Source organism: Hypanus sabinus, unplaced genomic scaffold (genome assembly GCF_030144855.1).
Source record: "Hypanus sabinus isolate sHypSab1 unplaced genomic scaffold, sHypSab1.hap1 scaffold_2015, whole genome shotgun sequence".
In the NCBI taxonomy this organism is placed as follows: Eukaryota; Metazoa; Chordata; class Chondrichthyes; order Myliobatiformes; family Dasyatidae; genus Hypanus; species Hypanus sabinus.
In genome coordinates, this window is record NW_026780115.1 from 1 (window position 1) to 54,000 (window position 54,000).

Sequence of the window (54,000 nt, forward strand, 5' to 3'; positions counted from 1 at the left end):
GATTTGACCAGGTAAATGTTCCACCGTGACACAGCGCACAGTGAGACACAGGGAAAAATATTTGCTGGAGGGAGAGTTTTCACAGGACAGCATGAGGAACAACGCAGAGAGTTGGTGAGTTTGCTGAAAGGGATCACTGCTCTCTGGGTCCTGCAACTACAGATCCCTCCACCGGGGTTAGACTGGAGAAGAGGGTCATTTGAGGAGTCTTACTCCGAAAGGTGAAATCATTTCCCTACATACACCCAACCCCCGGTACATCCTAAATTTCTTTTCTAAACTCCCTCAGATCCTACAGGTCATCATTTTTAGAATTATGAGTCCATTGAAGTTCTCATCACAGAATAAAAAGGATAATTTAATAAGAAAATCAGGTAACACCCAACTGCTCTGTTCAACCCCAAAGCAGCATATGAATTCAGCTGAGTCCACAGAAGCTGAAATTCATGTGTGCCGCTTTGTGTGATGGACACTGTGGAAGGGTGAGAGATGGGAATTCTGACAGGGAAACCGAGGGTTGAGGGATTGCGGCAATTAGCCTGCAAACTTGTTCTTCACTGCTCTTCATGCTGTTTGCCGAGGAAACAGACACGGCAGTGACATTCCCACACCCAGTTCTGTAAACGAAAGATTCTCTTCCTGATTCAATGTTTTCCTATCTCACTCAAATTATATTGAGTAGTTTGCCCACACTCTCGCAGCAGGGTCCTGACACCTTGTGAGGGCCTAAACATACCTAACGGGGTCCTGACACACTGTGAGACCCCACACATCCCTAGCAGCGTCATGACACGCCATGAGACCCCACACAACGTGACAGGGTCCTGACACACTGTGAGACCCCACACACCCACTGACAGGGTCCTGACACACTGTGAGACCCCACACATCCTTGGAAGAGTCCTGACATGTTGAGATCCTGCACACTCCTGACAGGTCTTTCAAACTCTGTGTAATCCTTCACACACTTGGCAGAGTCCTAACATACTTTTACACATCCTTTCAAAAGTTTGTGTTCAGTTGTAGTGTAACTGCAATTAACTGTTTCCACAACTCATCCAGACCCTGTCGTGCATTGACATCTGTCCTCCACTAATTCAGGACCTCAATACTCGGGACATCGCCATCCCTCTCCATAACTGAGATCCACAGTCTTTATGTCCAGAATATTCTCCCACTGACAATCCAAACTCTTGCCCAGCTACATTTTCTCCTGCATAGCCGGGTTGACGGAAGATACAGATTAAGCTAATAAACCTCGTTGTAAGGCCGGCTGGGTCATGCAAATGAATATGATGGGATGGTTGGTTCTGAAGATGTTAGTTCAGTGGAGAGTGTATTGTGTATCAAGTAGTTGGTCCTCGAGAGAGGATCAGCACATGGAAGTGTGAGGTTGCGGCCTATATGAAGACTTGATCGAGAGAGACAGAATTGGCAGTTCGATATTCCAGAATTCCGATATTTCAGTTTTAAGGGTGAAGTAAACTGGTTGGGGTGGTTTAATAACTGATCTGGGGAATTTCATAGCTGCACTCAGAAAGGGCATACTGGGGATTTCAAGCCTGGGGCAACATGGTGAGAGCACAACAATAGGACAGATACAATCACTGATGGGTTATTTACTAAGCATCTCCCAGTAGTCATCATGAGATAGAGGAACTAATATATCGGCAAATTCTGGAAAGAAGCAAAAGAAGCAAGTTTGTTGTGGTAAGTAATTTTAACTTTCCCAGTGTTGATGATGGCATTACATTTTCTGCCTTGTGTTCCTTACGGCAAGAATATTTTAGGAATCTCTGGTGGTGGGATGTGGTCAGAGAATAATGTGTGTAACGTGTGAACTAGAGGAGAGGACATACTGCAGCTGCTATTTGGATGAAAGCCTACAAGTTGCTCAGGTTCCAGTGGTGGCACCTTTGGTAACAGTGAACACAACTCCTGTTCACAAATTTATGAATAAGGAGAGGTCTGCAGCTTTTAGAAACGTAGAAGACATACAGGTCAGTACAGGCTCTTCGGCCCACAATTCTGTGCCGTACATGTAATTATTTTAGAAATTACCTAGTGTTACCCATAGCCCTCTATTTTTCTGAGCTCCATGTATCTATCCAGGAGTTTCTTAAAAGACCCTGTTATATCCACCTCCACCACCGTCACCGGCAGCCCATTCCACACAGTGACCACTCTCTGCGTAAAAAACCTACCCCTGACATCACCTCTGTACATACTTCCAAGCACCTTGTTACGTACCCTTTAACTGGGTTTACAGACCAGCAGAAATAGAAGAATCCCTTGGTGTCTGGTGTTACCGAAAACTAAAGGTTTTCGTAAAAAAAAGCAATACAATATCAAAAATACAAATATATATATATAAAACAGGTTAGCAATAATAAACATAGGAGTGTAGGAATAATAATCAATAATAGTAAACAAGCTCAATGTCTAGGGGTAAATGAATTGTCATTGAAGAATATAAAGTTCAGTTCAGTTCATGTGTGCTGAGGTAGTTGCGGTTGTTGTGTTGTAATTGTTGGAGAGAGAGAAAGAGCAAGCAAGAGATTGAGCAGCTGCAGCCAGCAAACCTTCTGTTGTATTCTGATACCATTGCACCATTGTGGTCATTCGGTTATGAACCTCCGTTCTCGGTCAGACCGTTCTTCTGTGGTGGACTCGTCACTCTGGCATGAGTGGACACACACACAAGTCCCCACCGGCCCTGCCGTCACTCTGTGAGCTTTGTTGACTGATGTCCTGATTCGGTCCTCGAAGCCTTCACCTTCCTGTAGGTGCACAACACTCGGTCAGTGTCCACTGGTCTGTCTGAGGGGTGTCTCCCCACACCTGTCTTTTATCCCCACTGACGGGGTATCAGCCATTCATCAGCTCAAAATGACAATGTCCATCAAATCAGGCCACTCCTGCTGTCTCCTTAGGAACGTTAACGAGCAAAGTAACTTCCTTGTAGCGAAAGGTAAATAATCCTGGAAGAAGCCATAATACATAAATCAATTATGTCTCTCTCTCCCTCTCTCTTATCTGTAGCAGATGTCTCTGCCTCTGTGCTTCATCTCTCTCTCATTAGCAGCATATCAATAGTAATGGTCCATAGCTCTCAAAGGGGGGCGGGGATGGTTAACTCTGCACCCCATTTCCATCAGGTCTGTTCAGCACTCCTAACAACCTTAAAATGTATCCTCTTGTGCTAGCCATTTTTCAGCCCTGGAAACAAAAATCTTCTGACTATCCACACGACCAATACCTCGCATCATTTTATACACCTCTATAAGTTCACCTCTCTTACTCCGTCGCTCCAAGGAAAAAAAGTCCAAGTTCATTCAACCCATTCTCATAAGGCATGCTCCACAATCCAGGCAACATCCTTGTAAATCTCCCCTGCGCTCTTTCTATGGTTTCCACATTCTACCTGTAGTGAGGCGACCAGAACTAAGAACAGTACTCCAAGTGGGGTCTGACCACGGTCCTATATAGCTGCAACATTACCTCTCAGCTGCTAAACTCAATCCCAGGTTGATGAAGGCCAATACACTGTATGCCTTCTTACCCAGAGTCAACTTGTGTAGCAGCTTTGAGAGTCCTCTGGACTCGGACCACAAATTCCCTCTGATCCTCCAGACTGCCAAGAGTGGGGTGTGCAGTATTCGGTGTGGGAAAAGTAACTTGGGGGAAAGCAGATATAATGGCAAAGGGTTAGATTGGGAGAAACTCTTGTTGGACAAATCTCCAACTGGCATGATTAAATGTTAGCTGAGAAGAATTTGTCCGGCATGTTCCAAAGGGGATTAAAGTCAGTGACGGCAGCATCTGTGGATTTTGATGGGAGATGTCATAGTGGTAGATGGAGTTCAACTCGGAGAAGTATGAGGAGGTACAGTTTGGAAGGACAAACTCCAAGGCAGAGAACAAAGTAAATGGCAGGATACATGGTAGGGTGGAGGAGCAGAGGGATCTGGGGGTACATGTCCACAGATCCGTGAAAGTTGTCTCACAGGTAGATAGGGTAGTTAAGAAAGCTTATTGTGTGTTAGCTTTCATAAGTTGAGGGATAGAGTTTAAGAGTCGCTATGTAATGATGCAGCTCTATAAAACTCTAGTTAGACCACTCTTGGAGTACTGTGTCCAGTTCTACTCGCCTCACTATAGGAAAGATGTGGTAGCATTGGAAAGGGTACAGAGGATATTTACCAGGATACTGCCTGGTATAGAGAGTATGGATTATGATCAGAGATTAAGAGAGCTAGGGCTTTACTGATTGGAGAGAAGGAGGATGAGAGGAGACATGATAGAGGTATACAAGAGGAATAGATAGAGTGGAGAGCCAGCGCCTCTTCCTCAGGGCACCACTGCTCAGTACAGGAGGACATGGCTTTAAGGTAAGGGGAGAGAAGTTCAAGGGGGATATTACAGGAAGGAGTTTTTACTCAGAAAGTGGCTGGTGTGTGGAATGCACCGCTTGAGTCAGTAGTGGAGGCAGATATACTAGTGAAATTTAAGAGACTACTAAACAAGTATATAGAGGAAATTAACGTGTGAGGATTATATGGGAGGCAGGGTTTAAGGGTCGGCACAACATTGTGGGCCGAAGGGCCTGTACTGTTCTATATTCTATGTCTGGAGGGATCTTGATGTCCATGTCCATAGCTCCGGAGATAGGTGGGATGAGTTTATGGGGACATCAGGCTGGCACCAGTGTTATGAGCTGGAGGTCCTATTTCTGTGCTGTTCCATGCAGAACCTGCGACAGCTGAAATCCTGGACCATCAAAATTCCTCCATCTCTGCTCTCTTCTTCACCAACCAACCTGTTACAGACCAGTAGCATCTCCCATTTCTCCGCTTTCCACAGACGTTGTCTGACCTGTACTCACATCTACACTCCCGTCCTTGTTCAGCTGTGCTGCAGAGGGCAGGCCAACACGCTGCATAACAGCGGCGGACTGGAGGCCTCTGCAACGGGCAGTCAAAACTGCCCAACGCATCACCGGCACCCATAGCCTACCTTTCGTCAGGGTCGTATATACAGAAAGGTTCCAGAAAAGGGACAGGAGCCTCAAGAAGAATCCCTCCTTTCCTGCCTATGGGCTGTTTGCCGCTCTCCCATGAGGGAGGAAGCTACGTTCCATCCACAGCAGGACCACCAGACTCAAAATGGCATTGTCCTGTCTGGCAATTTCCCATCTTGCTATTACCTCTTTAATTGTGCCTTAATCCCCTCGTCTGATTTCCAATCATTCCCAGTTCTGCTAATTACAGCACACCTGGTTCCCATTAAAGAACATGGGATAAAACTCCTGCGTCACAACCATGCTTTTCCAGTTCGTTGGTCGGCTCTAGTGTGAGTAAACCTCGTTTCTTGATTCCTTAGGGCTGTCAGTAGCAAGCTCCGCACCATTTCCTGGATAGTCTATGTAAACCTTGTCTCCGTGTAAAGACTCTCCTGGATACCGGTTCCCTGTTCGCGATGGTGATAACGCCTCATGACTCTGCCTCCGTGCACTGGGGTTCGTCCCCAGCCTCGTCCTTGCTACACAAAATCAGTTACTTTCCCCAAGCAGTAAGACTGATCAACACTTCTAATGACTAAGCCACCCCTCCACAACAAAAAAAAACCCACCCGACCACCAGCACGGTTTGAAAATTTTCTGTCAGAACCACCGGACGTCAGAGTGACTCCTTTACCGTATATATTTATGTTTATTGTGTTTTTCTTCGCGTTTTTTTGTGCTACATCAGATCTGGAATAACAATTATTTCCTTCTCTTTTATGCTTATTTATTTTGAATCTGTTGAGTATTTTAACACATACTCTTTCAGAGACACGTGACTGCAGATCTGCCGTCTCAAGCCATTTTCTGGAGGAAAGTGAGCTGAGCAGCGTCTGTGATGATGGATTGGGGGGGGGGATTGTCTGTGTTCTGTGTCAAAATGCTGACTTTCTCAATCTCCTGAACAACACACTGACATTTTCTCCCCCAGCATCCCCCACACACAGTGCACGTGCCAGTGAAAAAATATACTTTGTATTTTGAATCAGTCACGGTGGGACTCTTCTCTATCCCCATATGCCACATCCACATTGGGCTTTCAACGTTATTCCTCAGGAACAATGACAGCTGTGACAGAAGTGGGAGTTTGTCCAGCACGGGACAGTCGGGGGTCAGTAAACTACCAGGGTAATACACACCTTCAAAGCACAGTTAATGTGGAAATGTGATGATCTGGTGTTTATCTGGACCAGGCGCCTCTGTCCAGATTGGGGTCTGTTAATTGACTTTACAAACATCAATTAGTACAATACCTTTGAGCTAACTCTTGTGTACTTAAATACTGAGTTCTGAGCTGAGGCATCTAACCGTTTGTCCACTGTCTGTTTCCATGGAAGAACTTCAGCAGAAACACAAGGAGAGTCTGCGGGAACAACCTGAAACACTGAGAGTGAACACGATCCTGATGAGGGAGAAGGTGAAGGTTTTCCAGCTGGTTGATCGATACGCTGAGCTCACGGTGATTACTACTGTTCGAGACCGGAGACTGGTGGAACATGAGCTGCTGGCAAGAGGCAGAGACCACGAGGAGTGGAGACACAAACATCTGTGTGACCAGCTGGAAATACTCCGGAGTGATCAGTTGTTCCTGAGAAGATTTTCACGGAATAAATCCACATCTGCGATTTTGGCAGCAGTAGCCGGAGTCGCGGGGATCGGGAAAACAACAATGGTACAAAAGATTGTACATGACTGGGCCACGGGGAAAATATACCAACAGTTCCAGTTTGTCTTCAGTTTCAAATTCCGAGATTTAAACTCCATTAACTGCAGAATAAACCTGAGGGAACTGATCCTGGATCAGTATCCTTACTTTGGGAATTTCCTGAGAGAGATCTGGAAGAACCCAGAGGGATTGCTCTTGATATTCGATGGTTTGGATGAATTCAAAGACAAAATTGATTTTGCTGACAGTCAGAGAGACACAGAACCTCAGCCCACAGGCACAGATCCTGAATTCAAGTGCAAGGTGTCTGACATTGTGTACAGTTTAATCCAGGGCAAGCTGCTCCCAGGGTGTTCAGTGCTGGTGACCACCCGTCCGACTGCGTTACATTTATTGGAAAAGGCAGAGATCAGTATCTGGGCTGAAATCCTGGGATTTACTGATGAGGAACGGAAGGAATATTTCATCAGACATTTTAAAGATCAGACTGTGGCGGAAGCTGTTTTCAAACACGTGAAGGAGAACGAGATCCTGTACACCATGAGCTACAACCCCTCCTACTGCTGGATCCTCGCTCTGGCACTGGGCCCCTTCTTCACACAAAGAGTCAGGGACCCGCAGCGAGTTCCCAAGACCATCACCCAACTGTACTCCTACTATATTTACAACATCCTGAAAAACCACGGCCGTGAGATTGAGAACCCCCGTGATGTGTTACTCAGAGTTGGTCAGTTGGCCTTCAGAGGAGTGTCCGAGAAGAAGATTGTGTTCACAGATCGAGATTTGATCAAGTACAATCTGCAGCCTTCCCAGTTCCTATCCGGGTTCCTGATGGAGCTTTTGGAGAGAGAGGATTCTGCCCGGAGCGTGGTGTACACATTCCCGCACCTCACCATCCAAGAGTTTGTAGCTGCAGTCGCACAATTCCTGAATCCCCATCCCGGGGATATCCTGATATTACTCACTGAAGCCCAGAACATGACAGATGGGCGATTTGAGGTATTTCTCCGTTTTGTTGCTGGTCTCTCCTCCCCAATGACAGCTTGGGGCCTAGAGGAGTTTCTGTGTCCACCTCTACATCAAACAACCTACCGAGTGATTGACTGGATGAGGGAGGAGGTTAAACGTCAGAGTGGAAACACATGTAGTGAAGCTGGTAAAAGGAGCCTCCTGAACACATTGCACTACCTGTTTGAGTCTCAGAATCGTGGACTGGCTCAGGCCGCACTGGGATCTGTGGAAACACTTTCATTCAGTGGAATGCCACTGACCCCGATTGACTGCGCGGTCCTGTCTCATGTCATCGGACACTGTGATACAATAAAACACCTCGACCTGGAGAACTGCCACATTCAGTGTGAAGGAATCCAGCGGCTGGTACCCGGGCTGCACAAGTGCCTGGAGTTGCGGTAGTGTTATTTATCTCTCACTCTGAACTGTGAAACTGTTCCATTCTGTTATTTCAATGTGAAGGGGATTGGGTAAATCTGGTAAATCAGACAGTGAGCAATTGTGACAAATGCCCAGGGGATCGGTCAGTAATTCCCCAAGAACGGGAGTGTTCTGTAGTTCCTTGTGAACAGATTCTGGAGAGTTCATCAGATCAGTGAACAACGACCATTGGTTTAATGGTAGTAAATAACAGGAATGGCCGTGTTTATCACTGCCTGTGACACGTCCATTGACAATGTTCTTTCTCACTGTTACTGACACCCAGACCGACACTGACTGCAGCAGGTGGGTCAGAGATTCACACCCCCTTCCCAGTGAGGGACAAGAGACCGTCAGCAGACTGTCCCAGTGAGGGAAAGAAATAAAATTGTGAGATTGTCCTCCCCTGCCCTTCCCCGTGTGCGACTATCACGATCAGTCCACCTGTGTGACTGTGCTCATTACTAGATACCCAGACCCCATGGGCGGATCTCCTCTCCCGATTGTGGGCAATCTATTTCTGCATCCTCTTGTCTTGTGGGATTATCTTTTCCCTGCTGTGGGACCTCTCATCCCCGTCCTCCCTCTATTGAGACCCCTCCTCCGTCCTTCTGTGGGATAATTCTTCCTCAATCACCTTCCTCCTGCAAGATTTTCCTATCCCTTTGTGGGATAGGTGGGTTCACTTCCAATATATCCCATTGACACTTTCCCACTTACAAATTTTCCTCACTATGGGACTAAATTCTGACATTCGGTAAATACACTGGAGCTGGGCAGTGATGGACATTGGCAGTGATGGGAACTCCAATCAGTGATTTACTGAAGTGTTTAATGTTTCCTGAAATATCCGAGTGAGAGAAATCCCCTCAGACCCACGGTTTGAATCACTTTGTTCATCAATCTGTCATTTTGTGTTTAGACTTGGGCTTAATGACCTGGGAGATTTAGGAGTGAATCTGGTGTCTGCGGCTCTGATGAACCCGGAGTGTAAAATACAGAAAATGTGGTAAGTACCAGACAGTGGGAGATTGTGTTTACACTCACTGGATGTCTGGCACTGAACATTAATGTGATCAGTAATTGTGTTACTGATGAACACTGGGGATTTGTATCATCTCTTGTCTCTCTGTGTCCTTCACCCTCACTCTCTCTCATCTCCAGGCTGGACAATGTCAAGCTCACAGATTCTGGTGCCAAGGATCTCGCCTCCGCTCTCAGTACAAACCCATCACTGACGGAGCTGAACCTGACTGACAATGAACTGAGAGATTCAGGAGTTAAACTGGTGTCTGCGGCTCTGAGGAACCAGGAGTGTAAAATACAGAAACTGTGGTAAGTACCAGACTGTGGGAGATTGTGTTTACAGTCACTGGGTGTCTGACACAGAACATTAATGTGCTCAGTAATTGTGTTACTGATAAACATTGGGGATTTGTACCGTCTCCTGTCTCTCTGTGTACTTCACCCTCACTCTCTCTCATCTCCAGGCTGAGGAATGTCGGTCTCACAGATTCTGGTGCCGAGGATCTCGCCTCTGCTCTCAGTACAAAACCATCACTGACGGAGCTGGACCTGAGTGAGAATGAACTGGGAGATTCAGGAGTTAAACTGGTGTCTGCAGCTCTGAGGAACCAGGAGTGTAAAATACAGAAACTGTGGTAAGTACCAGACTGTGGGAAAAATGTGTTTACAGTCACTGGGTGTCCGACAGTGAACATTAATGTGATCAGTAGAAACAAAAAAAAATCGAAAACCTGCAGCACAATACAGGCCCTTTGGCCCACAAAACTGTGCCGAACATGTCCCTACCTAGGCTATTTCCTTAGCCCTCTATTTTTCTGAGCTGCATGTAGCCATCTAGGAGTCTCTTAAAAACCCTGTTGTTTCCACCTCCACCACCGCTGCACTAAGTACGCTCTGCGTAAAAAACTTACTCAGACATCTCCACTGCACCTAATTCCAAGCACCTTAAAAATATGCCCTCTCGTGCTAGCCATTTCAGTCCTGGGGAAAAGCATCTGACTAACCACATGATCAATGCCTCTCATTATCTTGTACACCTCTATCAGGTCACCTCTCATCCTCTACCACTCCAAGAGAAAAGGCCGAGTCCACTCAACCTATTTTCATCAGGCATGCTCCCCGATCCAGGCAACATCCTTGTAAATCTCCTCTGCACACTTTCTATGATTTCCACATCCTTCCTACAGTGAGGCAACCAGAACTGAGCACAGTATTCCAAGTGGGGTCAGACCAGGGTCCTATATAGCTGCAGCATTACATCTCAGCTCTTAAACTCAATCCCACGGTTGATGAAGACCAATACACCATTTGCCTTCTTAACTATAGGGTCAACCTGCGTTGCAGCTTTGGGTGACCTATGGACTCAGGCCCCAAGTTCCTCTGATCCTCCACTCTGTCAAGAGTCTTACCATTAATATTATATTCTGCCATCATATTTGACCTACCAAAATGAACCACTTCACACTTACCTGGGTTGAACTTCATCTGCCACTTCTCAGCACAGTTTGGCATTCTATCAATGTCCCGTTGTAACCTCTGACAGACCTCCACACTATCCACAACACCCCCATCCTTTGTGTCATCAGCAAGCATACCAACCCATCCCTCCACTTCATTATCCAGGTCATTTATAAAAATCACAAAGAATGGGTGTCCCAGAACAGATCACTGAGGCACTCCACTGGTCACTGGCCTCAATGAAGAATATGACCCATCTAAAACTACACTTTGCCTTCCGTGGGCAAGCCGGTTCTGGATCCACAAAGCAATGTCCCCTTGGATCACATGCCTCCTTACTTCTCAATAAGCCTTGCATAGGGCACCTTATCAAATGCCTTACTGAAATCCATATTCAGCACCTCTACTGCTCTACCTTCTTCAATGTGTTTAGTCACATCCTCAAAAAATTCAATCAGGCTCGTAAGGCACGACCTGTCTGTGACAAAGTCATGCTGTCTATTCCTAATCATATTTTGCCTTTCCAGATATTCATAAATCCTACCTCTCAGGATCTTCTCCATCAACTTACCAACCACTGAAGTAAGACTCACTGGCCTATAATTTCCAGGGCTATCCCGACTCCTTTCTTGAACAAGGGAACAACATTCACTGCCCTACAATTCTCCATAGACTCTCCTGTCCTCATTGATGATGCAAAGATCTTTGCCAGAGGCTCAGCAATCTCCTCCCTCGTTTCACGCAGTAGTCTGGGGTACATCCCGTCATTTCCCGGTGACTTATCCAACTTGATGCTTTCCAAAAGTTCCTAAATATCTACATTCTCAAACTTTTCAGTCTGCTGCAAGTCAACCCTACAATCGGCAAGATCCTTTTCCGTCATGAAGACTGAAGCAAATGCTTCATTAAGTACCTCCGCTATATCTTCCTGTTCCATACGCACTTTTCCATTGTCACACTTGATTGGTCCTATTCTCTCTCGTCTTATCCTCTTGCTCTTCACATACTTGCAGAATGCCTTGGGGTTTTCCTTAATCCTATCCGCCAAGGCCTTCTCATGGCCCCTTCTAGCTCTCCTGATTTCATTCTTAAGCTCCTTCCTGCCAGTCTTATAATCTTCCAGATTTAAATCATTACCTAGTTTTTTGAACCTTTACTTCTTGACTAGATTTACAACAGCCTTTGTGCACCACGGATCTTGTACCCTACCATCCTTTCCATGTCTCATTGCAACGTACCTACTCAGATCTCCACACAAATATCCCCTGAACATTTTCTACATTTCTTCGGTACATTTCCCTGAGAACATCTGTTTCCAATTTATGCTTACAAGTTCCAACCTGACAGCTTCATAGTTCCCCTTACTCCAATTAAAGGCTTCCCTAACTTGACTGCTCCTACCTCTGTCTAATGCTATGGTAAATGAGGTAGAATTGTGATCACTATCTCCAAAATGCTGTTCCACTGACAGACCTGACACCTGACCAGGCTAATTTCCCAATACCAGATCAAGTACAACCTCTCCTCCTGTAGGCTTATCTACATTGAGTCAAGAAACCTTCCTGAACAGAGCTAACATACTCTACCACATCTAAACCCCTCACTCTAGTGAAATGCCAATCAATAGTTGGGAAATTAAAATCTCACACTTCAACAACCCTGCTATTATTACTCCTTTCCAGAATCTGCCTCTGTATCTGCTCCTCAATGCCCCTTTTACTGTTGGGTGGTCTGTACAAAATACCCAGTGGAGTTATTGACCCCTTCCTGTTCCAAACTTCCACCCACAGAGACTCTGTAGACAATCCCTCCATGTCTACCTCTTTTTCTGCAGCCGTGACGCTATCTCTGATCAACAGTGCCACGCCCCCACCTCTTTTGCCTCCCTCCCTGTCCTTTCTGAAACATCTAAAGTCTGGCACTCAAAATAGACATTCCTACCCCTGAGCCATCCTAGTCTCTGTATGGCCACCACATCCTATCTCCAAGTGCTGATCCATTCTCTCTCATCCGTTTTATTCATCATACTCCTTGCATTAAAATAGACACATCTCAAACCATCGAACTGAGCACCTCCCTTCTCTATCACCTGCGTATCCTCATTTTCACACTGTCTCCAAATTTTCTCTATTTGTGAGCCAACCTACCTTTCCTCCATCATTTCATTTTGGTTCCCACCCCACAGCAATTCTAGTTTATACTCTCCCCAATAGCTTTAGCAAACCTCCCCGCCAGGATATTGGTCGCCCTGGGATTCAAGTGCAACCCGTCCTTTTTGTACAGGTCACACCCGCCACAAAAGCAGTCCCAGTGATCCAGAAATCTGAATCCCTGCCTCTTGCTCCAATCCCTCAGCCATGCATTTATCCTCCACCTCATCCTATTCCTATTCTCACTGTTTTGTGGCACATGCAGTAATTCCGAGATTACTACCTTTGAGGTCCTGCTTCTCAACTTCCTTCCGAACTCCCTGCAGTCTTTTTTCAGGACCTCTTCCCTTTTCCTACCTATGTCATTGGTACAAATATGTACCACAAACTCTGGCTGTTCTCCCTTCCACTGCAGGATATTTTGGACGCGATCTGAAATATCCCAGACCCTGGCACCTGGGAGGCAAACAACGATCTGCGCTTCTTTGCTGCGTCCACAGAATGGCCTATCTGACCCCCTAATCTAGGGTCCCCTATCACTACTGCCTTGCTGTTGCTTTCCCTGCCCTTCTGAGCCACAGGTCTGGACATTGTGCCAAAGGTGTAGCCATTGTTGCTCCCCCATCCCCACATAGACTGCACCCCCCCAGCAGTACTCGATCAGGAGTACTGATTGTCAAGGGGTACAGACACAGGAGTACTCCCTAGTACCTGCTTCTTGCCCTCCGCTTTTTTCATAATACTCCTTGCATTAAAATAGACACATCTCAAACCATCAGACTGAGTGTCTCCCTTCTCTATCACCTGCCTATCCTCCCTCTCGCACTGTCTCCATGTTTTCTCTATTTGTGAGTCAAGTTCCCTTTCCTCCATCACTTCATTTTGGCTTCCACCCCCTAACAATTCTAGTTTAAACTCTCCCCAATAGCTTTAGCAAATCTTCCCACCAGGATATTGTCCCCTGGGATTCAAGTGCAACCTGTCCTTTTTGAGCAGGTCACACCTGCTCCAAAATTACCTCACACAGAGGGTGGTGAAACTGTGGAATTCTCTGCCACAGGAAACAGTTGAGGCCGGTTCATTATGAGGAAGTTAGATATGACCCTTGTGGCTAAAGGGATCAAGGGCTATGGAGAGAAAGCAGGTTCAGGGTTCTGAGTTGGATGATCAGCCATGATCGTACTGAATGGTGCTGCAGGCTCCAAGTGCCGAATGCCCTACTCCGGCACCTATTTTCTATGTTCCTAAAAATCTGAATCCCTGCCTCCTGCTCCAATCCCTCAGCCATACATTTATCCTCCATCTCATTCTATTCCTATTCTCACTGTTGTGTGGCACAGGCAGTAGTCCTGAGATTCCTACCTTTGAGGTCCTGCTTCTCAACTTCCTTCCTAACTCTCTGTTGTCTTTTTTCAGGAACTCTTCCTTTTCCTACCAATGTCACTGGTACCAATATGTACCACGACTTCTGTCTGTTCTCCCTCCCACTGCAGGTTATCATGGACGTGATTAGAAACATCCCGGACCCTGGGAGGCAAACTACCATCCGAGTTTCTTTCCTGTGTCCAAAGAATCGCCTGTTTGACCCCCTAACTGTCGAGTCACCAATGACTACTGCCATTCTCATCATTTCCCCACCCTCTTGAGCCACAGGGGCAGGCTCTGTGCCAGAGGCACTGTTGCTTCCCCCCCCCCCCCCACCGTGGGCCATCACCCCCTCCACCGTGAGCCGTCACCCCCTCCAGCAGTGCTCTCTGGTATCTGCTTCTTGTCCTTCCCTCTCCTGACTGTGACCAACTTCGTCAGTCTCCCGTGGCCCCAGTGTGACCACCTGCCTGTAACTCCTCTCTATCACCTCCTCACTCTCCCTGACCAGAAAAAGGTCATCGAGCTGCATCTCCAGTTCCCTAACTCGGTCCCTAAGGAGCTGCAGCTCGACACACCGGGTGCAGATGTTGCCTTCCGGGAGGCTGGGAGTATCCAGGATCTCCCACACCTGACACCGAGCACAGAAAACCAGCCTCACACACATGCTCTCTGTTCGTATTGTAAACAGATAACCTACCTCGCCTCGACCCTTTATCACCGAAGCCCCGTTGAGCCAAAGCCTTCCTACTCTGTCTCCCGCTCCTCTGACGCTCGCTCTGTGAATCTGTCTTCCTTTTAAACTCTTCTCGCTGTTCTCACTGGCCGACTTGCACAGTCGTGCTGAAGAAAAAAATCAGTAATTGTGTTACTGATAAACACTGGGGATTTGTACCGTCTCCTGTCTCTCTGTGTCCTTCACCCTCACTCTCTCTCATCTCCAGGCTGAGGAATGTCGGTCTCACAGATTCTGGTGCAGGCGACCTCGCCTCTGCTCTCAGTATAAACCCATCAATGACGGAGCTGGGCCTCGGCTGTAATAAACTGGGAGATTCAGGAGTGAAACTGGTGTCTGCGGCTTTGAGGAGCCTGGAGTGTAAAATACAGAAACTGTGGTGAGTACCAGACTGTGGGAAAATGTGTTTGCAGTTAGTGAATGTCTGACAGTGAACATTAATGTGATCAGTAGAAACAAAAAAAACATCGAAAACCTGCAGCACAATACAGGCCCTTCGGCCCACAAAACTGTGCCGAACATGTCCCTACCTAGGCTATTCCCTTAGCCCTCTATTTTTCTGAGCTCCATGTAGCCATCCAGGAGTCTATTAAAGCCTGTTGTTTCCGCCTCTACCACCGCTGCTGCCAGCAGACCATTCCACGCACTCTCTGTGTTCAAAAACCTTACTCCTGCCAACTCCTCTGTACCAACTTCCAAGCACATTAAAATATGTCCTCTCATGCTAACCATTTCAGTCCTGGGAAAAGCCTCTGACTAACCACATGATTAATGCCTCTCATTATCTTGTACACCTCTATCAGGTCACTTCTCATCCTCTGCCACTTCAAGAGAAAAGTTGAGTTCACTCAACCTATTCTCATAAGGCAAGCTCCCCGATCCAGGCAACATCCTTGTAAATCTCCTCTGCATCCTTTCTATGGTTTCCATGTGAGGTGACCAGAATTGAGCACAGTTCTTGAATTGGGGTCTGACCAGGGTCCTATATAGCTGCAACATTACCTCTTGGCTCTTAAACTCAATCCCACGATCGATGAAGCCCAATGCACTGTTATGTCTTCTTAAACACAGAGTCAACGTGTGTAGCAGCTTTGAGTGTCCTATGGACTCTGACCCCAAGATCCGTCTGATCATCCACATTGCCAAGAGTCTTACCATTAATACTAATTTCTGCTATCATATTTGACCAACCAAAATTAACCACCTCACAGTTATCTGGGTTGAACTCCATCTGCCACTTCTCAGACCAGTTTTGCATTCTATGCATGTCCCGTTGTAACCTCTGACAGCCCTCCACACTATCCACAACAGCCCCATCCTGTGTGTCATCAGCAAACTTAATAACCCATCGCTCCACTTTCAACAGGTCATTTATTAAAATCACAAAGACTGCAGGTCCCAGGACAGATCCTTGGGGTACAGCACTGGTTACCGACCTCCATGCAGAATATGGCCCGTTTACAGCCACTCTATGCCTTCTGTGGGCAAGCCAGTTCTGTATTCACAAAGCAATGTCCCCTTGGATCCCATGCCTCCTTACTTTCTCAATAAGCCTTGTATGGGGTACCTTATCAAATGCCTTGCTGAAATCCATATACACTACATCTACTGCTCTACCTTCATCAAAGTGTTTAGTCGCATCCTCAAAAAATTCAGTCAGGCTGCTAAGGCACGACTTGCCTTTGACAAAGCCATGCTGACTATTCCTATTTTGCCTCTCCGGATGTTCATAAATCCTACCTCTAAGGATCTTCTCCATCAATTTACCAACCACTGAAGAGAGACTCACTGGTCTATAGTTTCCAGGGCTATCTCTACTACCTTTCTTGAATAAGGGAACAACATCTGCAAACATCCAATCCTCCACATCCTCTCCTGTCCTCATTGATGATGCAAAGATCATTGCCAGAGTCTCAGCAATCTCCTCCCTCACTTCCCACAGTAGCCTGGGGTACATCCCGTCATGTCCCGGTGACTTATCCGAATAGATACTTCCCAAAAGCACCAGCACATCCTCTTTCTTAATATCTACATTCTCAAGCTTTTCAGTCTGCTGCAAGTCATCCCACCGATCGCCTTTTCCGTCATGAGTTCTGAAGCAAATGATTCATTAAATACCTCCGCTATATCCTCTGTCCCATACGCAGTTTTGCATTGTCACACTTGATTGGTCCTATTCTCTCTCATCTTATCCTCTTGCTCTTCACATACTTGCAGAATGCCTTGGGGTTTTCCTTAATCCTGTCCGCCAAGGCCTTCTCATGGCCCCTTCCAGCTCTCCTGATTTCATTCTTAAGCTCCTTCCTGCTAGCCTTATAATCTTCCAGATTCATATCATTACCTCGTTTTTTGAACCTTTCGTAAGCTGTACTTTTTTGCTTGACCAAATTTACAACAGCCTTTGTGCACCACAGATCTTGTACCCTACCATCCTTTCCATGTCTCATTGCTACGTACCTACTCAGAAATCCCACGCAAATATCCCCTGAACATTTTCTACATTTCTTTGGTACGTTTCCTTGAGGACATACGTTTCCAATTTATGCTTTCATTTCCCAGCCTGATAAACTGATAGTTCCCCTTACACTAAGTAAAGGTTTCCCTAACTTCTGTGTTCCTATCCCTCTCCAATGCCATGGTAAAAGAGATAGAGTTGTGATCATTTATCTCCAAAATGCTCCCTCACTGAGAGACCTGACACCAGGCCAGGTTCATTCCCAATACCAGATCAAGTACAGTCTCTCCTCTTGTAGGCTTATCTACATATTGCGTCAAGAAACCTTCCTTAAAACACCTAACAAACTCCACCTCAACTGGACCACTCACTCTAGGGAGATGCTAATCATTAGTTGCAAAATTAAAATCTCCCACTTCAACAACCCTGTTATTGTTACTCCTTTCCAGAATCGGTCTCCCTATCTGCTCCTCGATGTCCCTGTTACTGTTGGGTGGTCTATACAATACACCCAGTAGAGTTATTGACCCCCTTCCTGTACCTAACTTTCACCCACAGACACTCCATAGACAAACCCTCCATGACTTTCTCCTTTTCTGCAGACATGACACTATATCTGATCAACAGTGCCAGGTCCCAACCTCTTTTGCCTCCCTCCCTGTCTTTTCTGAAACATCTAAAGCCTGTCACTCAAAATAGACATTCCTGCGCCTGCACAATCTAAGTCTCTGTAATGGGCTCCACGTCATATATCCAAGTGCTGATCCATGCTCTAAGGTCATCCGCTTTTTTCATAATACTCCTTGCATTAAAATAGACACATCTCAAACCATCAGACTGAGTGTCTCCCTTCTCTATCACCTGCCTATCCTCCCTCTCGCACTGTCTCCATGTTTTCTCTATTTGTGAGTCAAGTTCCCTTTCCTCCATCACTTCATTTTGGCTTCCACCCCCTAACAATTCTAGTTTAAACTCTCCCCAATAGCTTTAGCAAATCTTCCCACCAGGATATTGTCCCCTGGGATTCAAGTGCAACCTGTCCTTTTTGAGCAGGTCACACCTGCTCCAAAATTACCTCACACAGAGGGTGGTGAAACTGTGGAATTCTCTGCCACAGGAAACAGTTGAGGCCGGTTCATTATGAGGAAGTTAGATATGACCCTTGTGGCTAAAGGGATCAAGGGCTATGGAGAGAAAGCAGGTTCAGGGTTCTGAGTTGGATGATCAGCCATGATCGTACTGAATGGTGCTGCAGGCTCCAAGTGCCGAATGCCCTACTCCGGCACCTATTTTCTATGTTCCTAAAAATCTGAATCCCTGCCTCCTGCTCCAATCCCTCAGCCATACATTTATCCTCCATCTCATTCTATTCCTATTCTCACTGTTGTGTGGCACAGGCAGTAGTCCTGAGATTCCTACCTTTGAGGTCCTGCTTCTCAACTTCCTTCCTAACTCTCTGTTGTCTTTTTTCAGGAACTCTTCCTTTTCCTACCAACGTCACTGGTACCAATATGTACCACGACTTCTGTCTGTTCTCCCTCCCACTGCAGGTTATCATGGACGTGATTAGAAACATCCCGGACCCTGGGAGGCAAACTACCATCCGAGTTTCTTTCCTGTGTCCAAAGAATCGCCTGTTTGACCCCCTAACTGTCGAGTCACCAATGACTACTGCCATTCTCATCATTTCCCCACCCTCTTGAGCCACAGGGGCAGGCTCTGTGCCAGAGGCACTGTTGCTTCCCCCCCCCCCCACCGTGGGCCATCACCCCCTCCACCGTGAGCCGTCACCCCCTCCAGCAGTGCTCTCTGGTATCTGCTTCTTGTCCTTCCCTCTCCTGACTGTGACCCACTTCGTCAGTCTCCCGTGGCCCCAGTGTGACCACCTGCCTGTAACTCCTCTCTATCACCTCCTCACTCTCCCTGACCAGAAAAAGGTCATCGAGCTGCATCTCCAGTTCCCTAACTCGGTCCCTAAGGAGCTGCAGCTCGACACACCGGGTGCAGATGTTGCCTTCCGGGAGGCTGGGAGTATCCAGGATCTCCCACACCTGACACCGAGCACAGAAAACCAGCCTCACACACATGCTCTCTGTTCGTATTGTAAACAGATAACCTACCTCGCCTCGACCCTTTATCACCGAAGCCCCGTTGAGCCAAAGCCTTCCTACTCTGTCTCCTGCTCCTCTGATGCTCGCTCTGTAAATCTGTCTTCCTTTTAAACTCTTCTCGCTGTTCTCACTGGCCGACCTACCCAGTCGTGCTGAAGAAAAAAAAAATCAGTAATTGTGTTGCTGATAAACACTGGGGATTTGTACCGTCTCCTGTCTCTCTGTGTCCTTCACCCTCACTCTGTCTCATCTCCAGGCTGGACAGTGCCGATCTCACAGATTCTGGTGTCGAGGATCTCTTCTCCGTCCTCAGTATAAACCCATCACTGACGGAGCTGGACCTGAATGGTAATAAACTGGGAGATTCAGGAGTGAAACTGGCGTCTGCGGCTCTGAGGAACGCAGAGTGTAAAATACAGAAACTGGGGTAAGTACCAGACTGTGGGAGATTGTGTTTACAGTCACTGGGTTGTCTGACACTGAACATTAATGTGATCAGTAATTGTGTTACTGATAAACACTGGGGATTTGTACCGTCTCCTGTCTCTCTGTGTCCTTCACCCTCACTCTCTCTCATCTCCAGACTGTGGGAGATTGTGTTTACAGTCACTGGGTGTCTGACAATGAACATTAATGTGATCAGTAATTGTGTTACTGATAAACACTGGGGATTTGTACCGTCTCCTGTCTCTCTGTGTCCTTCACCCTCACTCTCTCTCATCTCCAGGCTGGAGCGTGTCGGTCTCACAGATTCTGGTGCCGAGGATCTCGTCTCCGCTCTCAGTACATACCCATCACTGACGGGGCTGAAACTGGGACTAAACTCGCTGACAGACGGATCAGTCCCCGCTCTCCGCCACCTCATACTGAACCACCAGAGGCTGAAGTGGATCGAGTGAGAGTGTTAATGTTCAATGTGATAAAATTCCAGCAGTTCCGCGGGTTTTCTGGTGATATTTGTCTGTTGGTGTTGTTGAAATATTAACCCCTATCCACTGTTACTGACACTGTTGTGTAATCTGTTTACTTCATATAACCATTTAACCATATAACAATTACAGCACAGAAACAGGCCATCATGGTCCTTCTAGTTCGTGCCAAAAGCTTACACTCACCTAGTTCCACTGGCCCGCACTCCATTCCATTCCTTTCCTGTCCATGTATCTATCTAATTTTACTTTAAATGACAATACCGAACCTGCCTATACCACTTCTACTGGAAGCTCGTTCCACACAGCTACCACTCTCTGAGTAGTAGCTGTTACCCTTAAACTTGTGTTACCCTTAAACTTTTCCCCCCTAACTCTCAACTCATGTCCTCTTGTTTTAATATCCCCCAATCTCAATGGAAAAAGCCTATCCACGTGAACTCTATCTATCCCCCTCATAATTTTAAATACCTCTATCGTCCCCCCTCAACCTTCTACGCTCCAAAGAATAAAGACCTAACTTGCTCAATCTTTCCCTGTAACTTAGGTGCTGAAACCCAGATAACATTCTAGTAAATCTTTTCTGTATTCCCTCTATTTTGCTGACATATTTCCTATAATTTGGTGACGAGAAATATACACAATACTCCAAATTCGGCTGTACCAATGCCTTGTACAATTTTAGCATTACATACCAACTCCTATACTCAATGCTCTGATTTATAAAGGCCAGCATCCCAAAAGCTTTCTTCACCAACCTATCCACATGAGATTCTACCTTCAGGGAACTATGCACCATTATTCCTAGATTACTCTGTTCTATTGCATTTCACAATGCCCTCCCATTTACCATTTATGCCCTATTTGGATTATTCCTACCAAAATATGGCACCTCACATTTATCAGCTTTAAACACCGTTCGCCATCTTTCAGCCCACTCTTCTAACTGTCCGACATTTCTCTGCAAGCTTTAAAAACATACTTAATTATCCACAACACCATCTGCATAAAGTATCATCTGCTTACTTACTAATCCAATTTACCACCCCATCATCCAGATCATTAATTTATTTGACAAACAACACTGGACCCAGTACAGATCCTTGTGGCACACCACTAGTCACCGGCGTCCAACCTGACAAACAGTTATTCATACTACTCTCTGGCATCTCCCATCCAGCCACTGTTGAATGCATTCATCTCTATTCTTCCATCTGTTTCAGGTTGCTGAAGAATAAGTTCAGTGAGACCGGGGAGAAGGAACTGAGACCTCTGCGGGGAGTCAGACCCGGACTGACAGTGGCCGTGTGAACATCTGAATGAGTGAACACCCCCACCCATGGGATGGCAACATTTTGTCCGATTCGCCGCCCTCCCCTTTAACTCCCGCCCTTAACTTAATTGAGGCACACCGGGGGTAATTCCCAACAGTTTTAACGGAACCTGCTCCAGTCTTGAGCTCGGTGACATCGGAAGCGGTCCATCGTGACGTATATCTGCCTGTTGTCCGGCGGAACAGCTTCGGCCGGATGTGCGGGCTCGAGACTTCGCCACTTGAGACTCTGGGGAATCACACAGACAGGAAGAGCCCGGGATCCGGGACTCAGTCTGGAATAGCGGTGTCCCGGGGTGGGATTACCCCGGGAGAGAATCCTTTTGCTCCCTTTGCTGAGGACGGTGCATTCGGCAGTCTGGCCGATATAATGAGGTTAAATGGACAATTACCTCGGCAGTGACACTGGATCTGCAGCGATATCGGACACGACCCTGAAGTGTGATTTTATAATCATCGGTTCCCCGATGCAGAGTGACGGTGAGAAACGGGACTGATTATTCAAACTGTCACTCGTTGTCGCCAGTCAGTTAATTGTGTTTGACTGTGAGTGAGTCGATTTACATTTGTCGTGACGAAATCAATAAACCGCTGTAACTTCCTGTCTTGGTGTCGGACTCGAGTCTCATTAGAGGAGGAAGAGTGATCTGGGATTACTGCTGACCCCCGCACCCGGATAACTGCAATAATGGTTCTGAGCTCCTCACACTGGTACAGCAGCGTCTCAGAGTCTGAGTACCCAGGATCTAATCTCCACCCTACCCCCATCGTGGCTAACTGCCCCCGCCGACAGTTAAAATCGACTGTAATGTCAGAGGTGATTTAATTGACCCCCCAAGTACGAAAGGTAAGAAGGATGGAATACCGGCATTCAGCACAGAGTGAAGATCCAACTGCATCGTCCCATCACAGACTCCTGGTGTCAGACACAGAGTGAAAAAAAAGGTCTGTAGTGTGAGATATATCAACCGCGTTCTCGAGTTGAAACAGATTACAGAGGAGACTCTCATTGTGTTCACCATGGAACTGCAGCGCAGGGAACCACAGACACACGAGATGAATATACGTGGAGACGGAGAGCGATTCAATATGCACAGACAAGGAGAGGGTGGGAGGGGGAACAGACAGCAGGGCAGTAGACGGGAATCATAAACATAGCGGTTAACAATCATATTTGACTTCGAGGGTCGAGAAGTAGCCCAGGATGAAATCGAAGTTGAGGATAATTTTGCAAAGCGGGTATCCACCCCTTCCCGTCCCTCTCCCACGGTCCGCACTCCTCACAGGGCGCCGTCCCTTTCCGTCCACTCACAAGGAACGCAATCCCGATCAAATGCCATTCTTTCCCATTCATTCACAGCATCCGCACTCCCAATGACCCCACCTATTCCCATTCACTCCCACTGTTTGCCTCCCAGTGGACCCCACCCTTTCCCATTTACCCCCACCGTCTGCACCGCTTCCCATTCACTCCTATTGTACGGTCACCCAGTGGGATTTGGCCCTTCCCACCATCTGACTCCCAATGGGACAATTTTCAGTTGTTTCCAACGGAAATGTAATCCTGGAAATTGGCGGGGACGCCTGAATTCTGTATTTGACAGAACTCGGAGCGGGGTTTACGAATTTGTCGGGAACGCCAGTGAGTTTATTAGTTACACGGTAAGTCGAGGGTCGTGTAGATGTTGACGACTTTGTAACACTAACGGTGGATACGATCGGACGGAAGGATGGGGAGGGGGCGTAGAGTGCGGGTGTGAGAGAGGTTTATGGTTTCCGAGTCCCCAAGCCGGGAGATTCATTGCGCCCGGTTCCCGGTGTCCTCATAACACACAGGAAGTTATACAGGGCACGGTTCCAAGTCTCCATATCCCAAACTGCGAATTTTGCCAGGCACGGTTCCCGATCTCTGTCTACACACCGGGAGTTTTACCGCCCACGGTGTCGGGTCTCTGTATCGACACCGGGAATATTACCGCACACGTTTCCTGGTGTCTGTATCCTCCTCTCTCTACGACACTCGGAGTGATGACGCACAGGATCCGGAGATGAGGATGTCGTATCGGTCTCTATTGTTTGCGGTATATTTATTGTTTGTGATAAACAGTCTGCGCAATCGAGTGGAGGGTGGTCGAGTGTGTCTGTCCTGCGAGGGGCTCCTGAATGAAAATGGTGAATAGGGAGGGAACGACAGAAGGATTTAGAATGGTCACTAGAGAGGGAGTGAAAGGTTGACTGAAAATGTTCTCCGGGGAGAAAGTGATGGCCTGAGTGACAATGGGTGCCAGGGAGGAGGCGATGGGCGGAATTAAGATGCCGTGATCACCTTGTTTCTCATGACCGGCAAGGAGGGAGTGATAAACCGACAAGAGAATGAGAGTGACAGGCAGTGTTATAATGACCGACAGGGTGGGGATTGTGCACTGACTGAAAATTTTCATCGGGGAGCGAGGGAGGGATGTGCTGATTAAAAATAGTATTTTTATAGGATATCCAGAATATAAAATTATCACCGGGAGAGAGTGACGCACTCACTGAAAATAGTCCCAGGGAGAGAGGGATGCACCGAGGGAAAATCGACGCCAGGAAGGGAGCAACATACTGATAAGTCAAAGGAAGTGGCGGCCCGACTTGAAATAGTCCCTGATTCCTTCGTTAAAATGGCCGACAGGGAGAGAGTGATGGACAGACTTTAAATGGCCAACAGGGAGGGAAAGACGCACCGGGTAAAATGGCCGAAATGGAGACTGAGGTACATTGAGAAGAGAGAGGCGGTAATGGCTCGATGTAAAATGATTTAATGGGAGAGAGTGACGCTCTAACATAAAATAGTCGCTGCTTCACTTATAATGTCTGACCGGGCAGTTTAGGGTTTGTGATACCTTGTTTAACGTGAGCGCCGGGAAGGCAGTGGGTGAGACTCCGATTTAAAACGGCCGTCACCATCCTTAATTTTGTTGAGGAAAAGGGAGAGATGTGGTGACTGAAGGAGACCCCGCTCGGCCGGGTCGAAAGGGGACCAAGGAGGGAGCGACGCCTTGGTTAATGTGAGCAGCAGAGATGGAGTGAAGGACACGTTGACTTCAAATGGCCGACGCTTCATTTGAAATGGCCGCTGGGGAGGGAATGACGGCTTCGGTAGAAGTGAGCACAAGAGAGGGAGGGACGCGCTGATTTAAAATGGGCGAATCCTTGGTTAATGTGGCCGCCAGGGATGGAGTGAGACGCTAATTTATAATGGCCGCTGTCGCACAAATAATTCATGGCGAAGGAACATGCGGTGCCCATGGATACAATCCCGGGATAGAGTGTGTTATCGATTGCAAAATAACAGTATTTTAATTTGTGCTTTATATCGTTTTCGGCATTGTATATATGTTTTAAGTCCAATAATTTTGTCATTAAATAAACTAATGTATATATCAGATATTCACACATACACATATACATGTGGGTTTTGGGGAGGAGGGGTGAGGGGTTTGGGAGGAAGAGGAGTGACGGGACGAGGAGTGGACTGAGGATACGGTGAGCGTGGCGAAGTCACTGACTCAATAGGGGACGGAAAGGCGAGGGGCGAAAGTCCCTGACACAAACTGGTGGCCGACAAGGAGAAGATAAAGACGGGGTGAGGAGGAGTGAAACGACAGGAAGGGAGAGGGAGTGATGAGACGGAGAGGGAGGGAAGTAATGGGACTGGGAGAGAGTGGTCTGCTGGGACAGGGTGGGGAGGAACGGGGTGGGAAGTGTGGGGGAGTGACTTAATAGTGGAGGAAAGGTGGCTGGTGACATTTCCTTCGCAAATAAGACAAGCTGCAAGAAAGGGGAGGGGTGTGCTCGAGGGGTAAACGAGGAGCGGGGGGTCTGTGTCGCGGTCACGGCTGATGGACGGAGAGTCGGTTGTCGCAACGGAGAGGGGATCGACTCACTGAACGACGGAGAGAAGGGATTGGATGGGGAACCGAAATTTCTGCTCAGAAAATGCCGGGTAAAAGGGCAAGGGGACAGAGAGGGGAGGGTGTCGGGAGTGATGGCGTGAGTAGGGCAGTGACTCACTGGGAAACAGAGAAAGAAAGAGGGCAATGAAGAGAGGCGAAAATTGGCATCGTTAAAATGGCAGCCAATCAGCATACGATGCAGAACATCGAGGTGGTGGGGAGAGGAAAGCGGGGGGGAGGGGTGAGGGAAGGGTTTTGCGAGTGATGAGATAGGAAAGGGGTTGACCAGATGGTGAGTGTGAGGGAGTGACACACTTAATGGTGGAGGAAGTGAAAGGGAGGGTCACACACTGTCACAAAATGGCTGTTGGCAGAAGATTAAATGGAGAGTCTGGAGAGAGGGCACCAAGGGAGAGGAGAGGAGGGATGGGGAATGGAGATTGAATAAACAGGGAGAAAAGTCAGTGGAAGGTGAGGAAAAGGGTGTGCCCCATTTTATGTTGCTGGGAGAGCAGTGGTCAATGGTAAACATCACAAAATGGCCGCCAGCCTGGATGAGACGGGCGGTGATAGAGGGGAGAGCGACGGAACAGAGAGTGGAGTCTCTCAGTAGTGACGGGATGCCGAGGATGGGAGAGGGGGAATTCGTAACAAGGGAGCTGGAACACTAAAGGGTGCCTTTGGGGAAGAATGTAGCAACGGGAAGAGCTGGGCACCGTTACCAACCACACCCATCTCTAAAATACTGCCTTGATGTCTCCTTCCACTCCTCGGGTCGCTCAGACTTTCAGGCTGTCCCGTGGAGTGTGGACCGTATCGTCACTGAGGCCCGCCAGAGGCAGGAGTGGGCGCGGGCTTGCTGGAGAAGATGGAGGCCGGGTCTGTCGGTGCGGACTGGTTAGCGGGGGCGGCGTGAGAGGGAGGGATCAGATTGAGGAGGAGAGGGGTGAAAGAAAATGTGCGGAGAGGAGACGAGATGAGTAAAACCATCATCGCCTTTGCGTCGTCCATTATCCACTCCCTCAGCCTCCTTTTCCCTCACTCCCCTCTCTTCCCCGTCCCTTTTCCCCTCTCCATTGCTCCCCCCACATCTCTGCCACCATCCACCCAGTCCTCTAGCCCCTCTCACTACCCTTATTTCCGTTCTCCCCTGTGCCCAAATCTCTCTACCCCCCTCCCGCGCTCTTGCTCCCACCCGTCTCTACCTGCCCTCTTTTACTCTCTAGGACCCTGGTCACTCTACCCTCTGCACGCTGCCTCGGCCCATCTCGATATCCCCGGTCTCACCCCGGCTGCTCGCTCATCTACGATTTCTCTCCATTTCCTCCTGGTCTATCTCCCGGCTTGGTCGCTCCCTCTCCCTCACTGGCCTTTCACCTCGTCTCACTCTCCACCCTCCCTAGTCGTTCTTTCTCTGCCCTCCCAGATTCTTTCCCTCCCAGATTCCCGCTTTCCAACACTCTCTTACAAACTTAAAAACAAATTTATTATGAAAGTACATGAATGTCACTAAATACAGCTCTGATAATCAGTATAGGAACTTAGAACGTAGAAACATATAGGAAACCCACAGCACAAAACAAGCCCGTCGACCCACAAGGCTGTGCCGCACATGACATTTTCTTGCAGGCATACACAAAAAGAACATCACATAATAACCATCATAGTATCAATGAAACATATCTTCTGATGGAAATTAGGCAGTGTTTTCTTCCTCCAGGGTCCTTCTCCACTCACTCCTCACCCCAGTCTGTCTGCCTCAGACTCTCAGTCCCTTTCCAGACTCCCTACCCCAGAGTTTTATCTCTCCCCTATCTCTCTCTCTCTGCCATCTCCCTCTCTTTCCCCCCATCACCTCAAAGGTGACGTGGAGTGTGAGTTGTGTGGTGAGGGCAAATCTCTCTGTCTCTCTCTTTCTCCGCCGCCCCATTCCTCCCTGATGTCGCAGTCCCTTTCTCTCAAAACCAAAGCCCAGACTCCCCCATGGGAGGAAGTGCGAGGAGAGAGAGAAGGCTTTTCATAGAGAAAGATTTAGAAGCAGTGAGAACAAAAAGAGAGAGGGACACTCAGATAGGCAGACAAAAACTGGAGAGGGACAGAGAAAAATAAACAGAAAGCAAACCCAAGGGAGAGAGTGAGACAGTATGTCCGAGAGAGCAATGAGTAAAACCGAGAGAGGGAGAGAGAGGGAGAGAGACAGGGACACGGAAAAAGAGAGAGACAGACTGACAAACACAGACAGACAGAGACAGGCAGAGAAATCAAGTGAATGGGGGAGGGAGAGAGAGAGAGAGAGAGACCGAGGCCGAGAGGAAGAGTAAGAGAGTGATAGTTAAAGAGAGAGTGAGGGAGAGATACAGAGAGAGACAGTGAGTGTCAGGATCAGTGTCAATCGGAGACGAGATTCGGACACGGAACTGCGACGCGTGAAAGGCTCCATTCAGAGCAGCTGAAACTCGCACCGCAGCTCGGGAACAGGAGGAACTGGCAAACGGAGCGAGAATGGGAAACCTCAGACCCCTCCCATGGTGCTACCTTGGTTACTGTGTTTGTGTCAGACAAAATGGAACTTCCCAATCCCCTGTCTAAGTGTGTGTAGCTCCCTCACTATCTTCTCTCCCCGTCCACGATCCTCACCTCCTCCATCCCTCCATCCTCCTCACCCGTCACCATCCTCACACCGCAGTATGTCAGTAAATCTCCAGAAAAGCTCAATACTAAACACAATTAGAATAGTCGGAAAGTTCTAAGCAATTGAGAAATGAATGTGCCTGGACCTCTTGTTTTATCAGCTTGAACCGAGAGAAACAAAATAATATATATTGACGTGTATAACACACATATCACATAATATCCCGCTCTGAAACCGATCTGGAAATCTTACAAAGGAAAATAAGGACTGAAATTAGGAATTTTAGAAAACACCATGTCCACTCGAATCTATCCGTATCAACTTCACCTAAGAAAGAAGGATAAACAGAATAAGACATAAATATTTTACACAACAGTCAGATAAAACTTCCAAGGATATATTTTCATTAATGGAAACATGATTAACCACTCCAACGAACATAGACTATTCTGATAAGAAGTACACGAAACGGAAATTAAATGAAAACACAAGGATGAAAAATGAAGGAAGTATCACGACAGTAGACACTGTTAACCAGTGGATTAGCATGAACTCCAGACCCGGCAACATCCTTGTAAATTTCCTCAAAAATGTATCACACTACTTCAGCGTGACATCCCATCCCCTGTACTTAACTCATTGATACATGAAGACCAGTTGTGCCCAAAGTTTTCGTTACGACCCTATCTACCTGTGACGCCACTTTCAACAGATTCTGGACCTGTATTCCCCGCTCCCTTTGTTCTACCGCACTCCTCAGTGCCCGACCGTTCAACCTCCCCTGGTTAGTTCTACCGAAGAGCAACACCTCGCATTTGTCTGCGTTAAATCCCTTCAGCCATTTCAGCTCATTGCTCCAGCTGGTGCGGATCCCGCTGTAAGTCATTACAGCCTTCCTCGCTGTCCACTACACCTCCAATCAGGTTGTCACCCGCAGATTTCCAGTAAACCACATGATAGAGATGAATGATAGAGACGAGAAACAAAAACGTACCCAGCACTGCTCTGTACGGCACTGTCAGAGTCACAGGCCTCCAGTCAGAGATGCGACAATCTCCCTCCACTCTCTGGCTTTCACGACAAAGCCGATGTCTGATCCCATTTGCTACCTCATCGTGAATGCCGAGCGACTGAAACTTCGTGACCAGCCTCCCGTGCGGGAGCTTCTCATCTGGTTACTTACACGGGCACAATAACGAGGTAAACATCATTCACCAAAATGTTGCTTTAAATGGCAAACCTATAAAAGGTGCCATACATTACTATAAATACAATCCGCGTCCTGTTTTAGAGCCAGAGGCCGACAATAACATGACGAGCGATCCATTATTGCGGGTCGGGCAATCCATAATACCTGGGACAGCACACCGGGACACCCGGTCGTCAGCAGGAAGTAGAGGTCAAAATACGTGTGGAATTCGGAGATAGGTGTACGAATAATAATCGCTATAATAGCAATAATAATAGAAGTAGTAGTAATACTTGAAGAATTCCTTCCAAATATTGCCCGAGACTGCCGAAGTGCCACCAATGTAGATCGGGTCAAATGTGTTATGTGCCTCCGGGACCGCTTTGAGAAGTGAAATGAAGACGATACTGAGAGTCAGAGCGTTACATTCGATCACTTGTGAGGGGACGAGACGTTTTACGTCGCTCCAGTGTCAGTGGGGAATTCGTTCGTGACGAATGACCATCACTCCACTAGTTTCCAGGTTGTTAGAGAGAAGAGAGAGAACAGACATTTCAGTCACAAACTTCATAGGTGTGAACCCGACTTTCGGTGGCATAAGGAAGGAGCAATGGGATCAACATGCACGAAACAGCGCCCCCTAATGCCTTCACCGGCGTTTTGGGGGATGTTAACCAGGTCAGTCTGAAAAATATCACCAAGCAATTATTATCAACAGATCGCTTGTGGTACCAGAGGAAACCACACACTGGACCACTCTTACACCACCAACTACCGTGTGGTCCCACTCCCTCACTTCGGGAAGTCTGATCACCTGGCTGTACTTCCGCTCCCTGAGTATAGGCCGAGACTGAAGACCGCAGCGCCAGTAGTGAGGACCAAGGACGTTTGGTCCAGGGAAGCGCAGGAACGCCCAGAGGACGGCTTTGAATCGGAGGGCTGGACTGTATCCACGATTCATCTTCCAACCTGGATGAGTATGGTGTAGTTCTTACGGACTCCATTAAAACCTGTGTGGATGAGTATGTTCCTACAGAATTACTGTACAATCCCAAACCAAAGGCCGTGGATGAACCAGAGAGTACGTCGTCTGCTGAAGTCTAGATCTGTGGCATTTAATTCTGGCGACCGGGGCCTGTACCAGAAAACCAGGTATGATTTGCGGAGGGCGAAGCGACAATTTCGAAGGAGGTTGGAGGCGACATCGGATGTACGACAACTCCGTCAGGGTTTACAAGACATGACTTCCTACAAAGAGAAACCCGGAAGTACGAATGGCTGCGACATTTCACTGCCAAATATACCCAACGCCTTCTCTGAGCGCATTGAAAGGGAGAATATAACTACAGCTGTGAAGATCCTTGTTGCACCCGGTGACGCTGTGATCTTCGTCTCAGAGGCCGAAGTTAGGCTGTCTTCAAAGAGTGTGAATCCTCGCAAGGGGAAAGGTTCGATGGAATTCCTGGTAAGGTTGTGAAAGTCTGTGTCAACCAACTGGTGGGCGTAGTCAAGGACATTTTCAACCTCTCACTGCTACGGGCGGAAATTCCCACTGCTTCAATAAACCAACAACAACAAATATACCAGTGCCTAAGAAGAATAATATGAGCTGCCTTAATGACTAACGCCCGGTAGCACTCACATCGAGAGTGATGAAAAGCTTTGAGAGGTTGTTCATGACCAGGGTTATCTCCTGCCTCAGCAAGGACCTGGACCCAGTGCAATTTGCCTATCGCCACAACAAGTCAACGTCAGATGCAATCCTAATGGCTCTTCATACGGCTTTAGACCACCTGGACAATGCAAACACCTGTGCAGGATGCTGTTTGGTGACAATAGCTCAGCATTCACACCATCATTTCGCAATCCTGATTAAGAAGTTACAGAACCTGGGCCTCTGTGCCTCCGTCTGCAATTGGATCCTCGACTTCCTAACTGGAAGACGAAAACCTGCGCGGAATGGTGAAAATGTCTCCTCCACGCTGAAGATCAACTTTGGTGCACCTCTGGGCTGTGTGCTTAGCCCACTGCTCTACTCTCTGTACACCCATGACTGTGTGGTTAGACGTGGTTCATATACTATCTATAACTTTACTGACGATGCAACCATTGTTGGTAGAATACGAGATGGAGACGAGAGGGCGCACGGGAACGGATATACCAACTAGTGGAGTGACGCCTCAGCAACAACCTGGCACTCAACGTCAGTAAGACGAAAGAGCTGATTGTGGACTTCAGGAACGGCGACACATAGGATCAGATACCGATCCTCACAGAGGGATCAGAAGTGGAGAGAGGACTAGTTTCAAGTTCCTGGGTGTCTGTTTATCTGAGGACCTAACCTGGTGCCAACATATCGATGCAGCAATTAAGACGACAAGACAGAGACTATACATCATTTTTAGTTTGAAGAGATTTGGTATGGAGGGTTGTTGGGGGGTGGGGTGGAATGCGGTGCTACTGCACAGGACCGAAAGAAGCTGCAGAGTGTCGGAAGTTTAGGCAGCTCCATCTTGGGTAATAGCCTCTAAACTTCCCCGGACATCATCTTGGAAAGTGTCACCGTCCATTATTTAGGACCCCTATAACCCAGGGCATACCTTCTTCCCATTGCTACCATCAGGGAGGAGGTACCGGAGCCTGAAGCACACACTCAACGATTCAGGAACAGCTTCTTCCCTTCTGTCATCCGATTCCTAAATGGACATTGAGCAGGTGCTTACTATCTCACATTTTTATCATGTATTATTTCTGTTTTGCAAGTTTTTTAAATTCACTCTACACCCAATGTAATTAGTTTACTTATTTATCTACTTTTGCTATGTTATGGTTTGCTTTGACCTGCTGCTGCTAAGTTAACAAATTTCACGGCACATGCCGGTGTTAATAAACGTGATTTTGATCATGAGAATATCTATTTGCGTCCGGTACTGCAACGCTCCGCGGAGAGCGAAGGACATGTCAAGACACAGATTAATTCATGGTTCTTCACTGGAACCAAGAAAGTGGTCAGTTTGTGCCACGGGACACGGACTCCTGAGGTCAAAAGAGTGGAACTGTCCCAATGCAAAAGGTTTTGCAATTCAGAAACTCTCCCCCATATGTTTCATGGACATTCTACTGTATTATGATGATATGAAAATTGGCCATGAAACACTTGAAAAGGAGCAGAAAGACGGACGGCAAGGAATAATAATGCTCTTCGCTCGCTCGCTCGCTCTCTCTCTCTCTCTCTCTCTCTCTCTCTCTCTCTCTCTCTCTCTCTCTCTCTCTCTCTCTCTCTCTCTCTCTCTCTCTCTCTCTCTTTATCTCTCGCTCTCTGTCTCTCTCTCACTTTCACCTCTCTCCTTCTCTCCCTCCCTCTGTCAGTCTCTTACTGTCTCTCTCTGACTGTCTCTCTCAGTCTCTCTCTCTCTCTCTCCTCCCCCGGCTCTTCCGCTTCTGTCCCTCTCTCGCTCTCACTTTCTCTCTCTTTAAGCCAAATACTGTGTACGTTCTATGTTCTATGTACTCATGCCAGCCTGCTTTTCGATCACAATATTCAAAAGTCAGCTTTTGAAACATATAGCGCTTTTCTTTAAATGAGCTTAATGATAGAATCTGCACGTTTTGTTCTAACCTTATCTTCGAATTTTACTCTCAGTTTTTTTAAGAAATCTACTGAATATTTTATAAATAAATTGTGAACATTTAAAACTTCATACATCGATATTATTTGACAACACCTCCCCACACCTGCTACTCAGGTACTATGCAAAAAGGGTTAACTGCTTGTGTCATTTCATTAAATGCCGATATCGTCATTTCCACGGAGGGTTTCAGCGTCACAAGGGAGTTTCCCTCTCCTATTAATAAGCATCTGAATCACTGAGCTCTCTCTGAACAGCCGCTCCGGCACTCACAGTGATTCGCCGATCCACACAGCGGGACAGAGAGAGCACGCTGCAGAAGGAAGGTTTGCTGGTTCCGGAATGGATCAGAGTCCGGGAACAGCAGAGTGGAGAGTGATAGAAATTCCGAAGAATGTCTTCTGGGCTGCTCAGTTTATCATTGCTAATTATGAATGGATGACCCTAGACCATCGAATTACGTATGCATTAATAATAATTCAAATGATTTACTTCCCTGTCCTCGCTATCATTACTCTTCCCGATAAGTCTCTCTCTGAAGCTCAACTATGCAACACTATTAAACTGTTTTCTAATGTTTATCGCCCATTTGAAATCATTGCTGCTGTCGCACACTGAGGATAAGACATTTTGATAGATTCAAATTCTGTAGCGATGCTGTTCCCTGTGACTCCCGGCACTGCGCAGGACGATGATGTAACCGGTAAAATCTGTCCAAACGTTGCACACATAATGTCATGACCTTTGATATTTTGCCTCTGAAACGTTGCTTCTTTTCTGTCGCTTCATCTCCCTCAAGAACATCAGCTGCCGAATCAAGTTGCTTCCAGACCTTGTGTTTAAAATGCAAATTAATTTTCCAAACACAAATATTTGGAAATATCATCCGAATCCGCAATATTCTCGCAGCCAACTGCCCTGTTGACTAAGCGCCAGCCACAAATCTACACACTAGCCACAAATCGGACAGATTCTTAACAGAAATCGCTTCCTGATGTGTGTCACTTGAATATTATTTTTCTCCTCCTCGCAGTGAACCTGGTGACGAGTTTAATCCTGTCCAGAGGAACGTGCGGTCTCTCCAGAGTTGTCGCTCTCTACCTGGTTGCCATGGCAGCGGCGGATGTTATGGTCCTTGTCCTGGACCTGATATTGAGCAAGATTCCGTACACTTACGCGCCAATGGAACTTATCCTCTGGCCTATAGATGCACCACTGTGTAAAATCCACACCGTCCTGCTTTACGCCGTCACCGATTGTTCGGTCTGGTTCACCGTCACTTTCACCTTTGACCGGTTTGTGGCCATTTGTTGCCAGGAGCTGAAAACAAAATATTGCACCGGGAAAACTGCGGCTGTGATTCTGGGGACAGTGACTGTGATCAGCTGTTTAAAGAACATTCACTGGTACTTTCGGCTCTCAAGCCATTATACATGGATAATTGCTCCTTTTATTTGTATGGACAACGTGTATTATTTGTCTTTTTCTGTATCAATGCCAATAGACTTATTTCGTTACCTTCTCACCCCTGTATTCCCATTCCTGCTGGTTCTCCTGACAAACGCATTGACCGTCCGGCATGTTTTAGTCACCAGCAGAGGGCGAAGGAGACTCCGGTGTGCTGACAAGGGACAGGGTGCCGGGGACCCGGAGATGGAGAGCCGCAGGAAATCCCTTGTTTTACTGCTGATCATCTCTGGCAATTTCGTCCTGCTGTGGGCACCGTTCACTTTGTATTCTTTGTGGACCCGACTGTCTGTTGCCTCTGCGGCGAATCTTCCTCCGGATTCTCTGCGAGAACTGGGCTCGATGCTGCAGCTTCTGAGCTGCTGCACAAACACGGCTCTTTACGCGGTCACCCAGACCAAGTTCAGGGAGCAACTGAAGGACACGATAAAATATCCCCTGGCTCTCATTGCTGGTAGGATATCATGAAGTAATGATGTTTCCCTGCCTGGCTCAACTAATTCACCACTCATTGCAGGCAATCTCTGCACCAAAGGGGACCCGTGTAAATACGTGTTCGTCTCATTTGTCACTCGCTTTACTATCGCGCATGATTCCTCACTCCAGCTCAACTGACGACCCTTTGAATCGTTTTATTTTCTGCATTCACCAGTGTATATTCCCCTCTCTTCCCGAGTGGAACGACCTACGTTTGTCAGTGTATATAGCGCCGCCCTGGTGACCCACAGTTCTGTCTTGCAAGTCCCACCGTCCACCTGGTGCGGATGCACTGCCCCACTCCAGCGTGAGATTCTGTGTTCCCGAAACCTCTCCTATTCAGCGGTCCAGTTCTCCCAGTTCGCAGTTCGAGACTGGAGATCGTGTCCCGGGTATCGGTGACCGAGACCAAGGATTCCGGAAACATCTTGCAATCTCAGTGTCAACGGGAGCTTGAAAAGTCGGTGTTAGCTTGGTGGAAATGCGAACGTCAGTCCGCAATGAGGGGTGCAATTGCTGTAGTTTTTTTATAAAGCCTCAGTTTGGTCGAGGGGGAAGGCGGGGACAGACACGTCGCCGGATTCCAATGTGAAAGAAACGCGGGGGAAATACAGCGCACATACTTTGGTGTTTTATCTATAGGGATCGAGAGACTGAAAACTCTGGAACTGCGTGTTCCTTCAGACTTAACGCAGTCCTAATGCTATTGGCGTGTCTTCCAAACTTACCTGACTCCCCCAAATCTATCAAAGTCATTCAGAGTCATTGGACCAGCCGGTAAAATGGGCTGAGAAGTGGTCGATGTAATTTCATTCAGGGAACTGCGAGCTGTTGAGTTAGGAGGATTCACACGTTGAATGTTGGGGCAGCGATGAGTGCGGTGGAACAGGGGGATCGGGTAATGGAGATCCATAAACTCTCGAAAGCCGCATCACAGGTCGACAGGGCCGTAAAGAGGGTATTTGGTACATCGACCTTCATAAGTTAAGGTATTGGGTATCGGTGATGAAATGTTATGTTGACATTTTATGACGCCGGTGACGGCGGATTAGGAGTATTGTATGCAGATCTGGTCACCTTTCTGAAGGAACGATATCAAAAAGATTGAATGAGTTCATAGAGATTTTACGAGACTGTTGCGGGGTGCTGAGGACAGAGCTATAAGGATAGCTTGAATAGGTTATCACTTTATTCCCTGAATCAGAGGAGAAAAACGAGTGATCTGACCCATCACTTCAACATGCAGTAAACAGAGCGATCACGACTGCTGGTGACGCATCACTGACGCTCTGGTATTGTCACTGTGTATTCAGACTGGTCACTGACCACACGGACGAGGCTTCTCCCTCAATATCGGCAATCGTGTTAGAAATGTTTCTATCAGGTCCATGAATATTCGCACAGATCATGTCATTGCTCATTCAGAACTTCCCTCACTAAACTAACACTGACGTTACATTTCCTGTCCCAACTCGGACACAGCAATGACGTTCATATTTAAACTCGTCAATAATAATACCCCTTAATCATCGACCACGGACTGTGACTGAATATCCGAGCACAATTGTACATTTAATTCTAAATACCCAACCCCAATTCTGCATACTAAATTGTGAATTTTCCATCAAGAGCCAAAGTGTACAATCACGGGATGAACTTCTCAGTTGTGCGATTGCGCAAAATCAAATTAAGATGATTTATTGAACGAACTCCAATTAAAACACGAATCCCTATGTTATTCCAATCTCAGGATACTTTAGAAATCACCGGTTCAAAGTGAGTCTATCATCAAAATCCGTATATGTTACCATATCCTGTCTCAAGATCTTTTTCTTTTCTGGCTGTTACAGGAGGGTGTGGAAGAAAACTAAACTATTTCCCCCCAAGTGCTACACATATGCCGATAGCCGCTGCCAAACAACTGAGAAGGTGCGTTTTAAAAATTTCTGAATGTGAGTCGGTACGCAGCAGGGAATCAAATCGAGGCAAATCTGCAGACGGAGAAGGAAGTGAATCAGTTCCGATGGGATCGGCACAAACTCTCCACTCGGCATGTCTGTGACTTCCCGGAGGGACACGACCAGGACTGAAGAGGACCAGCAGAGACGAACACAAACTGAATGTTATGCCAACATTTTAAAGTCATCAAAGCCGAAATATGGACTTTCAAAAAGACAATTCAGTTCAATAAACAGAAGAGTCTGTGTTTTATAGACCTGCAGAAAGACACTTCACTTAAAACAGAAGAGTTTGTGTTTTTATCGACGTTCAGAAAGACACTTCAGTTCAATAAACAGAACAGTCTGTGTTTTTATAGACCTTCAGAAAGACACTTCAGTTCAATAAACAGAAGAGTCTGTGTTTTATAGACCTGCAGAAAGACACCTCAGTTCATAAACCGAACAGTCTGCGTTTTTATAGACCTGAAGAAAGACACTTCACTTAAAACAGAATAGTCTGTGTTTTTATAGGCCTTCTGAAAGACACTTGTTCAATAAACAGAACAGTCTGTGCGTATATAGACCTTCAGAAAGACACTTCAGTTCAATCAACAGTGCAGTCTGTGTTTTTATAGGCCTTCTGAAAGACACTTCCGTTCAATAAACTGAGCAGTCAGTGCTTTTATAGCCCTTCAGTAAGACGCAGCAGTTGAATAAACAGAAGCCTGTGCTTTTATAGACCTTCAGAATGACACTTCAGTTCAATCAACAGAGCAGTCTGTGTTTTAGAGACCTTCAGAAAGACAATTCAGTTCAATGAACAGAACAGTCTGTGCGCTTATAGACGTTCTGAAAGACACTTCAGTTCAATAAACAGAACAGTCTGTGTTTTTATAGGCCTTCTGAAAGACACTTCCGTTCAATAAACAGAGCAGTCAGTGCTTTTATAGCCCTTCAGTAAGACGCAGCAGTTGAATAAACAGAAGCCTGTGCTTTTATAGACCTTCAGAAAGACACTTCAGTTCAATGAACAGAACAGTCTGTGCGCTTATAGACGTTCTGAAAGGCACTTCAGTTCAATGAACAGAACAGTCTGTGTTTTTATAGGCCTTCTGAAAGACACTTCCGTTCAATAAACAGAGCAGTCTGTGTTTTTATAGACGTTCTGAAAGACACTTCAGTTCAATAAACAGAACAGTCTGTGCGCTTATAGACGTTCTGAAAGACACTTCAGTTCAATAAACAGAACAGTCTGTGCGCTTATAGACGTTCTGAAAGACACTTCAGTTCAATGAACAGAACAGTCTGTGCGCTTACAGACGTTCTGAAAGACTTCAGTTCAATAAACAGAACAGTCTGTGCGCTTATAGACGTTCTGAAAGACACTTCAGTTCAATAAACAGAACAGTCTGTGCTTTCATAGACCTTCAGAAAGACACTTCAGTTCAATAAACAGAACAGTCTGTGCGCTTATAGACGTTCAGAAAGACACTTCCGTTCAATAAACAGAACAGTTTGTGTTTTATAGACCTTCAGAAAGACACTTCAGTTCAATAAACAGTGCAGTCTGTGTTTTTATAGACCTTCAGAAAGACACTTCAGTTCAATAAACAGTGCAGTCTGTGTTTTTATAGACCTTCTGAAATACACTTCAGTTCAATAAACAGAACAGTCTGTGCTTTCATAGACCTTCAGAAAGACACTTCAGTTCAATAAACAGAACAGTCTGTGCGCTTATAGACGTTCTGAAATACACTTCAGTTCAATAAACAGAACAGTCTGTGTTTTTATAGACCTTCAGAAAGACACTTCAGTTCAATAAACAGAACAGTCTGTGCTTTCATAGACCTTCAGAAAGACACTTCAGTTCAATAAACAGAACAGTCTGTGTTTTCATAGACCTTCAGAAAGACACTTCAGTTCAATAAACAGAACAGTCTGTGCTTTCATAGACCTTCAGAAAGACACTTCCGTTCAATCAACAGAACAGTCTGTGCTTTCATAGACCTTCAGAATGACACTTCAGTTCAATAAACAGAGCACTCTGTGTTTTCATAGACCTTCAGAAAGACACTTCCGTTCAATCAACAGAGCACTCTGTGTTTTCATAGACCTTCAGAAATACACTTCAGTTCAATAAACAGAACAGTCTGTGCTTTCATAGACCTTCAGAAAGACACTTCCGTTCAATCAACAGAACAGTCTGTGCTTTCATAGACCTTCAGAATGACACTTCAGTTCAATAAACAGAGCAGTCTGTGCGTATATAGACCTTCAGAAAGACACTTCAGTTCAATCAACAGTGCAGTCTGTGTTTTTATAGGCCTTCTGAAAGACACTTCGGTTCAATAAACAGAGCAGTCAGTGCTTTTATAGCCCTTCAGTAAGACGCAGCAGTTGAATAAACAGAAGCCTGTGCTTTTATAGACCTTCAGAAAGACACTTCAGTTCAATGAACAGAACAGTCTGTGCGCTTATAGACGTTCAGAAAGACACTTCCGTTCAATAAACAGAACGGTCTGTGGGCTTACAGACGTTCTGAAAGACACTTCAGTTCAATAAACAGAGCAGTCTGTGTTTTTATAGACGTTCTGAAAGACACTTCAGTTCAATAAACAGAACAGTCTGTGCGCTTACAGACGTTCTGAAAGACACTTCAGTTCAATAAACAGAACAGTCTGTGCTTTTATAGACCTTCAGAAATACACTTCAGTTCAATCAACAGAACAGTCTGTGCTTTCATAGACCATCAGAAAGACACTTCAGTTCAATAAACAGAACAGTCTGTGCTTTCATAGACCTTCAGAAAGACACTTCAGTTCAATAAACAGAACAGTCTGTGCGCTTATAGACGTTCAGAAAGACACTTCAGTTCAATAAACAGAACAGTCTGTGCTTTTATAGACCTTCAGAAATACACTTCAGTTCAATCAACAGAACAGTCTGTGCTTTCATAGACCTTCAGAAAGACACTTCAGTTCAATAAACAGAACAGTCTGTGCTTTCATAGACCTTCAGAAAGACACTTCAGTTCAATAAACAGAACAGTCTGTGCGCTTATAGACGTTCAGAAAGACACTTCCGTTCAATAAACAGAACAGTTTGTGTTTTATAGACCTTCAGAAAGACACTTCAGTTCAATAAACAGTGCAGTCTGTGTTTTTATAGACCTTCAGAAAGACACTTCAGTTCAATAAACAGTGCAGTCTGTGTTTTTATAGACCTTCTGAAATACACTTCAGTTCAATAAACAGAACAGTCTGTGCTTTCATAGACCTTCAGAAAGACACTTCAGTTCAATAAACAGAACAGTCTGTGCGCTTATAGACGTTCTGAAATACACTTCAGTTCAATAAACAGAACAGTCTGTGTTTTTATAGACCTTCAGAAAGACACTTCAGTTCAATAAACAGAACAGTCTGTGCTTTCATAGACCTTCAGAAAGACACTTCAGTTCAATAAACAGAACAGTCTGTGTTTTCATAGACCTTCAGAAAGACACTTCAGTTCAATAAACAGAACAGTCTGTGCTTTCATAGACCTTCAGAAAGATACTTCCGTTCAATCAACAGAGCACTCTGTGTTTTCATAGACCTTCAGAAATACACTTCAGTTCAATCAACAGAGCACTCTGTGTTTTCATAGACCTTCAGAAAGACACTTCCGTTCAATCAACAGAGCACTCTGTGTTTTCATAGACCTTCAGAAATACACTTCAGTTCAATAAACAGAACAGTCTGTGCTTTCATAGACCTTCAGAAAGACACTTCCGTTCAATCAACAGAACAGTCTGTGCTTTCATAGACCTTCAGAATGACACTTCAGTTCAATAAACAGAGCAGTCTGTCCTTTTATAGACACCTCAGCGCTGCTGTGGGGAATAATGGGGACACGATTTTTTTCTTTCATCCCGCCCCTCCCCCGCTTAATTTGCTTTATCTATCGCCTTCTGTCTTTTATCACCTCCATCTTCATATTCTAGCTCGATTCCCCATCATTTCCTGTGTGATCAGACCATTATATACAGCAGGAGGAGTCCCCTCGGCCGATCGAGTTTGCTCCGCCATTCTGTCATGGCTTACTTATATCTACCCTCAAACCCATTCTCCCTCCATCTCCCCATGACATTGCATCCAGACTCACCAGGAGCCAACCAACCAACGCTTTAGTACACGCAGTGCTTTGGCCTCTACAGCCGTCGATGGCACTGAATTACACAGGTTCAACACCATCTGGCTGAGCGATTTCCTTCTTATCTCTGTTCTAAATAGTTATTCTTCTGTACTGACGCTGTGCCCTCTGGTCATGCTTCTACAGTTTCTCCATCGAGTCCTTCGAGTATTCGATAGATTTCCATAAATCCACCCTCCTTGTTCTGAACTCAGGCGAGTACAGGTTCAGAACCTTCAAATTCTCCTCATACGCTCAGCCTTGTATTCCCGGAATCATTCCCGTGTACCTCCTCTGGACGCTTCCCAATATTAGCACAGCCTTTCTTACTGACGTGTCCCAGACCGATCACAAAACTCTGTGCCGACTGATGAACGCGGTGAAACTCTCCTCCTACGCTCAGCCGTGCATTCCCGGGATCATTCCCGTGAGCCTCCTCTGGACGCTTCCCAATACCAGCACCACCTTTCTTACTGAGGTGTCCCAGACCGATCACAATACTCCGTGCGGTCTGATGAACGCGGAGAAACACCCGCTGAAACGGTTATCTACATTCGTTAAAACATAGAGCGACCAGTCGGTTTCTGCAGTAGAATTAAGTCAAACGCCATGTTTCCTCCATAAGCTATCCACCTGCCGATATGTGGAATCACGGTTAACAACTGAGCTCTCTGAAGTACACATGCATTTAGTGATGATATATATCACTCGCCGTCTACTCCGTACAGGTGAAATTTGCCCTTCATCAGATATGTAATATAACAGGATCAGCTCAGCTGTAATTCACCCCGATGGACTCTCTGTAGAACACGGGAACTGCCGGGGATGGTTCACTCATGTCACGCCCGTTTTTTTCAAATTTTCATCCTCTCCGTTCGGTCTCATTCTTCTGTCTGGTGACGTTCACGATGTTTTACTCCGGGAGTGTCCAGTTAGAGTGGATCAGCTCCCTTTTCCCCATCCTCATCGCTGTTCCTCATTCTCCTATTTAATGATGATCCCGGTGTTTTACTCCGGGCTGGTCCAGTCAGAGTGGATCAGCTCCCTTTTCTCCATCCTCCTCGCTGTTTCTCATTTTCCTGTTTAGTGATGTTCACGGTGTTTTACACCGGGCTGGACCAGTCAGAGTGGATCAGCTCCCTTTTCTCCATCCTCCTCTCTGTTTCTCATTCTCCTATTTAGTGATGCTCACGGTGTTTTTCTCCGGGCTGTTCCAGTCAGTGTGGACCAGCTCCCTTTTCTCCATCCTCCTCGCTGTTTCTCATTTTCCTGTTTAGTGATGTTCCTGGTGTTTTACTCCGGGCTGGTCCAGTCAGAGTGGATCAGCTCCCTTTTCTCCATCCTCCTCGCTGTTTCTCATTCTCCTATTTAGTGATGCTCACGGTGTTTTTCTCCGGGCTGTTCCAGTCAGTGTGGACCAGCTCCCTTTTCTCCATCCTCCTCGCTGTTTCTCATTTTCCTGTTTAGTGATGTTCCTGGTGTTTTACTCCGGGCTGGTCCAGTCAGAGTGGATCAGCTCCCTTTTCTCCATCCTCCTCGCTGTTTCTCATTTTCCTATTTAGTGATGTTCACGGTGTTTTTCTTCAGATTTCGATCCCGATCCTCCGAATGCTTCCCCGCTTATGTCTTCTCACTCGCCGGTATACAAATTTAGATTGGTGAGTTGCCGCATGAGAAATCATTATCGGACCTTCACACAGTGGAGTCGTGTGTTTTCTTTTCTTTTTCAACACTCTGTCCATCTCCGGACTGCTCTCTCTTTGTTCTTTCATATCTCCGTCTTTATCTCTCTTCACATCCCGAGGATTCGTGACAATTTGCTTCCTCACTTCTCCCTCTGTTCTCTGTTTCTCTCTGTCCACACGTCCGGTCCGCTACTGAGCAAGGTACATCTCATTGTAGCATTTCGGAGCATATACTTACACTGATCATAAATGTACGTAGCACTTTAAATAGCTTTCAAAGACACCGGCAAAAAAGACGTCATTTGATCTTTTTCCGTCCCTCTCTCTCTCTCTCTCTCTCTGCAACTAACTGGACTTTAACTTGCAATGTAATCGATTTTTTTAAAAAAGAGAAGAAAATTTGATGCTGGAAATCACAATTAAAACAGAAATTGCAGAAAACGCTCAGCTGATAATGTAGGTCTTTTAAAAATAATAATTGATATTTGAATTGTCTCTAGTCACTGTTCACCACAAGGAGAAACAACGTACCTCGTGTCTGTGGGTTCGAACACGGGTATCTTGTCACATTCATCATCTGATGGGTCTTCCACCCGATCGGAGTTTCACCACAAGGAGAAACACCACCGTACCTCGTGTCTGTGGATTCGAACACGGGTATCTTGTCACATTCATCATCTGATGGGTCTTCCAACCGATCGGAGTTTCATCACAAGGAGAAACAACACCGTACCTCGTGTCTGTGGATTCGAACACGGTATCCTCTTCCATTCATCATCTGATGGGTCTTCCACCCGATCGGAGTTTCACCACAAGGAGAAACATCACCGTACCTCGTGTCTTTGGATTCGAACACGGGTATCTTGTCACATTCATCATCTGATGGGTCTTCCACCCGATCGGAGTTTTACAACACCATTGACGTAGGGGTTGGGACGACGGGTAACCTCCGAGCGCGAAGCGATTCATGCCACCACTTTGTCCATTCTCTTTACCAGTCTCTGTCCTCCTGCACCCGCCCTCCTTAAAACAACACTTGCTGCTCCTCCACCTGTCTACGCTTAGTCCGCAGTCTTCACTGCAGCGCCATCAATTTCATCATCGTTAAAAAAGCGGTCCTGACACGCCCTTGTGGAACACTCCTAGTCATCGGTAGACAACCCGAAACCCATCCCTTTGCTTTGTTCCCACGATTTCCCTGTTGTCAACCAGGCAATGCTCTATGTATGCTTGTGCCTTTCATGTAATACACTGGGCAGATTCATGTGCGGAATCTTGTCAAAGACCTTCTGAAAATCGAAGTGCACAACATCCATCCATTCTCATTTGTCCATCCTGTTGTTATTTGCTCAAATAATTCCAACGGGTTTTCCAGGTTCCCTTAAGGAAAACTATTTTGTCACGTGTCTTCGATTATCCCGAAACCGCTTCCTTAACAATCCACTCCAACATCTTCCCAACCACTGAGCTTTGACTATCGAGCTAACTGCCCTATAATTTCCGTTCTGAATCTTCCCTCCCTGCCTGAAGACTGAAGAGTCATTTGGTATTCTCAGTCCTCTGCAACCATGCCAGAGTATATTAATATTTGAAAGATGATTACTAAAGCACCCACAATCCCGTCAGCTTCCACTTTTAAAACACTGGGGTGTCTTCCCGTCATTTCAAGGTGACCGATCTAACTTCAGACTGATTAGTTTCTCAAGCAGCTTTTCCTTAGTCAAAGCAACCGCCCTCACTTCTGCCCCGGACACCCTCGAACTCTCAGCACACTGTCAGTGTCTTCGACAGTAAAGACTGGTGCAAGATACGTGTTCAGTTCGTCCGCCATTCCCTTGAATCCAGTTATTATCTCTACAGCGCTATTTTCCAGCAATGTTTACACTCCCATGTTTTTTACTATATATATAAAACCTGCATGATTGTTGATATTATTGGCGTGATACCCTTCATTTTTAATCACTCCATCCCTCTCCTCTTATGACCATCTCCAACGGAATCCCACCACCATGCATATCCTCAATTCATGTCCCACCCCCCGCCACTTTCTGTTCTCCGCGGGGATCGCGCCCCACGGGACTCCTTTGTCAATTCGAACCTCTCCATGGATCGCCCTCCTGGCGCTTTTGCTTGTAAGCGGAGCAAGTGCTACTCCTGACCCTACACCTCCTCCCTCAGGGTTTTAAACAGTCCTTCCAGGTGAGGCGGGATGTACAGAGAAACTTCGCGCATTGTAACTGTTCATCCATGCTTTTGTGCTAATTATAATAACAAATTCGACTTTAGCTTTGTCCCCTACATTTTAATGTCGATACTTAAACATATCCCATGGGTGAGAGCACATCACACACTGGGTTAAACATTATAGTATGGGGTTTGATCCTGCGTTTGTATTGCCCCGCTCCCTCAATATCGATTAAATTCCTGTTTGTCCATCCCAGTGTCCAACTCGGACGTTGTGCTGACGTGGGGGTATGATTGTGCACGGTCATTTTCCACAGGGAAATGTTGCCATCATATTCCTAGGATCTCAGCTAGTATCTGCAGCTGCCGTGGGCCTTCTTTACACGTGGAGATAGTTCCTATAAATTCAGCTCAATACTGATTCAAAGTGACGATGGGTAATTGAATAAGGAGAGATGGGAACAGATAATGTGACCGTCATTTGAAAGGGGCGTGGTTAAAGGAGCTGGTGCAGATCACAAACACAGGCTGGTTCTGCTTGGTTTGAATGAGCTGATATTGCGTGATTACATTAATTAAAATTGATTATAAATTCCTTCCCCAGGGCGCAGCCCATTGCCTCAGCTGATCTATTAAGATCTTTCCTCGAGCATTTTGAATTTTCTGGGGCCTATTATAGATTTCACAGGTCGTTTCCCAAAAAGAATCAGATATATTGTCACTGACATGTCTGTCGTGAAATTATTTGTTTTGCGGCAGCAGTACTTACCGATGTGCTGTTTGTTACAGGAAGTTGCCAGACTGAGAAAGATGGAAGACAGAGACAACATCTGGTGACAAGTCACAAGAACACTGAGCACCAGGGAGACACGAGACACTCCAGATACAGAAACCCAGATCAAAAATAACATATTGATGCAAGGCGTCAGCGTGTCAGACAACTACTGTGTACGGAGAGAAATGAACGGTGAATCTCTTCCCCAAGCATTTGAACAACCAATATAAATGAGACTGAGTTGATAGAGGGACGATGGGCTGGGGAAGGCGTGAATTCCCTTTGGATATCACTCCTGCCCAACCCTGTTCACTTTATCATCCTGGAGGTAAATCCCCCAAAGCTCCCCTCCAAGTACCTTGCGTTCTGAGGTTATCATCCGGGATCCCTCTTTCAGTTTAGATAGGAACATAATAAAACAGGCGCATTTGTCGGCTATTCAGCCTCTCAAACCAGTCCTGACAGTCGATACTATCTATGGATCTTTACCATCTCTCAACTTCTCTCCAGTTCCAGGCCCACATTGTTCTAAACTCCCCAGTCCTTGAAAATGTATCCCCTTCCTTATTATCTACAGCCATTGATCTAATCTCAGCGAACCTCTAAGGGAGAGAATTCCAGATATTCACTCTTTTCCACGAGAGGAAATTGCGATCGACGTCAGTTGTCAATCGGCCCCATTATGTCCGCTTGTTGAAAGCTCTATTGCAAATAGATACATATCCCTTCGGTGGGGTAAGTGGAGATTACACGGAATCCCCGGGAACTCAGATATTTAACCCGGGTGTTCCAGTTTCCTCAAACATCCCAAATATATGTGTGATTTTGGTTTGTTTTATGAGTCTCTTTAAATGCAGGTGAGCGGCAGACCGTACATGAGAACAAGTGGGAATGTAAGGGGAGTATGAAGGGCTGGGGCATATTTAGTTTTAAAATAGACTTTGATGGCTGGCAAGGAGTTCATAGGTTGAAGTGCTCGTTTTCGTGCTGGTGTTTCTCTGCCTCCCTCTCAACATCTACCCGGCTGTGTCCTTTCAGGTTCTGTCTGGTTCAAATAGGTCACCCCTCACTCTGTAAACTTTAGCCTTTTGTGATAAGAGCACACCTTTGATCGAGGAATTCGCTGAGATGATATGTTCTGGACAGTAAACGTGAACGTATTCTCTCTGAAATAGGGAATTCAGAGCCGTACACCGTGGTCGAGTTGTGGCTGTGTTAATACTCTGCACACTTGTATTTCTAAACTCCAGCCCTGTTGTAATAAATACAACAGTGTTACTTGCGGCGTTAACAGTTTGATGCACCATCATACATACTTTTCTAAATCTCACATGTAAGGACCTCCCAATCCCTTTGAATTTCACATCTGTGCAATATTCTCTACTTGATGCTTCTTCCCTCACATTTTCAATCACTAACCTGCATGTGCAGACTTTTCATTTATCTTTCTATCTATCAGTACGCAAATCGAATTTTCCGCATTGCAACCGGCCCTCTCACCTCCTTTCAGGTTATCAGCAAACTTGGATACACTCTCTAAGTCATGATTACAAGTGGAAATACAGACGATGTACGTGTCGGGTACTGACGAATCGAAGTGACGAAACCGGAGCGCGAGGCCGTGTCGAAGTAACAAAGAACGAGTAATGACCCAATGTTTTATCGATTTAAGAAACTGGACAGATCGAAATGGCCCGTTGTCGGAGTCGCAGGCGAAGGACTGTTCGGCTCTGCTCGCTTCTCCGCGGGGTTTGCTCGTCTCCGTGCTGGCCTGAGGCTGTGAACTGCAACTGGTGGATTCTTGTCCGGCAGCAGTGATGCCTGACTTTGTGACCTTGAGTTGTGAATACTGTTTTCGTCCTTTTATTTTATCTCTCTCTCTCTCTCTCTCTCTCTCTCTCTCTCTCTCTCTCTCTCTCTCTCTCTCTCTCTCTCTCTCTCTCTCTCTCTCTCTCTCTCTCTCTCTCTCTCTCTCTCTCTCTCTCTCTCTCTCTCTCTCTCTCTCTCTCTCTCTCTCTCTCTCTCTCTCTCTCTCTCTCTCTCTCTCTCTCTCTCTCCACACTGGGTGTTTGACTGTCCCTCTTTTGTTTTAATAAGTTTCATTCGGTTTCTTTCCCACCTGTACGGAGACGAATCTGAGGGCTGTATAAAGTCTGCACACTCTGATAATAAATTAAATGTCAGACGCAGATAGATAAACTATTCGCCATCGCATGTTTTGTTGACATTGACGCCAACCCTCTTGCCCGAAGATATCGTGGAGGCACTTGTAGCGATCCTTCGAGAAGCACAATATTTTCGAATAGTATCGGAAACGTATTTCACTCTTTACGAAGGGAAGGAAGCAAAAGGGAGAACATCAGCCTGACCTCAGTGTTTGGGACGATGTTGCAGTCCTTTATTAACGATGACGTTTCGCGGCACTTCGAGGCACATAATAAAACAGGCCAAACTCAGCACGATTTCCTCAAGGAGCAATCTAGCTTAACAAATTGTTTGGAATTCATTGAGGAAATAACAGATAGAATAAACAAAGGAAAGACACTAAATTTTCCTTACTGGAATTTCAGTACTCGTTGACAAAGCGCAGCCCGTGCGTCTGATAAACAAAAGATAATCGCCCCTCATAATACAGCAGAGATAGACGAATGGCTGACTGGGTGGAGGCAAACAGTGAGAATAAAGAGGACTTGGCTATCGGTTACTAGTCGGTATTGGGGCTGCACCTTTTCACAGTACATGTCAGTAATCGGGATGATGAAATTGGTGGCTTTGCGGCAATATCTGAGGAAAATCCAAATATCGGTTGAATATCGGTGGTCTTTGGAAGGCAGAAAGTGTGTGGAAGAGCTTGGGCAGATGCCGAGACGGGCAATGAAGTGGCAGATGGACTATACTGCAGGGATTTGTATGGAAATGCACTGAGCTCGAAGTAATCAAGGCGAAGACTATTCTCGGATCGGGACAAATCAGCAAAGAAGAGATGTGACATGAGTTCGGAGACCCAGTGCGGATTCTCTAAAGTTTCATTGGCAGATTGACGCGGTAGTGAGGAAGGTAAATGCAATGTCAGCGTTTACTTCGAGAGAAATAGAAAATATAAACAAATATCTAATGCTGAGCCTTTATTAGGTCTTGGTGAGACCGAACTTGGAATATGGTGAACGGTTTGCGTCCCTTATCTAAAACGGTTGTGCCGCCAGCGTCCAGTGGTCGGTCAGGAGAGTGATGCCTGGAAGAGAAGAGTTATATATGAGGAATATTTTAGCACCCTGGGCCTTGGTCGCTGGAATGTGGAAGAATGAGACGGAGATCTCATTGAAATCTACCGACTATTGTCAGGCTGAGTTGGAATGGACATGGAGAGGATTGTAATGTAGTGCGAGTGTCGATGGCCAGCGGGCACATCCTCCGATAAGGACATCCCTTTAGAAAAGGGACTAGAAGCAATTTCTGTATCCAGACAGTTATGGATTGTGGAATTTATTGCCACGGAAAGCCGTGAAGGGCAGGTAATTGGGTACATTTAAAGCGGCGGTTGAAGAGGTGGACAGGTAGTAAGGGAGTCAACTGTGTCGATGAGAAGACACGGGAATGGAGATTAGAGGAATGATATGTATGACCATAAGACCATAAGACAGAGGAGCAGAATTTGGCCATCTGGCTCATCAAGTCTGCTCCGCCTTTCAATCATGGCTGATCTTTTTATTTCTCTCCTCAAGAACTCCAGTTCCCAGCCCTCTCCCCGTAACCTTTGGTGTAATGTCCAATTAAAAACCTATCAATCCCTGCCATAAGAACACCCAACGACCTGGCCTGCACATCTGGATGTGGCAATAAATCCCACAAATTCACTAGTCTTTGGCTAAAAGATCTCTCTCCATCTCAGTTTTGAAAGGGTGCTCCTCTATCCTGACGCTGTGCCATCTTGTCCTAGACTCTCCCACCTTGGGAATCGCTCTGCTCACATCTATTCTGTGTAGTCCTTTCAACATTGGAATAGTTTCAATGAGATCCCCCTCTCATCCATCTGAATTCCAGCGAGTACAGTCCCAGAGACATCAATCATCCTTGTGAACGTCCTCTGGACTCTTTCCAATGCTAGTGCATATTTTATAAGATGAGGGACCCAAAACTGTCCACAATACTCAAGGTGCGGCCTCAGCCGTGATGGAATGGCGGAGATCGGTGAGCCGGATAGCCGAACCCTGTTCCTGTACCTTGTGGTATTGCGGTCAAATTTGGTGAGAAATTAATGACGAACATCGCTTTTCATGATTCGCATAACAAACCGTCCGGCGTCCCTGTGACTAAATTTGGAGGCTAGGATATTTTAAAGTGACAGTTTCAGAGGAGGTCCCCCCGATAAACATGTCGCGACGAGGATGGGATTCGAACCCACGCGTGCAGAGCACAATGGATTAGCAGTCCATCGCCTTAACCTCTCGGCCACCTCGTCTGCTCTTCTCGCTCTTGTGTTCCGAACTTCTGAATTTATTCACAGCACTTAAATCTTCTGCTTAATGTCTACACGTTTCTGTTCAGATTCTCTGCCGATTTGCTTTGCTCGCCGTTCTTATCAGAAATTCATGTACGTGGATCAGGGCAATTTAGAGAGATTTGTGCCAACCAAAGGAAACATGGAAATAGGTATTTTATTTCATTAAGATGCGATGGAGCTGCTGTGGCATAAGTATCGATTCCGTGCTCTGTAACTCGGAGAAACTGTGAATGTTTTGAGTTGTAAAATGAGATAAATTTAAGTTGAATTGAACAAAATTTCAATAGCTTCTGCTATCACATTGCTCGAATTCAAGTAAACAGATGTTATAGGAATTTGCCATCTGGTTGGAGAATGACGATTTTCCGTGTATTGGGCAAATGCAATAACCCGATGATTACCACATTAAGACGCGCGGAATGTCACGTCCGGCCGTGCGCAGCCGCAGATCCGAACACCCTAACGCTGAACCGACACAAACACATGGCCGTCCTGTTCTGCAATACCAAACCAACGGCTGAAGCAGCTAATAAGAAGTCGAGTTTACTCTGTCAATAATGCATTGAATGTGGTGGAGCTTTGTCACTGATTCCAATCCCAGAATATAACTGCTGCAAAAGACAGTGACGTGTGCCTGTGACCATTCCTTTCTGTGTGACAGAAATGGAATATTGAACAGCCCAAAGCAGGAGTGCATGGAGAGATATTGACACAACAATGGTCGAATACTCACCTGGGATGAAATCACTGCAGCCGAGTACTTTTAGCTCGGTCAGGAAATCATTTTACAGGTGGAAACTCCTTGCTGCATTCAGCATTTCCCCATTTTCCCTCTTGGTCTTTCTCGCAGAATACGGCCGTGTGGCCTAATGGATAAGGCGTCTGACTTCGGTGCTTGACTGGTGGAAGTCATCAGAAGATTGCAGGTTCGAGTCCTGCCACGGTCTTTTTGACAAACTGGCGGATTCGGTTCCATTCTGTCTCTCACTACCTGCAACATGGTTGTCTCAATTCCGCCTGGGGATTAATCGGAGTACTCCACCCTCGGGGATAAGTAATGCCTCGTCTTCGTTGTACACAACATATAATATTATGTGTCTACTCTGTGCAGTATTTCTGCAGACACTTTCATAAACAATTGGCTGGAGCTCCTCAGAAGTTCAGGAGGAGCTGCTGCTGGGAAGGTGAAGGTTATTTCACATTCAGCTCCGTCTCCGAGCACACCTCATCGGCAAGAATTCACCACCCAGCACTGACGGTACATTCTCCTGTTTTCAACCCTGCTCCTCTTCTTGGACACAACGCGCTGGTTCTCTGCCTGCTCTGGATCATTCTATCACTATTTGCCGACTAGTCATCAACCGCCTCAACATCAGGAATCCTCACTTCTCCTCAAACCTTACCCCCTGTGAATGCACTGCCCTCCAATCTCTCAGCACCGGTCCCAAACTTACCATCAATCCCGCAGACAAAGTGCTGCTGTTGTAGAGTGGCGGACTGACCTCTACCTTGCTGAGACCAGTCGGTAACACACGAACACATCCTCACGCCTACACCTTGAAAACGCCCGACTCCGGACGATCAGAGAACAGTATCCGGCATTACCACTGACATCATCAACTCTGGAGAACCTCCATTCACTGTGGAGAACTCATGGTTCCGTTGCCCTGAACTGCTCGCTCCTACCTCCTACTCAAATCACAAACCTGATTGTCCGGGTAAGCCCACTGTCTCCGCCTGTTCCTACCTCGCTGATCCTGTGTTCTCGTAGCTCCAGTCCATTCTATGCCCTGTAATTCAGTCTCTTCCCACCCGCATTCGCAACCCTTCCCGTGCGCTCGATCAACTCGCTGACTTTCAATTCCCTGGCCCTGACCGTCTCATTTTCTCCATGGAAATCTAGTCCTCACTGAAACAGTTTCTCCTCCGCCTTCTTCCACTTACTCCAAATTCAATGGGTCGCCATGGACACCAGCATGCGTCCCAGACATGTCTCCCTTTTCGTTGCCGAAGTAAATCAATCTACCAAACCAATGTACCAGACCCTCCCCGGTAACGCACCCCAGCGCTCCCAGCGCTACGTCGACCAATGTATTGCTGCCGCTTCCTGCATTCACACTGAGCTCGACAATGTCAACCACTTCGCCTCCAGCTTCCACCCCGCCCTTGAACGTCCCACTCAATGCAAGCAAAGCAAAGGGAGAAGAAACCAGAGGTCCACGAGCCAGTCCTCATCGGAGGATCAGTGAGGGTGAGCAACTTTAAATCCCCGGGTGCTCCTAATTCAGAGGTTTTGCCCTGGACCCATCACAAGTGCAAATGCGAAGGAAGGACGGCGGCGCCTCTGTTTTCGTAGGAGTTTGCGGAGATCGGCAGGACATTTGAAACCTTGACACATTTCTGTAGAAGTGATATAGTGTGTATCGACTGACGCCGAATGGTAAGGTGGTGTGGAAACATCGATGTCATTGAACGTAAGTTCCTACAGACGGTGGTGGTTTCGGCCCAGTACATGTCCGGTGAAGCCCTCCACCATTGAGCACAGCTGTCTTTGGGGACGTTGCTATTGAGTATTTGGTAGCTAGTGGGCGCTGATGCTTTCTGCTGAAACGTTGGGGGATGGTCCTGATACCTTTGCTGTTCCCCTCAACCTCCATTTCTCCGCCATCTGCCCGTGACCTTAGACGCCCTGACTTTTCAGAAACCTACCAACTGTTGTTTTACAAAAACCGAATTGCTCCGCCTTTACAGCCGACCATAGCAATGATTCCCCACTCTGATTCACCACAATTTTATCATCATCTTTCTTCCAAAGTTGAGCCCCTGTATTCTGAAGCAGTGCCGTCTGTCCTAGACTCCCTCCACTGGGTGAATTATTCCCACCAGACAGCTCGCAAAAAGTCAAGACGTATTTCTTCTGAACCACTGTCGCTGCAATCTGAAGCCCCTGATTTCCCTTTAAGAAACGTACTGTTGATCTGTCTAAATTACTCAGCAGTTTAACGAGCTGCTGAAGGACCAGATGGAACTGACTCTCGGGAATGCAGGTGCGGCACCTTTCAGCGATCAGCGAAGGTCAGCCATTACGATTGCCGGAAAAGAGGTCGGTTCGGAAGACTTCAAGCCAGACTAAATCGACGGGCTATGAAGCATCGTTTACCCGGCATCTTCTTAGCCAAAGGCCAATGGCTTGAAAACGAGATACATTACATAAGCACAACGTTGCAGTTTCAGAGGGAAATGAGGGGCTGCTGTCTTCTCTGCTTCATGGAGACATGGCTCAGTTCGGTGGAACAGCCGGAAGGCTTCACAGTCCACCGTTCGGAGAAGATAAGAAGGTATTATGGTGCTGGGTGTGGGAGGTGTGAAGGGGTGAGGGGTGGAACGGGGGTGTTGTTTCATGACTAACTCTTCATGCTCTCCGTACATAGCGGTCTTGCCCCACCCTTGTTCTCCCAATCACAACACCCAATGATTGAGTTCTGTCGGTGCTGCTCACCGAGAGGTTCTCCTCATTGATCCGGACGGCACTTCACATACCGCCAGAGCAGATGTTAAGCAAGCAAACCATGTACTGAGTGCCGCGACCAGTAAACAAGGAACTGCCTACCCTGAGGACTTTCAAATCATTGCGGGGTTTCTATCAGGCTTATTCAAAAAATCCAGGCTTATTTGTCACCAGCACGTCGTCCTC

At 46.6% G+C, this 54,000-nt stretch overlaps 1 protein-coding gene and 2 non-coding genes across 3 annotated transcripts; 2 read left to right on the forward strand and 1 right to left on the reverse strand.

Annotated features, from left to right (window-relative positions):
- The first annotated feature begins 6,249 nt into the window (after window positions 1-6,249).
- Window positions 6,250-21,700, forward strand: LOC132387595 (NACHT, LRR and PYD domains-containing protein 3-like). The gene is made up of 8 exons (XM_059959969.1): window positions 6,250-8,137; window positions 9,082-9,168; window positions 9,324-9,494; window positions 9,650-9,820; window positions 15,103-15,273; window positions 19,717-19,887; window positions 20,188-20,355; window positions 21,613-21,700. The coding sequence occupies exons 1-8, from the start codon at window positions 6,393-6,395 to the stop codon at window positions 21,698-21,700; spliced, it is 2,772 nt and encodes a 923-aa protein (XP_059815952.1). The 5' UTR covers window positions 6,250-6,392.
- Window positions 21,701-50,182: 28,482 nt separating this feature from the next.
- trnas-gcu (transfer RNA serine (anticodon GCU)) lies at window positions 50,183-50,264 on the reverse strand. The gene has a single exon. It is a non-coding gene; the product is annotated as a tRNA-Ser (tRNA).
- An 897-nt stretch (window positions 50,265-51,161) lies between these two features.
- trnar-ucg (transfer RNA arginine (anticodon UCG)) lies at window positions 51,162-51,253 on the forward strand. Its single transcript is given in 2 exon segments — window positions 51,162-51,198; window positions 51,218-51,253. It is a non-coding gene; the product is annotated as a tRNA-Arg (tRNA).
- The last annotated feature ends 2,747 nt before the right edge of the window (window positions 51,254-54,000 follow it).

Bases quoted from the DNA above. Each gene is read 5' to 3' on its own strand.
- LOC132387595 (XM_059959969.1), top strand. From the start codon at position 6,393: ATGGAAGAACTTCAGCAGAAACACAAGGAGAGTCTGCGGGAACAACCT. The intron at 9,169-9,323 runs GTAAGTACCAGA...TCTCATCTCCAG, and splicing joins TGTAAAATACAGAAAATGTG to GCTGGACAATGTCAAGCTCA. The intron at 19,888-20,187 runs GTAAGTACCAGA...TCTCATCTCCAG, and splicing joins TGTAAAATACAGAAACTGGG to GCTGGAGCGTGTCGGTCTCA.